The sequence below is a fragment of the Larimichthys crocea genome, chromosome I, assembly GCF_000972845.2.
Source record: "Larimichthys crocea isolate SSNF chromosome I, L_crocea_2.0, whole genome shotgun sequence".
Taxonomy (NCBI): Eukaryota; Metazoa; Chordata; class Actinopteri; family Sciaenidae; genus Larimichthys; species Larimichthys crocea.
Window position 1 is genome coordinate 37,467,041 of NC_040011.1, and position 69,062 is coordinate 37,536,102.

The 69,062-nt window shown below is 39.8% G+C and overlaps 9 protein-coding genes across 12 annotated transcripts; 5 read left to right on the plus strand and 4 right to left on the minus strand.

Annotated features, from left to right (window-relative positions):
- The first annotated feature begins 469 nt into the window (after positions 1 to 469).
- Positions 470 to 7,601, plus strand: rlim (ring finger protein, LIM domain interacting). Its single transcript, XM_010755217.3, has 4 exons — positions 470 to 634; positions 2,204 to 2,430; positions 3,792 to 3,896; positions 3,991 to 7,601. Exons 2-4 carry the CDS (start codon positions 2,262 to 2,264, stop codon positions 5,910 to 5,912), a joined length of 2,196 nt encoding a protein of 731 aa, XP_010753519.3. The 5' UTR covers positions 470 to 634; positions 2,204 to 2,261; the 3' UTR covers positions 5,913 to 7,601.
- A 1,295-nt stretch (positions 7,602 to 8,896) lies between these two features.
- glod5 (glyoxalase domain containing 5) lies at positions 8,897 to 10,418 on the plus strand. The gene is made up of 4 exons (XM_019265482.2): positions 8,897 to 9,051; positions 9,415 to 9,570; positions 9,761 to 9,916; positions 10,043 to 10,418. Exons 1-4 carry the CDS (start codon positions 8,911 to 8,913, stop codon positions 10,184 to 10,186), a joined length of 597 nt encoding a protein of 198 aa, XP_019121027.2. The 5' UTR covers positions 8,897 to 8,910; the 3' UTR covers positions 10,187 to 10,418.
- Positions 10,419 to 22,029: 11,611 nt separating this feature from the next.
- On the minus strand, positions 22,030 to 25,508 carry irg1l (immunoresponsive gene 1, like). The gene is made up of 6 exons (XM_010754588.3): positions 25,426 to 25,508; positions 24,840 to 24,894; positions 24,537 to 24,724; positions 24,116 to 24,208; positions 23,452 to 23,657; positions 22,030 to 22,981 (listed from the first exon to the last, which is right to left on the minus strand). The coding sequence occupies exons 1-6, from the start codon at positions 25,441 to 25,443 to the stop codon at positions 22,054 to 22,056; spliced, it is 1,488 nt and encodes a 495-aa protein (XP_010752890.2). The 5' UTR covers positions 25,444 to 25,508; the 3' UTR covers positions 22,030 to 22,053.
- A 1,360-nt stretch (positions 25,509 to 26,868) lies between these two features.
- Positions 26,869 to 27,998, plus strand: LOC109140007 (uncharacterized). Its single transcript, XM_027283030.1, has 3 exons — positions 26,869 to 27,025; positions 27,116 to 27,941; positions 27,983 to 27,998. The coding sequence occupies exons 1-3, from the start codon at positions 26,869 to 26,871 to the stop codon at positions 27,996 to 27,998; spliced, it is 999 nt and encodes a 332-aa protein (XP_027138831.1).
- LOC104938759 (uncharacterized) lies at positions 27,937 to 30,647 on the plus strand. Its single transcript, XM_010755205.3, has 9 exons — positions 27,937 to 28,603; positions 28,689 to 28,781; positions 28,868 to 28,972; positions 29,102 to 29,211; positions 29,310 to 29,501; positions 29,611 to 29,773; positions 29,879 to 30,044; positions 30,205 to 30,299; positions 30,395 to 30,647. The coding sequence occupies exons 1-9, from the start codon at positions 28,021 to 28,023 to the stop codon at positions 30,478 to 30,480; spliced, it is 1,593 nt and encodes a 530-aa protein (XP_010753507.3). The 5' UTR covers positions 27,937 to 28,020; the 3' UTR covers positions 30,481 to 30,647.
- A 10,266-nt stretch (positions 30,648 to 40,913) lies between these two features.
- On the minus strand, positions 40,914 to 45,255 carry si:ch211-153b23.4 (uncharacterized). The gene is made up of 9 exons (XM_019265485.2): positions 45,193 to 45,255; positions 44,499 to 44,612; positions 42,722 to 44,398; positions 42,535 to 42,634; positions 42,296 to 42,444; positions 42,054 to 42,166; positions 41,870 to 41,959; positions 41,653 to 41,775; positions 40,914 to 41,559 (listed from the first exon to the last, which is right to left on the minus strand). The coding sequence occupies exons 1-9, from the start codon at positions 45,245 to 45,247 to the stop codon at positions 41,353 to 41,355; spliced, it is 2,628 nt and encodes an 875-aa protein (XP_019121030.2). The 5' UTR covers positions 45,248 to 45,255; the 3' UTR covers positions 40,914 to 41,352.
- A 670-nt stretch (positions 45,256 to 45,925) lies between these two features.
- si:ch211-153b23.5 (glutamine amidotransferase-like class 1 domain-containing protein 3A, mitochondrial) lies at positions 45,926 to 47,735 on the plus strand. The gene is made up of 5 exons (XM_010736228.3): positions 45,926 to 46,052; positions 46,527 to 46,639; positions 46,827 to 46,998; positions 47,106 to 47,307; positions 47,403 to 47,735. Exons 2-5 carry the CDS (start codon positions 46,532 to 46,534, stop codon positions 47,593 to 47,595), a joined length of 675 nt encoding a protein of 224 aa, XP_010734530.2. The 5' UTR covers positions 45,926 to 46,052; positions 46,527 to 46,531; the 3' UTR covers positions 47,596 to 47,735.
- A 785-nt stretch (positions 47,736 to 48,520) lies between these two features.
- zgc:174917 (L-proline trans-4-hydroxylase) lies at positions 48,521 to 50,780 on the minus strand. The gene is made up of 7 exons (XM_027285928.1): positions 50,724 to 50,780; positions 49,960 to 50,134; positions 49,549 to 49,807; positions 49,377 to 49,468; positions 49,104 to 49,243; positions 48,910 to 49,014; positions 48,521 to 48,801 (listed from the first exon to the last, which is right to left on the minus strand). Exons 2-7 carry the CDS (start codon positions 50,087 to 50,089, stop codon positions 48,682 to 48,684), a joined length of 846 nt encoding a protein of 281 aa, XP_027141729.1. The 5' UTR covers positions 50,090 to 50,134; positions 50,724 to 50,780; the 3' UTR covers positions 48,521 to 48,681.
- A 1,734-nt stretch (positions 50,781 to 52,514) lies between these two features.
- On the minus strand, positions 52,515 to 58,611 carry si:ch211-153b23.7 (hypothetical protein). 4 transcript variants are annotated; one of them, XM_027285921.1, is made up of 8 exons: positions 58,331 to 58,611; positions 55,280 to 55,430; positions 54,686 to 54,829; positions 54,336 to 54,464; positions 53,984 to 54,232; positions 53,594 to 53,719; positions 53,022 to 53,258; positions 52,515 to 52,987 (listed from the first exon to the last, which is right to left on the minus strand). In XM_027285921.1, the coding sequence occupies exons 1-7, from the start codon at positions 58,465 to 58,467 to the stop codon at positions 53,031 to 53,033; spliced, it is 1,164 nt and encodes a 387-aa protein (XP_027141722.1). In that variant the 5' UTR covers positions 58,468 to 58,611; the 3' UTR covers positions 52,515 to 52,987; positions 53,022 to 53,030. The 4 variants fall into 4 exon arrangements, with proteins under 4 accessions (XP_027141722.1, XP_027141715.1, XP_027141717.1 ...); XM_027285914.1 differs by having other exon boundaries at positions 52,515 to 52,972; positions 53,007 to 53,258; XM_027285916.1 differs by having other exon boundaries at positions 52,515 to 52,959; positions 53,006 to 53,258.
- Positions 58,612 to 69,062: the final 10,451 nt, after the last annotated feature.

The following is a 69,062-nucleotide window of genomic DNA, read 5'->3' on the forward strand; positions in this document are numbered from 1 at the left end:
TGGACTGCAAATGGTCATAATGAGATTAAATATTACAACGATAATGACATAAAACTTCAGTAAGTATAAAACACATTATTGGCTTCAATGTATTTATTAGACATAGCCTTGGCCATTGAGTGCTCTTGAGTAATATCAAGAGAGTAGTATCTATCTATCTATCTATCTATCTATCTATCTATCTATCTATCTAATATTATATTATATTGTATATGCTGGTCATTTGTCTGCAACTCTTTGTCCTAAAGCTTGAGCTCTGCAGAGAGTATTTGCATTCACACCACGTGGTGGCGCTACAGCTGAACAGAGCCACACTGTCCAAAACAAACACAGCAGGGCCGGCAGGTTTTGTCGCCCTGAGTGAAGTCTTTCAGGCAGCCTCACCCCTCGCCTCATTCGCTACGAGCCGGCGGACGTAAGCGTTGAGCCTGTGTCTGTGCGTACCTGGGAGGTTAGACTGAGGGGGGAAACCTTTGAGTCTGTCCAGTTTCCGGAAGATCATTGTAGCCTTCCTAAAAGAAAGAAAATGGAAACCTGAAATCGCACTTAGCCAAAAACAGTCAGGCGTCTTTCAGAGAGCTTAAGAAGAACAACCGGGCTGTACGACCACACTGCTGCCAACACCACCGAACAGGTAACGGGACGCGGATTCGGTGACAGACTGTGTTTTCCTTCTGATTAGCTTTATTTTCATTAGCTGGCTAATTTTAGCTGGTGGTGAACGTCACTTTGACGTCGTTTACTGCGTTAGCTTGCAGTGATGCTAACAGCTTCTTTTTAAAAAAACTAAAAACTCGCGTGTTTTTTTTTTTTCCACACGTATGTCCCAACACCAACAATAAACACGTCGTCGTGTTTTCTTAGTATCGCCGTGATTTGTGTTAAACAGACATTCGCGTTAGGGTAATATAAGTGAGGATACACATCCTGAAAGTTACTGGGCTAAGTTAGCCTTAGCTAAATGCTCGAAATCCCGTTGTAGTCTATGTAGTTGGCTAGTCGGCTAATGAGCATGGAAGCTAACTAGCATTCGCGTAGTGAAAGCTCAAACATCTCCGGAGACGCTTGTTTTTGTTTTTTGACCCGACTACACAAAGGCTAACACAGTCTACCCTAACACCTGTCGTACATTAGCCTAACTACAAACTAGTTTTTGTGGTATTAGTGGTTGAAGTTGTCACCGTGTGCAATGCTAACAGCTAACAGCTAGCTGGCTAACTAACGGAAGCTTAGCTCGATGATGCCATTTTGTTTTTATCTCGACTTTGACCAACAGAGTACTTTCCCTCAGGACTTAAAACAAAGCCCACACAAACCATACAATTATCCACATGACTTAATAACGCTATTAATCAGTCACTGTCTCCAGTATGTTGAAGGAAAGTACGTTTACCGCTAGCCTGTGTTGCGCTAATAGTAACTTAGCATGTCAGTCTGCTTTGTAACCATGCTAACAGTAGCTACTGGGTCGACGTTATTATTTTTGACCTGAAGTTTTCACTTGATGACACTAATTATTCTATTACGTTTGTTATAGGCAACATGTAAAATGTTAATCTAAATCTCAGTATTCTTACTACCAGTCAACAGGCAGTGCATATCCATCTATTTGTGATTATACATGTGTTTTCATTTTATTTATTTAATTCATTTAATGGGACCATGTACAGTATTAAACTTAAATGATTACATTTGATGTACTGCACCAGCTTACAGCTACTTTTCATCGGCAGACACAATTAAAACATAAACCGTACAGGACACATAATACAAAATACAAAGTTACACATAATAGCACGTAACATACACGTGTCATAAGGAACATCAACTCACTCTCACAATTCAAGTCTGCACTTAAAAACCCACCTGTTTTAAAATAGACTTTTCCTTCTGATTCAATTGCATTGTCCTATTTTAACCTGTTTTTAATGTTGTATTCTTATAATTTGATATACTTTTATGGTTCTTTTTGTTTTCTGTTATTTGCTGTCTACTCGTTTATTGTAAGGTGTCCTTGGGTGACAGAAAGGCGCCTATGAAATAAAATGTATTATTATTATGGTGACAAATAAGATGTTTACATGTGTCTTTGTTGCAAAATGTTAATCTAAATCTGAGTAGTCTTACCACCTGAACTCAGTCAACAGGCAGTGCACATCCATCTATTTGTGATTTACACATGTTGTGTGTTTACTTGTTGCAGCAGCTGGATCTAGCTGAAGATTGGAGAACATCCCTCGACCTCCCTCCCTTCTGAATCAATGGAAGGGTCTGACAGTTTAGAGCAGAGTGGCAGTGACCAGCCGGAGTCACAGCGCAGAAGGCAGCTGGACCGGCTGGGCAGGGAGGAGGCCTTCTATCAGTTTGTCAACAATCTCAGTGATGAGGACTATCGTCTCATGAGGGACAACAATCTTTTGGGCACCCCAGGTAATGAACCTTTTAATTATGCTAGTCTTGTGACCTTAGTCTTTGACTGTGGAAAAATTCTAAGCAACTTAAAAGTTTATTTGTTTTTACCAGGACAAAATGTATGTTATATAAGACAAAGCCTGTCAAAGTTTCAGCAACTGATCTTACTAAAGGCGCATTCAGACAGGATCAGGCGTTGTGGTGAATCACTGTAGAGTTGTCTAGCGGATGAGGTATGAAACAATCAGAAAATAACTTCTAACACAGATTAACTGACTTTATCAACGCCGGCGCTGCCTTACTCCCATTTACTGTGTCTCTCAACCAACGTTCTCTGTCTCTCTCTTAAACCATTGGATGCAAACCATAGGAAACTTCTATGTGTCTCTGTTTTGGAGCGTAAATTGCAAGTCAGACACACATTTAAAAGCTGGGAACATGACATAAACAAAGCCAGAACACCACAGGTAGAGTATCAGAGTTTAGTCCATGAAGTCCATCTGGATAATCTTAGTTTTCAGTGACATTTCGCTGCGTTTTTTTGGAAGACACCAAAAACGACACCCCCACTCAAATGAATGGAATAACCTGTGTTTTCGTGGCATCGCTGGATTCTGTATGAATGCGCCCTCACTCAAAACATGCTTCAGGGATATGAAAGTTGATGTTTTATATTTTTTACAGCTTTTAATATTACACATTTAATAACAGTACCCAGCCCTAAAAACAAGTGCCTCAAGACACTGTACAGGCTTGCCTTTGCAAACTTTTAAATCTTAATTTAGTGGATAATATCACCATTTTATCTTTTTATTACCTTTTTTTTTTGTCCTTTTCAATATTTAAACATCACTTACTTGCCCAATAGATTTAAAAGTTATAGTAAAGTTAAGCTTAGCTAGCTCTAGTTTTGGATTTGTCAATATGCACAATATGCAACAGCCTACGGACTACTGAAGACGCCAAATCCGTTTCTGTCCCAGGACAGTGGGAAGGGGAATGTAAGTTTGGAGCATCCTTTAGCGGGGAACCCTGCAAGGCGAGGGCATTGAATGGACAATGGCATGCCCTGGTAAGTCTGGAGGTTTTTAGTATTGTCCTGTTGCTGTGTTCAAAGAACCCAAAATGGCTTCTATGGGCCAATACAGTACAAACAACAGTTATTTTCTTTTTTTGACACATGCACTTCATTTATGCAATATAGTACAATATTTTTTGTACTTCTAGTTGTCTACCTGCCACATATGTAGTTGTCCTCGCAGTTTATTTTGGTGCTCAGACTAGAGAAGACAAAGTTCAAGAAAGGAATATGTGGATTGTCAAAAATTGTTCTTTCTTTTAAATAACAGACATTTTCATTGTCTTGTAATGTCTTTTAGGTGAGGTCACAGAGGATGAGCTGTTTAGTAGACTTCAGCAAATTAAAGATGGTCCAGAACAGCAGAATAACACTCCCAGTGCTGAAAACGGAGAAGATCCAGTTGGTAAGTTCGTCATTTCTTTCTCTTTTGGACTTTGGATTTGCTATTTACTGTCAAATTCAGATATGATTTGAACTTCTTGATTGCTAATTTTCAGAACCACCGGAAAGCTCGGAGGATCCTGCCGGTGGGGATAGTCTCTTGGACTGGCTGAACACAGTGAGGCGTACAGGCAACACAACTAGGACTGGTCATCGTGGAAACCAGTCGTGGCGAGCTGTAAGCCAGACCAACCCAAACAGTGGTGATTTTCGCTTTAGTCTGGAAATCAGTGTGAACCGCAACCTGGCTGAGCAGCAGGCAGCTGCTGAAGGCGAGCAGGAGGTTCCAGAGGAGGCGCGAGGAGAAGCTTCAGGGGAGGCTGGAGGAGAAGCATCACGGGAGGCAGGAGGGGGAGCTTCAGGGGAGGCTGGAGGAGGAGCTTCAGGGGAGGCTGGAGGAGAAACTTCAGGGGAGGCTGGAGGAGGAGCTTCAGGGGAGGCTCGAGTAGAAGCTTCAGGGGAGGCTCAAGGAGAAGCTTCAAGGGAGACTCCAGGAGAAGCTTCAGAAGAGTCTCCAGAGGTAGCTCCAGAGATGGCTCCAGAGATGGCTCTAGAGATGGCTTCAGAAGTTCAAGAACCAGTGGTAAATGCTGAACCACCGGTCCCCATGGAAACGGAAGTGGTGGAAGAGCCAGTTGTAGAGGAGTTAGCTGTCATAGTGGAACCAGAGCCTGAACTCGAAGAGGTTGTTTCACAAGAGATTTTAGGGGAACCTCCCAGCCCACCTGCTGCCCCGCCGGTACAACCCCCACTTTCTCCTTCTCCACGCAGAGGTCAAAGGAGAGCTCGCAGCCGCAGTCCAGAACCACGCAGGACTAGGGCCCGTACAGCCAGGAGCCGTTCCCCTCTTAACTTGGATCAACTGGACGGTCTCCATAATCCACGTCATGTTCTCAGCTCTCAAGGCCCCATCTCTGCCAATGCCCCCACTGTACCTCAAGTGGAGGGCAGCTCTCGGACTCGACAGCATGTTCTTTCCAGGCAAAGCACTTCTGACAGTGATGTTCAGCCATCTAGGGCTAGCGCAGAACCAGCCCCAGAGGTCCAAAATGTCGCATCTCAGGAAGGAGAAGCTGCTGGTGGGGAAGGGGGCGCAGCAGGACGCCGCCCTCCTACGATTATGCTCGATCTCCAGGTGCGCCGCGTGCGTCCAGGTGAATATCGGCAAAGAGACAGCATTGCTAGTCGTACCCGCTCACGCTCCCAGAACTCAAACAACACATTTCTTTATGAGAGTGAGCGTGGTGGATTTCGTAGGACTTTCTCACGCTCTGAGCGTGCTGGTGTGAGGACCTACGTCAGCACTATTCGCATCCCTATTCGTAGAATCTCTGATGCAGGTTTGGGAGAGGCAACCTCAATGGCTCTCCAGTCTATGATTCGACAGATTATGACTGGTTTCGGAGAACTCGGCTACCTCATGGATTCAGACTCTGATTCTTCAGATTCAAACCGTGGCGCCAACACACCTGCGGATCTGGCTGAAGCCCTAAACAACACAGATACTACTCCTGCTGCCGCTCCTGCTGCTGATGTCGACGTTGAACCACCTATGGCTGCTGGAGTCAGAGCAAGGACAGCTGAAACTGACGTAGACGAGAGCCTTGCCACTGCTCCACCTGCCTCTGGTGGCAGGGCTAGATCCAGACCACCTATTAACCTAGAGGAGCCCGGCTCACTGCCCTTCCTGCGACTCGCCCACTTCTTCCTCCTAAACGATGATGACGAGGACCAGCCCCAAGGGCTGACCAAAGAGCAAATTGATAACCTCTCCATGCGTAACTTTGGTGAGAGTGATGCCTTGAAGACTTGCAGTGTCTGCATAACAGAATATGCAGAAGGTAACAAGCTACGTAAGCTGCCCTGTTCTCATGAGTACCATGTGCACTGCATTGATCGCTGGCTGTCCGAAAACTCCACTTGCCCCATCTGCCGCAGGGCTGTCTTGGTATCGGCCAACAGGGAGAGTGTGGTGTAGCTCATTAAAGACTGGAGGCCTTTTGTCTCAACCTAAGTAATCTAATATCCCAGGAGGAAATGTCTCCACTGTTCACTCTTCATACCATTTGTGAGTTGGATCATAACACAGTCACGGGTTTGATTTGGGGTACTCCATACAGTGACATTGGGACGTATTCAGCCTCTAGTAAGACATTTATTATTGCAGTCCAAAGTTAGGCACAAGCAATGCATGCTGTTTGAATCAACCTGTAGTGACCAAGCAGTTTGTTGCATTGTGTCGAGCCGTGCTCGCAAGCAGAACTGTATCTCATAAAGAATCCCCCGGTTATAAATGCTGCACAGCTGCAGGTAGTTCAGGCACATGTGCTCTTTTGTATTAGCTCCTGAACGGCGACTTATATACCAGAAGTTGGGTATCGGGACAGTTCTTAGTTACACCATTTCAAAGTATTAGCTGTAAATAAGCTTGTAAAAAAATAATTTTGACTCATACTTTGTATCAGTGAATTGGTTTTTGGATTGTAAATTATCTCATGTAATGATTAGGGTGGTGTTGGCTGCAATTACTCTATCAGAGCATCCCTAAATAGGTTGTGTACACAGCAAAAGTATTTTGAGAATGTCATGTACGAAGGATGTAGAAAATTAATTGGTTTGCCAAAATTGTACTCATTTACTCATTTATTATTATTATTTTATTTTTTTTGCTCACCTGAAAAAAGCAAACTATTTTGGTTGCATATACCATGAGAAATTCAGTGTACTAAATGTTTTTTTGTTTGTTTGTTTTTTTAAAAAGAAAAAAGATCAGATGTTGAACAGGTATATGGGAAGGATTTATAAAGTTTATTTGGAATAGCATCTTTAATTTCTTGGTCATTAACAATGATTGAGTCGTATAATACCAGAAATTAGGGATGTCTCAATACTTGTGGTAGAGCTGATATCAAGTACTTGGCATGTGAATTTTTCCCACCTCAAAAAATAATACTGACGGGCATGAACGTGTCAAAGAATTTGAAAATAGTTCCTTTTGCGTTTTCCCAACACGTTAAAGGTCATTTACTTTTTAATGAACAATGACTTCACAATCACTTTGTCCTGTTATCCATTAGCTACTAGTCTGATTCTTTATTTTTCTACAAACATACTGGATATTGACAGATGAATTACATTCTCTAAGCTGGTATTGCATAGAGTGTAATGACCAAAACTGAAATGCATCTTAAGGTCTCTTTACCAGTAGGTGCACCTCAGTGTACAAGTCATTAATCCAAACGTCTGGGTGTCAAGAAAAACATTCACAATCACTGTCCTTCTTAAGGCTCCAACAGAAAGTCAAGATGCTCGCCCACTGTACCCTCCTGCCTCATGAGCAGATGCTCCATTATCAGTGTGCAATACATGCTAAAGTGAAAGTAGGGAAATACAAACCATGATATTAATGTATACTGTTGTTTAAAAAACTGTTAATGGCTAAAATCTTAAATGAAGACTTATTACCTTTTTAAAAATGTGTTAATTTTATTTTATTAGAAGTTCTGTAGGTTTTAATAGCACTGTTGGTGAACAGGAACACTGGCTAAAAGAAAGAAAAAGGGGCATCACTATCAATGCCATTCTGTCATGTTTCTTGTTTCACTGTTTGATGTCTTTGCCACAATTATTAATTCCCTTTGTGGGACATAAAAGTTTGAATGCAAGACGTTGTCATTGTTTAAATACCATAAAAATGTAAATTAAATGTATGTTCCCTCTTAGGCCATGCTTTAGTTTTGGCCTTGTTCTGTGACCCACCCAGTGCAGTATGTTAACTGGGTGTTAAATGAAAACCGCTGAATTAAACAAGTTGATATGCTTCAAAATGCATTGCAGGTATGCAGTCTGTACAGTCACTGTGCTTTTGGGGGGTAATTTTATTCTGCATCCAGGTGCACACATTATTAGTGATTCTATCTTTATATATTAAACATTACAAATAATTTTATTTCAAGTTTGCATTGATCTGATTGTTCATTTATCTGATGTCATGTATTACACAGTGGTCCTCCTTGGTCTCAAAGCTGATGTGATAAGTAGGATGATGGTTTTAAGTGCACATATATCACTTTATACAAAATATATGTAATTATTTATGATGCATTTGGCCTCTGACACTTGCACTTAAGAGAGAAGAAGTGAAGAAGCACCTCTACTAGCCAAACATTTCTGCCTGTCAGATAAATAACCTTCATGAATATGAGATCTGCTAGAATGGGTCCTAAAGGTCCAGTGTGTAAGATTTAGTGACATCTAGTGCTGAACCTGCAGATTTCAACCAACTGAACACCTCTCGCCTCACCCCCCCAATTCTTCCAGGCTAGAGGGCGAACCTAAAGTGGGTATGAAACTGTCTAGAGCTTGTGTTTGGTTTGTCCATTCTGGGCTACTGTAGAAACATGGCAGACTCCATAAAAGAGGACCCCGCTCTCTCTGTAGTTGTAAAAAATCCCATTCTGAGGTAACAAAAATATATTTTCAGGTGATTATACACAAATGAAAAAATTCTTCTGACTAGTATATTCTATATTTAGCCAATAGATTCCTCTAAATCTTAGACACTGGGCCTTTAAACAAGGCTAGTCATCAAATAATCATACAGTCAGGACTGTAATTAATTGGATGTAAGTGACCCAGGATATTCAGATTTAGATATTTAGATTGTTTAACAACTGTCCATAATGTTGGAGCTCCAGGTACAGACATCATCAATGATGTCTTGTCGACAGCGGGTTTTAGTTTTGTTTAGTCATATGTAAGTTAACAATACAGAGAAATGTGTTGGACAAGGAACCGGTCAGCTCAGCAATAAAAGCAAAGAGAACAATATAGAAAAACAGGTCACTGTATAAATAGACATGATATACTATATATGCACAGTGTTGATTTAAACAAAGTGTAAATAGGCGTAAAGTGACTGGTAATAATAGATGCATTTGATTGTATTTATTATTACCATTGTTTTATTCAGTGCTATGGCCAGTGTAGTGTTGCAGCTAGTTCACAGTCCACAGCACAGAGGTAAACAAGGAAGTACCGCAGTCAGACCAAAGGCAAGGATGGCAGTCCGTACGGCTGTGAACCGTGTATGGCTCCTTCAGAGGAACTCTGTGACGGTAAATTAACTCACCGTTAACGCTAACGGTACATATTTGGGGGGGTAATATTCGCATTTTACTTTGTAAGGGGCTGAAATATTAATGATACTTTACACTTACCATTAGAGACATCGGTACTACGGCGGATAAACGAGCGACTTCGTTGAAAAATTTGCCGATTTGTCAAACGCAAAAGTTTTAAGAACGTTAGTTAGCTAACTCGTTGCTAGGTTACGTCAACGTTTTTTTACTAATCAGCGTAACTACACGTAGCACGCGCTTCCAGGAAGCGGTGGCTTTAAGCCACTTTAATGCAAAGATTAAACTATCACGAAGTGTTTTATATCCTTATTATGTATTTATTTGTTTTATCTCTTGTAGCCTGTCTCAGTCCAAACACTCGGGCTTGTCAGATACAAAAGCACCTGTCCAGTTGAAGTGAGTCATTTGGATCACTTGGTTCTGACAGTGAAAAGTGTGCCAGACACTGTCAGCTTTTATACTTCAGTCCTCGGCATGGAGGTCATCACTTTTAAGGTATGCAAACTGCTTTCTACAGTAAGATCGATTATTTAATGTCAGCAATATAATCAAACATGCAGTATTTACACTAGGAAAACATGCCTGTGCTTCTGGTTTAAGAGACCATCCACTAGATGGCAGGCTTAGATTGTGTGTCAGACACTGCTCAATACTCACACATGTCATCTGTGCTTTGTTTATTTAGGGAAACCGTAAAGCTCTGGGATTTGGGCAACAGAAGTTTAACCTTCACCAGCTGGGACAAGAGTTTGAGCCCAAAGCCAAGTGTCCAACCTCAGGCTCTGCAGATTTGTGCCTCATCACCAAAACCCCTCTGGCCACAGTAGCTGCACATCTCAAGGTCTTTCATCCATTTCCTCCAGATTGTCTTGAATTACTAATGTCAGTCTCAGTCCTGTACTCGACCTTTGTTGCCATTCTGGGATTAAGGTGCTGTTGAAATGCTCAGTGTCAGTCTTCTCTGCAGGTCTGTGGAGTCGAGATAGAGGAGGGTCCAGTGGAGAGGAGTGGAGCTGTGGGGGCCATCACCTCTCTTTACTTCAGAGATCCAGACCACAATCTCATTGAAGTGTCAAACTATAACCAGTCAACATCAGAGGGATCTTCATGAGACTTATGTGGCCTGTACTGGATCTGTCTGTTAGACCCATTTTGTACAATTTTCAGCTATGAAGTTTTGAGACCAAAATCACTGTAATTCAAATAACATGACCTTTTCCACACTGGGATTAATAACATCAATTAGCTGTGCAGCTTATGTGTAGGAAAATCTGTTTTTTTTTATATTATTTACTTTGTAAAGAGAAATTGAAGCTTTTTGAAAATAAAAGGTGTGTACTCAAGCCCCTGTTGTTTCAGTAATTTAACCAAAAAAACTATGATTACATTAGGTTTACCATTGTTGTTGTCAGTATGGCTGCTTAAGTCATTTATTGTTGCAATATCATAGTTTTATGGTAGTTTTCTTACATCAAATAATGTATAATATAGCTCATTTTAGTAGAGAAAATAGCTAAGTAAATTTTAAAGATACACATACTTTTCTGAATCTATGTTACACATACAGTTTAAAAGTTCTTTTCTTAGGTTATGTTGTTAAAAAAGACATTGAAATTATTGTTTCATATACAGCACTCAGACTAGAAGGATAGATGGTGCTTAAATGTAGGAGGAGTTTGCTAAACTAATTAATTTCGAGTCTTATCTAATCCTCTAGTCTGTGTGCTGTACACTAAGTAATATAAGACTTTTGAGGATTGTTATTGTTATTGTTATTGTTTCCCTGTTAAAGGGTTTTTTGTGGGAAAGTTTTTCCTCACTCAAACTGAGGGTCTAAGGACAGAGGGTGTCACTCCCTGTACAGATTGTAAAGCCCTCCGAGGCAAATGGACTTTGTTGGGCTATACAAATCAAATTTGATTTGATTTGATTTGATTGTTTACTTAAGAGGGAAATATCAACCACAGCAGGAACTGCAATGTAAATGGAGTTTCCATACAACAATGGCTAAACAACTTTGTTTTGATGGGTAAGCAGTGAAACACTGACACAGCATGAACAGACCACCAACAAAGTATGGCTGTACTTTGGGTGAGGATTCATAGAAGACAGTACATCTTTACTATTTTTTCTGTAAGACAACACAATAGTAATACAACCTCAGACATATCATCTATACTCTCTGTGCTTTCACTAGAGCTGCAACGTAGATGGACATACAACAATGTTTGAACAAGTTGTTCTTGATGGGTGCCAATAAGACTGGTGTTATATGATCCATCGTTTTCAGTATTATCAGTTTGCAGTCCTGATTTGTACAGATTTTCGTAGAAGGGTTTTAAATGTGTTGTTAATGGTTTGGTATCGACAACTGTTTCTTCCTGGCTGTCCATAACTGAGGAATACTTCGGGAATCTGTTTTTTTTTATCAGATGATAAATATCTCCCTCCTTGTCTCCATGTTCGTACATTTTTTGTCTAGACAGTCTGATCTTACTCTCTGCATCTTTTGTCAGTAGTGAATTCAGAGTGCATCTAAGCGCAGAAATCTCTTTAAGCTTCTGTGCCGACGTTTTTTAACGAATTCCTCTCTCTGTGTTTTAGCTTGGATTCTAAGATCTTCCTTTGTTCGTCTGCCTTGCTCTTTAGTGGACGTATAAGATTATAATAAGACCTCTTGAAAAGCTTTAGATGTTTCCTACCCACGAGGCATCATCAGTGGAGGCTGACTTAAAGATAGAAAAGACTGAAAACTCCTCTCTAAATTAAGATATGAAATTATGGTCTGTTAGATATAAGGATTGACTTCCAGTGCCTAGTTTGGTTGACTGGGTTTCCTAAGTTATACATATATGGACACCGTAGCATGATCAGATCTATCCTAGTGTAGGATTATTAAACATTGGAGAAGAAAGTATATTCTCTCTCAGCCACGTGTTGGGCTCTCCATAGATCTTTATAGTCAAGGTCTTCGCAACGTGCTGAGATGATTTTGGCTTGAGGTGAAAGAGTGGCTTACCAGGAGGGGACCCATAATAGGATTTAAATGACAATTAAATCACCTCAATAATGTGTTTCAAACATTAAGATCTATCACTTTAGAAAAAGAGGTAGGCAAGAGTCACTCGATATCCAGGTGGATTATAAATATTCATTAAAGCAATTCTTCCCCATAGAGCGTATACATAACATCCTGCTGTGTCCTTTGTACCGTCCAAAAGTTTGAATGGCAAGTTCCTCTTAATTAAGATCGCTACCCCTCTGCTCCTCGAAGTAAAAGATGAAAAATAAACCTGTCCAAAACCCCGTTGTTGTAATTTCAGATGTTCACTGTTCATTTAAATGTGTTTCTTGCTATGTCGACACACTCCCTTTTAAGACGTTTTTTTCCGTCCCATTTCCACAGGTGCATTCATGACACGTTGTTTATTTGGTAGTTATGGAACCTGACCAGCAGGCCTCTATGTGGGGGGCGGGCAGTGAGGGTGTGCCCTCTCCAATTAACTCAACCAGACTTTGTTTGATGCGAAGAAGTGAGGATAAGTGATACGTGAACAAGTGAATAAGTGCGCCCCGCTCCCCGAAGTGCGCCGTTTTCTCGCGCCGCCATCTTGAAAAACCAGGACTTTTCCTTTTTGATAGAGCTTATAGTTAGGCTGGTGGATCAGGTCCTGCCTTAGTTATGCTGCCATGGATTAGACTATACAAATTCAAATTGATTACATGTCAGATAGTCTAAAGCAACATATTCAAGTACCACCCTTTGCCATTGTACCTTAGATGGACCTTTATCCATTATCCAGTTTAAAAGAATACACTTTCTAGCACAAAAAGCAAGTGTCTGGTGATGTTTTCTTTTAAATTAGTCAGCGATGGACCGGTCAGATACACCAAGCAGTAGATGTAAGGGGTTGTTATTTCTGTTAATGAGTAAAATCTTATTAATGTCCTGCCCAATGACCCACCAAAAGTGCTGTATTTTTCTACAGTGCCACAAACAGTGTGTAAGACTACCAATCTCCACTTTACACTTGGGGCACAGTGGAGATGAATTAGGGTTGAACTTATGCCGTTGAGAGGGAGATATATAGACCCTATGCAGGAGCTTTAGTTACATGACTCTCACTCGATTACACACACTCAACTTTTTTGCATTCTTCCACGCATCATTCCAGTCATCATCTGTTATCTTAATATCGAGCTCTGTTTCCCATAAACCTTTCAGAAAATAGGTGTTTGTGGTATTATACCCCTTAATGATATTGTAGAATAAGCTGATGGACCTGCCAGATTTCTGTAAAAAGAGTTGTCTCTCCACATGTGAAATATTTTGACACTCCAGGATTGTGGTATCCTTTGTGATAAAGTTTCTTACTTGTAAAAAACGGAAGAAATCTTGATGTTGAATGTCGTATTTCATTTTCAGCTGGTTAAAAGACAACATGGTAGCACCTTCAAGTAGATTATGTAGAGTGGCTATTCCTTTATTTGCCCAGATCCTGAAATTATTGTCCATCATTCCAGGAGGGAAGTCAGGATTATCACATATTGGAGTGAAAATAGAAGTGAATTAAGATCTGCCCTCTAACTTTCTAATAGCATGCCATGCCTTAACTGTGGAGATTGTAATCGGATAAGTACAACGAGACTTCAAAGATGCATTTTCTCTAATAAACAAAAGATTATTCAAGGGGTATTTGGACAATGAGCTTTCTAGATCCAACCAGAGAGACGTGGTCTACAACACATCCAGTCAGCTATAGCACGCAGATGAACACTAAACTAGAATTATCTAATGTCTGGGAGATCAGCACCTCCTTTTGTACAAGGCAAACATAACGTCTTTTTAGACCATATAAAGGAGCTAAACCAGCCATTTAGCTGCTTGATGGTCTTGTGGAGAAACATGACTGGAATAATTTATATTGGGTAATCTGGGGAGAATGTTCATTTTCAGCAGAGCAATACGGCCTAACCAGGAAATTGGGAGAGTGTTCCATCTCTCGTGGTCTAACCTTATGCACTCAAATAAGGGGGGGAAATTTGTTTTATATAATTGGTCAAGGGAGGGTGTTATGCGTATTCCTAAATATACAAAACCTTCGGGTGACCACTTAAAGGGGAAGGGAGATGGATTTTGGGCTATTTGTTTCAGGCTACCTAGTGGCCTTACTTCTGATTTGTTGAAATTAATTTTGTAGCCAGAGAAAGTACTAAACACATTTATGCTTTCAATAAGGGCTGGGGTAGATATCTCTGCTGAGTCAGAACAATTAAGACATCATCAGCATACAAAGTGATCTTATGCTGTCTTGTTTTAATGGTGAGACCATGTATATTTTTTTCATTTGTCCTGATTGCCTCAGCCAGAGGTTCGATTGCCAGGGCAAAGAGCAAGGACGATAGAGGGCATCCTTGCCTTGTGCTTCTTAAAATTTGGAAGTTAGAAAAGCATAAACCATTTGTAAGCACTGCAGATAGGGGATTCGTATAGAGTAAACCATTTGTAAGCACTGCAGATAGGGGATTCGTATAGAGTAATTTTATCCAACTTCTAAATTTTTCACCCAGGTCGAATTTGTGTAATGTGTAGAACAAGAATGGCATCTCTACGCGGTCAAATGTCTTCTCGGCATCCAGAGAAAGTACCAAACCATTTAAAGACCGCTGTTGGAAAACTTGGATTGTATTCAGTAATCTGCGCATATTGTTTTATGAATTACAGAATTACGACCTTTAATAAATCCAGTTTGGTCATCCTTTATAAGAATAGGTAGTATGCGTTCCAGCCTTGTTGCTAATATTTTAGAGAAGAGTTTAAAATCAACATTCCACAAGGAGATGGGCCTGTATGATGCACAGTCCTCTGGGGCTTTGCCCTTTTTTAAAATTAAAGAGATGTGCACTTCTCTCAAGGACTGCGATACTATGCCTTTCTCAAAAGAATTATTACAGAAGAGGGTCAATCAGTAAGTCCTGAAATTCTTTGTAAAATTCGCTACCAAATCCATCCGGACCTAGGGCTTTTCCAGATTGTAACCCTTTAATGGCGTCGAGGACCTCTTTCTTAGATATAGGAGCTTGGAGGGTTGTTTTCTGGTCAGCAGATAGACTAGGAAAGTTAAGGGAAGAAAAGAAAGCATCCATGTTTTCAGTATTATCAGTTTGCAGTCCTGATTTGTACAGATTTTCGTAGAAGGTTTTAAATGTGTTGTTAATGGTTTTGGTATCGACAACCTGTTTCCCTTGGCTGTCCATAACTGAGGGAATACTTCGGGAATCTGCTTTTTTTTTATCAGATATGATAAATATCTCCCTGCCTTGTCTCCATGTTCGTACATTTTTTGTCTAGACAGTCTGATCTTACTCTCTGCATCTTTTGTCAGTAGTGAATTCAGAGTGCATCTAAGCGCAGAAATCTCTTTAAGCTTCTGTGCCGACGTATTTTTAACGAATTCCTTCTCTGCATGTTTTAGCTTGGATTCTAAGATCTTCCTTTGTTCGTCCTGCCTTCGCCTTTTAGTGGACGTATAAGATATAATAAGACCTCTTGAAAAAGCTTTAGATGTTTCCTACAGCAACGAGGCATCATCAGTGGAGGCTGAATTAACAGATAGAAAAGACTGAAACTCCTCTCTAAAATTAAGATATGAAATTATGGTCTGTTAGAATATAAGGATTGAACTTCCAGTGCCTAGTTTGGTTGACTGGGTTTCCTAAGTTATAATATATGGACACAGTAGCATGATCAGATCTATCCTAGTGTAGGATTTATAAACATTGGAGAAGAAAGTATATTCTCTCTCAGCCACGTGTTGGGCTCTCCATAGATCTTTATAGTCAAGGTCTTCGCAACGTGCTGAGATGATTTTGGCTTGAGGTGAAAGAGATGGCTTACCAGGAGGGGACTTATCCATAATAGGATTTAAATGACAATTAAAATCACCTCCAATAAATGTGTTTCAAACATTAAGATCTATCACTTTAGAAAAAGAGGTAGGCAAGAAGTCACTACGATATCCAGGTGGATTATAAATATTCATTAAAGCAATTTCTTCCCCATAGAGTATTACATAACATCCTGCTGTGTCCTTTGTACAGTCCAAAAGTTTGAATGGCAAGTTCCTCTTAATTAAGATCGCTACCCCTCTGCTCCTCGAAGTAAAAGATGAAAAATAAACCTGTCCAAAACCCCGTTGTTGTAATTTCAGATGTTCACTGTCATTTAAATGTGTTTCTTGCTATGTCGACACACTCCCTTTTAAGATACGTTTTTTTCCGTCCCATTTCCCACGGTGCATTCATGACACGTTGTTTATCTTGGTAGTTATGGAACCTGACCAGCAGGCCTCTATGTGGGGGGGCAGTGAGCGGTGTGCCCTCTCCAACTTAACTCAACCAGACTTTGTTTTGATGCGAAGAAGTTGAGGATAAGTGAATAAGTGAATAAGTGCGCCAGCTCCCCCGAACGTGACCGTTTCTCGCGCCGCCATCTTGAAAAACCAGGACTTTTCCTTTTTGATAGAGCTTATAGTTAGGGCTGGATCAGGTCATGCCTTAGTTATGCTGCCATAGGATTAGACTATACAAATCAAATTTGATTTGATTGTTTACTTAAGAGGGAAGTATCAACCACAGCAGGAACTGCAATGTAAATGGAGTTTCCATACAACAATGGCTAAACAACTTTGTTTTGATGGGTAAGCAGTGAAACACTGACACAGCATGAACAGACCACTAACAAAGTATGGCTGTACTTTGGGTGAGGATTCATAGAAGACAGTACATCTTTACTATTTTTTCTGTAAGACAACACAATAGTAATACAACCTCAGACATATCATCTATACTCTCTGTGCTTTCACTAGAGCTGCAACGTAGATGGAGTTTCCATACAACAATGTTTGAACAAGTTGTTCTTGATGGGTGCCAATAAGACTGGTGTTATATGATCCTAGGTGCAGGGATGTGAAATCCCACTCGGAGATGTGCGTGGATACAAACGTCAACCAAATACACACATTTTGTAATACATATCATAACCAGGAGATATTTGTAATGTGAAAGGCTCTATAACAATAAAGAGCCTTCAACCACTATAAAGATGAATTACAGGTACACAGTTTTCATATTCTCTCCACACAAAGCAAACAATACAACATCACAATGATGCATCCATCCTCAGACATATAATCTGTCCTGTCTGCGCTTGCACTATATCTGTCACGTAGATGGAGTTTCCATACAACAAAGGCTGAACAAGTTGCTTTTGATGGGTGTCACAATAATAATGCAACCTCAAACCGCAAAAACTATGCAGCAAATCACAGTTAGCATCTAAGGCCTATATGTGCGTGAGAGATGTGACCCACACTGGTTCATCATAGTTTATAATAATGCACTGCAGTGAGGACACAGATGTCTCATAGAGGAGAGTGGGCATAATGTGTCCCAGCAAGAACTTTTAAGAAACACTGAATACAGTATAAATAAAGATTTTATATATTTATATATTTACATTTAGGCAAGCTTGATTCTCAGCTCATATGGTGACATTTTAAATCAGTCACATTGTTTTATAATTTGGAGAATATTAGACCAGGTATTTACTCAGATCTAAATATCCCTGTTTATAGTTTACATATCCCCATTCTCATAACTTTTCCTGAAACTTGACTGTGAACAGTGACAAACAGACAGATCTTCAGTTCACAATAGCTAATCATTATTATTTTTCCTGAAATAAGACCCATAAAAGAGCTAGAGATATGTTTAACTGTCCAATATGAATTCTCATTCTCTGTTATCTATCCATATGTCAGTGGTAGGACAGCACTGATGACCCAGTTTTACCCACCCTGTGTCCTGTGTATAAGAATATTGTACCGCATCAAAAGCAATCCTATTCAGCCATCGTTGTGTGGAAACTTATGTACATAAGCAATGATGGAGAGTGAAAATGAGAACTCTACACCTTATTGTGGTTGAAATCCGTCTATTGTTGTTGAGAGTATTCAAATTCTCAGGGGATATTTTTCTGCCCAGGTGTTTCCACTACTGAATTCTGTGTCTATAGAAAAGCTTGTGTTGCAACATACCAGTGACACTCCTCCTTCTATATCTACGTCTTTCTTACTTGTTCCAGTATTTCCTTACTAGTCAAACTATTACCAGTCAGTGACATTGTTTCCTTAATAATGTTCAGACTGCTTTATTTGCTTTGTTTACTCAAGAGAGAAGTATCAACCACAGCAGGAACTGTTTTTTACAGTTAAGATGGATATTTCACCTCTATTTGAGTCATTCAATGAAACTGATGTGATTTTTGACCAAAATGTATGACTTTTCTAAACACATATTTAACTTTCAGGAAAAACATATTTTTCCATCTCTGGTATCGCATCCCTATTCTTATTGGTCATTATTTTATGATATAGACACTATTAGTCTTCATTTATCCATTTTTTGTAAAATTTGGTTAATTATAGGTTTCTTGATAACATTTGAGTTAATTAGAGATACATCTGTGTATGTATTTTAAGGCACACCTGAAACACACTGCCTCTTTATGTAACATCATGGGAAAGTCAAAAGAAATCAGCCAAGGTATCAGGAAGAGAATTGTGGACTTGCACAAGTCTGGTTCATTCTTGGATGCAATTTGCAGATGCCTGAAGGTGCCACGTTCATCTGTTCAAACAATCATACACAAGTATAAACACCATGGGAATGTCCGGCCATCATACCGCTCAGGAAGGAGATGGGTTCTGTGTCCCAAAGATAAATGTGCTTTGGTCCAAAATGTGTATATCAACCCAAGAATATAAGCAAAAGACCTTGTAAAGCTGCTGACTGAAGCTGGTAAGAGTGTGTCATTATCCACAGTGAAACAAGTACTGTACCGACATGGGCTGAAAGGCCACTCTACCAGGAAGAAGCCATTACTCCAAAAGAAACAAAAAAGACAGATTACAGTTTGCAAATGCACACAGGGACAAAGACCTTAAGTTTGGGAGACTTGTCCTGTGGCGTGACGAAACTACAATCGAACTGTTTGGCTTTATTGACCATCGTTACATTTGGAGGAAAAAGTGGGGCGCTTGAAAGCCTGAGAACTGTGAAATACGGGGGTGGCAGCATCATGTTGTTGGGTTGTTTTGCTGCAGGAGGGACTGGTGCACTTCACAAAATAGATGGCATCATGAGGCATATACCGTGGTATGAAAAAAGTTTGGGCACCCTTATCGGTTTCAGGATTTGTCCTTTATACAATCCTTGGTTGTTGCGGATCAGCAATGTCGTTTAAATAATATCCTTATAGCAGAACAACACAGTGGGATATTTGAGAAGTGAAATGAAGTTATAGGCCTTAACAGAAAGTGTGCAATAATTACCTTAACAAAAGTGGTCAGGTGCTTAAATTTGGGCACCCTTGTTTTTATTGATTTGAGTAACTTTAGCACAATATTGGAACACAACAGTTGTTTTGGTAAGCTCACTGACCCTGACCTACATACACCAGGTGAAGCAATCGTGGAACAAAAGGTATTCAGGTGGCCAGTAACAAGTTGTTCTCCCTTTTGCATCTTCTCTGAGGAGTGGCACCATGGGAGCCTTAAAACAACTCTCAAATGACCTGAAAACAAAGATTCCAACATCATGGTTTAGGGGAAGGATACAAAAGCTGGCTCAGAGATTTAGCTGCCGTTTCCACTGTGAGGAAATGAGGTGAGGGAATGGAAGACCACAGGCACGTCCTGTTAAGCCCGGAGTGGCAGGCCAAGAAAAAATCTCAGAGAAAGCAGAGGCGAAGGATGGTGCGACACAGTCAAACTCAACCCACAGACCAGTCTCCAAAGACCACAAACATGATCTTGCTGCAGAAGGTGTCACTGTGCATCGTATCAACTATTCAGCGCACTTGCAAGGAGATGCTGTATAGGAGAGTAATGCGGCGGAAGCCTTTCTACGCACATGCCACAAACGAGTCGCTTGAGGTATGCTAAAGCACATTTTGGACAGAGCCAGCTTCCTTTTGGAATAAGGTCCTGTGGACTGATGAATGTAAAAATTGAGGTATTTGGACATTACAGTGGCAGTATGCATGGTGGAAGAAGAACACAGGATTCAGAAGAAACACTTGCTACCACAGTAAAATTTCGTGGGGTTCCATCATGCTGTGGGGCTGTGTGGCCAGTGCAGGGTACTGGCCAATCTTGTAGAGTTGAAGGTCGCATGGATTCAAGTCAGTATCAGCAGATTTCTTGCCAACAAGTTCACGATCAGTGACAAAGTTGAAGTTGCGCCGGGGCTGGTACTTCACAAGGAACAACGACCCAACCACTGCTCAAACTCTAACAAAGGCTCATTGCAGAGGAACAACTACAACGTTCTGGAATGGCATCTCAGTCCCCAGACATTATTGAAATCTGTGTGTGATTTTAAAGCGGGCTGTCCTGCTCGAAAGCCATCAAACCTGACTGAATTGAGATGTTTTGTAAAGAAGAATGGTCAAAAATACCTTTTCCAACCCACACTCCAGACCCTCATTGGAAGCTATAGGAAGCGTTTAGAGGCTGTTATTTCTGCAAAAGGAGATCTACGAAATATTGATGTAATTTTCTGTTGGGGTGCCCAAATTTGTATGCACTGTCCACTTTTGATTTAGAATTATTGCACACTTTCTGTTAATTCTATAACTTCATTTCCTTCTCAAATATCACTGGTTTGTCTGCTATATGATTAATTAACTGAAATGCTGATCCGAACAACCAATGATTTCTAAAGGAAAATCCTGAAAACGATCAGGTGCCCAAACTTTCATACCACTGTATCTAGCGATATATTATAATATATACTATATATATACTATATAGATATATATATATATATATATATATATATCTATATCTATATATACTATTATATTATATATATAAAACTTTCTTCTTTAATGCTTTATGGGTTTTCTTTAATGCTTTATCAAGCTTTATAAGCACTTTGCAAAGTACTTCTTTGCTAAGACATGGTTTTCCTGTGTCCCTTGCTTTTCCATTTCGTCCTATGCACACTTATTGCCAATCATTGACATAGGTCAATACACTAGAATGAGGAAGAAAACTCCTTTTTCAATCATTGCTTCACATTTAAAAGAGGAAGAGAAAAACACCTTTGTGGGGCGCAAGAAAACAGGACATCAATCCATTCATCCATGAATGGTTAACCTACTCACAGAGTGTGACATCATTAGGCACTATGTTTTTCTACAGAATAATTTCCTTTAGGGGAAACACAGAATTTTTTGTGGTGCTTTCACAGTGTCCTTTTCTCTGGGCCAAAAAGGACACTTTATAATTTTCCATTTTTTCATCAACTGAATTTCTGAAAATGTTTGTTTTTGATTCATTTTATTAAAAGAAAATCACACAAACAAATGTGCAACATAGCTGTGTAATGTAAATGTAACTGTTGCATTACAAGCATCAAGCACTTACATCATTTAAATGAACATTGTAACGATCCATTATTGTCAGAAATAATGCATTCTGCACTACTTATATGTATCATTTTCATATTGTACACTATTCAATACATACATTTTTATTATAAGATCACATTTTACAACTCATATCTATTTCTAAGATACTTCCTTAAAGTTACAGAGATCAAATAAAGCAGAATAATACACTAAAATTATTCAGCACATGTACATTAGATGAATGTGTTCTAACCTGGTTCAAATTATATGTCTGTATTTGTCAGAAGTAAACAATTAATTACAGTCATTTAATAATAAACATCTTTACTACGTGCAGGAGGCAGTTTCATTTTTCTTTTTTTTTACTCTTTTTTTTTAAATTTGTGATATTCTTCAGGATTGATTTTGACAAATATTTACATAAATTTTACCCTAAGTATTTAGGTAAAATGTATTTTAATGTATTTATATACAGTAATGTTTGTTTTAATGTTATCCATTCATTGCAGCTCGGAGAGAAGGTCCCTGCAGTCCCCGAGTCTGTCCAGCTCCTCCACCACATCGATCAGCTTCTCAACCTTCTCTGAGGGAAGCACCGCCCCCGCGTTGTTCCTGAACTTCTTCTTCAGGCTCTCATTGGTCAGTGGGTTGCGCCAGTGACCATAGAAGGTGTCACAGCGTCCCTTCAGAATGTCTCCCCCAACAAGTGTCACCTGGACTTCTCCATACATGAGGTTGAAATTAGCTGGGTTGTCCTGAGGATGCTCCACACGCACACGGCTCAGCAGAGCGAAAAGGTCAGGGCGCATCATGGCAGCGGGTGTGAAGGACTGCACAGTCACCTCGCCATCCAGGAGAGCACTGCAAGCATTGAACTGGAAGGAGTGGCGTGCCTCATGCTCAGAGTCGGGGAAAGGCCTGTTTATGTACTTTGATTTGGGGACTCTGAGCAGGATGTCTTTGACTTGAGCTGGAGAGACAGTGCCAGGGCCAAACCCAACAAGAAGCTTATGGACTGAGGCTGCAGCATCTGCCACCCAGTGCATCCCCAGATGGGCAGGGAAGCGTTTAAAGCCTATGTCCTGCTCCTCTAGCAGGAACATATGGCCGTTCTTATTGGGTGATTCTAAAGGCTGTGGTACATAGTCTTCATAAAATGCATTGAAGCCAGCCACCCCAGCAACAGCATCCAGGACCAGAGGACTCGCTTCTAGGCCTCGGGAGGCCAGCAGAGCAGCCTCAAGCCCCAGACGTGAGGCATTACCAATGTGGAGGGGTTTAGACTGAGTGGCAGCATTAGCCATTGGGGCCCCAGATAGAGAAGCAGCTATAGCCAAGGCATGACTGCACTTGGAGTGGTCCAAAGACAAGAGGCGAGCACAGGCAGCTGCACTTCCCATGGTGCCCACCACACTGGGAGGGTGAAACCTGGTAATGAAGAAAACCGAAAGGATGAGAAAGAGCGACTTTGGTCAGATGTTTTGGAACAAGATACTCTGGCTCAGGTTATAGCTGTAAAGCAGTTTCCTGAAACAACTACCCTTTACGTGACTCTCCACATGTAGAGACAGCCTTCAAATAGTTGAATAAATATTTCAATATTTGATAAACAAACAAATAATGTGGCTGGTCATTTGACTTGGTGTAAACATTTGCCAAGTCCTGTGTGATATTTACTTCTACATGACTAATTGTGCTAATACGACTCACACAGCCTCTGCTGTCTCATGTACATAATAGAACATAATAACACGCCTTTCACAGCTCACTGACACTTTAGCAAAGAGCTGCCTTTATATCTGTTACGTGGTCAAAGTGCAAAACCTACTGCAGTGTTGCTATCAGCCTATGTATGCCAGTATCCATGTACAATTTAACTCACACTCGGAGGTGCTCACCTCTTAGGGATGTTGTGGGCCTCATTAGAGAACCTCATTAATCGGCCCTGGATCTCAATCCCAACGTTGAATGCCAGCAGGAAGTCCAGGCCACTGGGTTTATTACTAGCAGGCATCATGTCACTGAGTGCTAACACAGCAGGAAGGACTGCTCCTGAGGGATGAGTGGCAGGGTGCCATGTATCATCAAAGTCCATGGAGTGAGTCTGCAGCAAATAAAATAAACAGACACATTTTATTAATCAAATGATAATATATACATGAAGTTACTTGTTGCTAGCAATAATATAATATTGCTATATATATATAAAGCAACAAGCTCTAAACTAATTTTAAAATTAGCTGCAATTCAGCTTTCTACACCCATCTCATCTTTCTGTGAAATGGAAAATCCCCTCCATAGCAATAACAGGCTTCAGTGGGTAATCGCAGGCTACAGAAATGAGACAGACATCCTGAAGACCTCTTCAGGAAATTGAAGCCAAGCAATGTTTGCTGGCAAAACCTTGGAAATTTCTGCAGAGGGGTAATGTGGGGTCCTTTTGTTGGTTGCCCAGACAGAGTATAAAATAGCTATAGTTTGGTTAATGGGTGTACTGCGTCTGAAATTGTCTAGTGTACTAGCAACAATGGTGAGCCATCGGTTCCAACTATTAATACTCACGGCCACTCCATTGACGAAAGCTGCCAGTGTCGGGGAGAGCCTTGTGCCTGTGCGTCCATAGATAGAGCTGATGTCATCAGGAGCATACATGTGCTGTAGGGGAAAAGATGAAGACAGGTAAACACAGGGCATTATTACAACATTATACAGTCACAGCGTGTGTCATCCCATATAAAAAGTGAACTTTACTTCAAAAAGCTGTGGAATATTGTTCTTCGTTTGTAAGCTGAATAAGTTTCTTTCTTCTGTAAGTCATATGTCATTCATGTAACTTTGGAGAAAAAGGTCACCAGATGGAAAACAAAAATCTTCCTGTTATATGAAGAAATCATCTGTCCACACGCAGCTATTGCACTGACTTACAGCTAGTGTTTAAGGTCAAGCATATCAGATAAGTAATTTCTTTCCTCTTATGCCTCACCTGGCAGTGCTGAAGGGCCAGTTCAAACACGTCTGTTGTGCTGCCAATCATACCAACTCCAATGCTGTCCAGCACCATTCTTTTACTGCGGTGAAGCACCACTGAGGACAAGTGCTGGGGCTTTATCTCACTGATGAACTTCCCATAGCTGGCCGTGACTGTGTCCCCAGGTGCCTGGTACTTTAAGGCTGCAGGGGTGAAGAGCAAGAAAAAAGGTCAATAATACGTGGAGGAACCCCCCCCCCCAGAAAGAAATAGATCTTTGTGTGTTTCTGAAATTGGATGGAGTAAAGTTGAGTTTACCTTCCACTGCAGAGTTATGCAGCCCTCTGCTAGCCCAGACTGGTCTAATGGTTCTCTGCAGAACAGAGTACAGAATATCTTTACTGACACCTGTAAACCACTAAGTGTAACATTTCCTTTAACATAGTTGCTTTTCATCTCAGAGCTGTTAGCACACACACAGTGATTTTCTGCCCTAAAAGATATATCTTTTAGGTTTATTTTTTTTTTTAAACCCCAATAAAGTTAAAAACAGTGTCAGTTGACAGTTATGTTCAGTTTCAAGAGCATCCCCTGCCACCACACCAGGAATTCTCCCGGCTCTCCCGATGGCCAGTGTGATAATGATTATTACTCACCCTTTGTGCCTCTGAAAGAGCTATTGTGCTGCTGAGGTGTTGCTGTAACAGCTCTGATACACCGTGTGTAATGCACTCAATATTTAACAAGAGCTGTGTTAAACTATTCCAATCATGTATTCAGAAAAACACCTAAACAATGCAAACTTTTGAGTTAAGTATGAACAAGATTTATCTACTTTATTACAGTGTGGGGTGTATTTATTCCTATGAATGTATCATCTCTTAAAAAATCTTTAAATCTTTACCTGTAATGTGGAGATCATGGCTTCAGTCAGTTATTTCTCTTCTTGCTCTTCTTGCAGTAGGTTTGCAGTCAACAGGTTGTGAGTGATGCTGATGCTTTTTAGACTGAAAGTATACCTGCCTTATATAGTCCAGATACTGACCTGGGAGGAACAGGGAAACACATAAATGCCGGTATTAAAACCATATCAGATAAAGTGAAGGAATTTCCACAGTGGACATCATCACCTTTAGAATAGGAAGGGTAAGGAGTGGCAGTATTATCTTAGGGGAGCAGTGATGTCACTTCTCAGGTTACAGGACTGCACTGTCGTAAGGGGAAATTTTCATGAACTCCTCCTACACCCACCACTCAAGCCTTATTTATGACAAACTTTCATCCGTGCTTCAGAACAGCACAACTGTTTTGTCTGAGTATCTTCACCAGGTAAGACTATTTTCATTTGCTTTATTACTAACTAGCACAAAGACTTGTGACAAAATGCTACATAATGAATTGATGGTGATATAGTTAGACATGATCAGTTAGTTGAAAGATGCTCAATGGCAGAACAGAAAAAAATACAATGGAAAGCTATGTTTGAGAATAACAGAGAATACCAAAATCTGAATTAATAACTGAGAAAATCAAAAACAATGCCTGTCTTTTGGGAACTCTGTTCAGTCTGTTAGTTATGGATGAAATGCATACACATGAAAACACCTGCTGCTTATTAGTCATAGAGCACTAAAGTACTCTGCTGCGTCTCTTGATACTGTCACACAACAGCAATAGGTCAGGCCACTTATGACCAGGTGCTTAAAAGAACTTCAATTTAGTTTTAGTATTTTCACTTAGTAGATGCCTCTCTCTCAGTGCTGATATCTTCTGCATATGTGCAGTTTATACTCTATTATCTATAACTCCTGCTGTATTCTGGAAAATCTCTTTTTGTGACGCTTCCTGTTATATATAGACATATTTGTGGATCTTATTATAATGCTTTACACCATGTGTGTATACAGTGCATCCTTATCCATCCATATACAAGAAAGGTGTATATATAAAAAACTTTATTTTATATTTTATGTTATTTTTTCCAATTTCTAGTATTTTTGTATTTCATTTTTATTTATGAGTAATTTTCTTTTCTACCTTGTGTACTGTGAGCTGCTATAACAAGAGAATGTCCCTAGTGTGAGGACAATAAAGTCTATCTTATCTATTTTTCTTATCTTATTTTATCTAATCTTACTTTATCTTATCTTATCTTATTTGACCATGACAAATAAAGTGTTGACAAATAAATCAACCAAGATTAAAACAGAATTCAAAATTTTTCCTTTGGCTGACTTGTAATTGCACATTATGCTTAATTTCTGGAAAATGTATATGCATGCATGTATACATTCATATATGATATGCTCTCTGTGTTGTTTCAGTAAAAGTTCAGTCTGACGATACTATGGCAACATTAGATGGGTTTCCAGCCAGTTTCTATGGTGAACCAGGAGTGTTAGGGATATTAGCCAATGGGATCAGTGCATTCATCGTACTTCTACAGAACTTTAATACAGCACACACTGGCAAAGCACCAGTGGGAGTGGAGAACATACTTGCAGGTAAAACCTTTAGAAAACTGTATAAAAAAAAGACAAATAAAATATAATGTACAATTGTCTTAGTAATTTAAATTCCATGTTTTTTTATAGGTGTTCATCTCATCCTGATTGGTGGTCTAAGCCAACTGGTGGCCGGACTGCTATCCTTTAGAAAATATGATCATCTGAGTGCCACTTCCTTCATTGGCTATGCTGCTTTGTGGGGCAGTTATGGTGCCACCCGAATCTACTTTGGTGCCTTAGATGACACTCCTTCAGCAGCGATGAACAATTTGTCTACTGACATAATAAGCAACACATCTTCAAATGCCACCACTGAGATCCCAGTTTGCTATTTATGCCTTTCTGTAAGCGAGTCAGCAATTGCTGGTCTGGTTCCCTATATCCTTCTGTCCTTCCTCCTAGCCTTCTGCTCTGCCACAGTCAACTATATCATGCCTTTTGTCTTTGGGGCCATCACAGCCACCTTAGTCTTTGAAGCAGTGGCTCTGGTGGCAAGCGACTGGGCTCGTGTGGTTTCTGGTATTCTGGAGTTGCTCATTCTGATTTTTGCCATCTATGGTTCAGCTGCACTGCTTGTCAAAGGTCTGACTCAACGTTTAGTCCTCAAAGGCTTTGGTACACCCCTGTTTAATGTTCTCCTGCTAGGAACCACCAACTCAACAAATGCCCAGAGCATTGGCCAAGAAAAGAAGAAAAACACAAAATATGCAGAGCCCATGGCCTTGGGTTTCTTCTGTGACACTATTGCCTCCTTCATCTTTGCTTTTTACAGCTTTGGCTACATGAAGTCCTTTGGGTTAGGATCTGCATGGGTTTCAATCATCATAGCTGCCCAGTTGCTCTCCAGCTACTATGCCCTACTGCGCCAAGACTGCTACTACACCACAAAGTTTGGTCTTCATGCCACATACTGGCTGATCAAGACTTGGGATGAGTTTGTGCTATCTGCTCTAGTTGTGGAAGATGTTAGAGTGGTCTCAGGGAGGGAAGCGATGGTGGGAGATTGGCTCTTTGTTGCAGCAGGCCTAGTGCTCTGTGTGGGAAGCCTGAACACAGATGTCCTGGAACTGATCCACAACATGCTGTTTGTACTGCTCACAGTGGCAACAATCCCCCAGATCCCTCTCCATGGATACTACATCTTCTTTGGTATAGCTTGCTCCCTGTTCACAGCAGTCTCCCTGTATGGTACCTTCACACGTCTTATTAACACCATAGCAGAGAAGTCTCTAATCCCTGTAGGACCACAGCCCATCTCCACAGACCAGTTGAAAAAGGCTTTAAGCTGCAACAGGTCCAAGGAGGGGGATCAAAAATTGCCCCAAACTGACCGGGCTTCAGATGCCCTATTCTATCTTTCAAATGGGGTTGCAGCTCTTTCAGCTCTTCATACAAGTTTATCCAATACAAATCCTGCGTTCCTTCATTTGACTGTCCCTTGGGTCCTTATCGCTGGAGCCATCATCCAGGCCTATGTCAGTCGGCTGCAAGTGATGGAAGGTGGCCGTTTTGGGTCTGTCATCTCATCCATCTATGTAGTAGTATGGGCAACCTGGACCTGGTTTAGGTTTGCAGGTATGTTAGTACAAATTTGTGTTTAAATTGAGCATATTTCTGACTGAATTATGCAGAATTCTGATCTGAAGTTTATTTTTTCTAGGTGACCTGCTTCAGTTTTCCACAGATGCAACCTACGCTTTTACAGCGGGAGCCATTGCTTTCTTGGTCATTAATGGTTTCCTTATACTGATTGGTAAGGTTCACAAAATTATTGTTTTATACAAAAAGAAGAAAAAATAATTTTTGAGTGTGTTTTCATCTTCCATTGTTTTTTGTCAGCTGCCTACAGGAACCTGGTTTTGCTGTGTCTAACAGTAGTCATGGAAGTCGTTCTGGTCTGTTTCCTGCTTTCCACTCTGCAGCGACTGCCGTATCAATTAGAAAGTAAGTGCAGACAAAGACTCATTGTGAGTACATTTGTTAAATCTAGAAATGCACTTAAATTGAAATCAAATCTGTCAAACAAAAAATCCATCTTCTTACTGAAACATTGTGAACACATTTTCTCTACAGTGGCCATGCTTGCACTGGTTTCAATAATTTGCATATATGGATTTCTTGCGTCATTGGTGAACTGCATCTTCTCACAGAGACTGCTACCTATGGGCCCTCCGTTAATAAAGGTAACCGATTAATAGATTCTTCTTTTGCATTATGCTGTCAATTCTATAGGGGTCTGTCATATTCATGAAAACTTCCCTTCCTCCGTGATCTTTTTCAGGAGAAAATGAAGCAGGACTCTGCTCCGGAGCTACCCTGTCCTGTGGCTAATTCACGAGTCACCAGTGGTCTCATGAAAATCGCTAAACTTCTGGAGGAAGGGGGAGTATGTGGTGTTCCCACAGACACTGTGTATGCCCTGGCTGCCTCCTGCAAGAATCCACAGGCTATAGAGAAAATCTACAATATTAAAGTAAGAACTGAAAATAAGTTGGAAGTGTAGTATAACATTGTTAAATACAACTTCAACATTTTGTCCTTAATATGAAACTCATGTACCTCTTATCTGTGGCTCCATCCAGGATAGACCAGCAGAGAAGCCCATCTGTATTTGCATTTCTAACGTGGAGCAGCTGGTGGCAGCCAAGCCTCCCTTCAGTCCTCTGCTCTGGGAGTTTATGAGGAATGTATATCCAGGAGGCATCAGCTGCATCGTCAGCAAAGGGGACTGGCTGTTCAGACTAGGTAAGCAGTTTAAACGTTGGGTTAATGGACTCGCTAACTCTTACCTTATCTTATCTTATATGAAAAAAAAAATATTCACCTCAACTCTTAATTTATCTCATGGAGGTGTGGGACCAGCTTATGACCGTGTTGGTACCAAGGAGAGCATCATGATCCGTGTCCCTGACCACACGGTGACTGGCCACCTGTGTGACATCACTGGACCCATTGCTATTACCTCAGCCAATCCCAGCGGAGAGCCAGACAGCACCCACCACACCATGGTCATCAAGTAAGTGTCTCTTCACAGACCTCACTGTACTCTAGATTGGTATCTTGAGTAGCAGAGTGACAGATGCGTTGTTTATTGTCTATCACAGTATATAGGTAATGGGTGGAAACTACACGCACATTTACTCACACACCTTCTCCTACGATTTCTTTTACCACAGTCGACTGGGACACAAGATCCAAGGAGTTCTGTGTGATGGAGACTCAAATGAAGTTGTTGCTTCCACTATAGTCAACTGCCTGAAGATCGATGAAGGTAAAACACAAAAGTATTCCAACTACATTCTTTCTTTTTTTTATGTGTTTTAACATGAACTTTCTAACTCAAGCCTGTCATACTCTTTTTCACAGGGATCATCACCATTGTGAGGGAAGGCTGTGTCCCTGCAGTAAAAGTCAGACAGATCTTTGACAGAGTGAAAAGCACTATGGTGTGATTGTCTCATACCTCATTTCTCTCTTTCATACCTGGTTCCCTACAAGATTGGCTTCTTCAGCTCCCCCATTTTCATTCAACAATCTCAGGAACACTTTATGAACAATATGGGAAGACTGTGTGGAAGGTTGTGTGTGTATATATATAACTGTATAACTGTAACTCTTTTTCTTTTAATTTCTTTCTTTTTTCTTTTTTGCAAATGTTATTTTATTTTAAAATATATTTCTGACAAAAACAAAATTGTAACAACTGTGATTTAGTAAAATTAGAAGCATATCAAAATATCTTTATGAAATTACTTGTAAATGGTTAATAATTCTATAAATATGTATTTATTCATTTAAATTATACTGTCAATTTTGCACTTATGCACTTTGTACTTATGCTAATTTTAATGGACGAACACAAAACTCTCGGGTTCCTATACTGTATGTATTTAAAGTATCTTGTCTTGAATAAATCTGTGAACATAAACAACAAACTTTAATGATGTTGTGTAATATATGTGTCCTAAAAGAAAAATAATGTCACCAATAATACAGATTCATATTTTAGGAACATTTAATAAACACTAAACCTAACAATAACCCTTCAATAGTTGACAACTGAGAGGTGACAGGAAGAAAACAGTAGAAAGAAAGGGGGGGAAATGAGATGCAACAAAAGATTCCAGCTGTAGCTTATTCAAGGATGTAGTGATCAGTATCAGAATCAGAATCAGAATCAGAAATACTTTAATAATCCCAGTTTAGTTACAATACTCCAGTATAAGTAAAACAAGTAATCATCAATTACAAATAAATATAAATATATAAATACATAAATATATACATATAAACTATATATATATATCTATATCTATAAAAGTAAATGTCTGTGTATATGTCAGCTGAGGGTGGCATTATAGAGATTAATGACCGCAGGCAGGAATGATTTCCTGTGTCGCTCTGTGGTGCATTTCAGAGAGAGGAGTCTGCTGCTGAAGGAGCTCCTCTGCAGAGCCAGTGTGTCATAGAGAGGGTGAGAGACATTGTCCAATATGGAATAAAGCTTGGACAGCATCCTCCTCTCTGCCACGGTCTTCAGAGTGTCCAGAGTGTCCTCCCCCACTACATCACCAGCTCTCCTGACCAGTTTGTTAAGTCTGTTGGTGTCTGCGATCTTCAGCCCACTGCCCCAACATGTGGCAGCAAAGAAGATCGCACTGGCCACAGACTCATAAAACATCCTTAGCATTGTCTGGCAGATGTTAAAGGACCTCAGCCTCCTTAGGAAAAAGAGTCGGCTTTGGCCCTTTTTGTAGACAGCCTCTGTGTTTCTAGTCCAGTCCAATTTTTTATTCAAGTACACCCCCAGGTACTTATACTCCTCAACACTATCCACAGTGACCCCCTGTATGGAAACAGGGGTCACTGGTGTTTTCACCCTCCTCAGATCCACTATTAGTTCCTTCGTCTTTGTCACAGATGGATCAGCTCAGTCCAAGTGACAAAGTTGCCCACAACAGCTACTGTATATTCACTTTCATCACCCTTTTCAATAGGTTAAATAGTAACATATAAATAGTAACATGGTACCCTATTTAGTACATACAGAGCATGTAAGTATGTGTCTCAATCACTAGGCTACCAGGTTGTTTGCTTTATATTTATGTCAAAGAAATTTATGTCCAAACTGTTCCCGATTATATTCACTTAACAAGATTATTTTTTTCCACTAGCACAATAGTCTATGAGTCTCACCAATAAAATCTTGGTTGCCGTGACCAATAAGGTGGCCATAAAGAAATATCCTTAGGTTTTTTCCACTAGCACAATAATTATGTCTTGGTTGTGCTAACCATTAGGCAACAATACGGAAATATTCTTGGAAACTCAGTGGAATCATTGGAAACCAACAATAAAATCTGGGCTGTCCTAACTGCAGATTAAACAATAAAATGTCGATCATTCTCTGTTGGTTCACGTCAATGACGATCCTTCATGCACACCAAAGTTTGTCATGGAGTTCCACAAGATTCTGTACTAGGGCCACTTCTATTTAATTTATATATGCTTCCTTGAGGGAACAAAGTATATGAACAACATTAACACTAAGGAGAGCTGGCATAAGTTTAAAGTCAATTTTAATTCATAAATTATGTCATTATGCTAATTTAGTTTAACCATGGTTTAGTTTAGCTTTATGTCTTATTTTGTAAGTCAAGGTCCAGATAAGGCTACAATCCTGAAAGAGAGTCAGTCTGAATTTTTAAGGTGTGATTACAGAATGATGGAGAAATTCTATAAATAGTAATTCTTTTGAAGGAACCTCACTTTTTAGACTTTTTCTGAGGAAAGTGTGCTTCTGATGTCATAGTGCAGCAGATAAGGTTAGACATCTGATCTTTTGTTGTCCGTCAACTTCCTTGATGGGTGGTATGTTACTGAGGAACTTTACCCAAAGAGATTACACCATCCTTACACAATGTGTGGCAGACAAGATACAATGGCAGTCACAAGGAAGTGACTTGGAAAAAAATTAAGTAAACATCAATGACAGTAAAAAGAATGTACAGCGCATGAGTAACATCATCCGGAGGTTTCCAAAGCACCATCATGAAGTCTTAATATAATTTGAACAGATGAGTGTTAAAATAAATTCACCCTCAGTACAGTTGGCATGAACGGGAAAATTAGCTACAGAGACCAAAACTGTAAACATGTTTATTTCTGCTGTGAAGAAGAGCAACAAGCAGCTGCTAGTTGTAGTTTTTGACTCTTCCGCATTGGCTTCATTTCTCAGCCCCTGAGGTTGACACTTGGTAAACATCTATTCTATAGAAGAATTGACTCTAGATATACCACAGCTCAACATGTTTAAGACAACAAAAAGTGTTTAAATTTGAAACTTAATGAGAAAGCAAAATATTGACAAAATATCTCATTATTTTGTGTGGTCTCATGTTTAAAGACATGCCATTGTTTAAAGAACAAATATAGGCCCATGATTAAACAGAAACCATTGCTATTGCAAGGAGTTTAAAAACTAGGTATGGTGAATTACTTAAATCACTTAAGCAGCATTATAAAACGTCATTTGGTGTATTGTTTTTTCATGAACTTCCTGAAGGGAATTACTGAAGGAAGCATAGATTTCCAAGAATAACATGCTCAGTAATTTTCTGGTGACTTCCTGGCTCAACCCCTTTTCAGTGTAGAGTCTGTCAGAGCTCTCTCTGACTAATCCAACTTCATCTCTCTCTCTCTCTATGAGGCTTGGTGGAGATGTCTCACCTGGCTTAACAGATTGTTGTCAACCCTCTAGACCCCATAGCGCCTGTTCTATATTATGTATACTATGTATATGTAGATAAATAAATTTGTCATCGATAACCGAGAATATACACCGCTATCATCATTGTGGATTTCTATTGTAAATCTAAAAACCGTCTTATAAAAGCTGTAAGATTGTGTTGTGAGAGAGATCCTGACCCACCGTACATAGTGGAAAGGCATGAATACATTATGATTTCAAGTGTTTTGCTCACATCACATAATCACTATTAATAAACAGTAGTCTTACTGCAAGAGAAAGATGATATTTTCTGGGGGGCAGTTTACCGATACTGCCAAAACTGGGTTGCACTGACTTTTACACATAAAGTAAAAAATCTTTTCTCATACACATTGCCAACAACATCAGTTTTGAATAAAAAAAAGCCACAAATGTCATATATTTGGCATCAAATAAAGAGAGACATTTTTTGTTTGTTATTTTTTATTAATAAAAACAACTTGCTCATTTTAGTGAGTAAGGACTCTCATGTATGTAAATGGGGTGCCCAAAATATTAGAAACAACTCTCAATATATGCAGTCCAGTACACTACACTAATGCAAACTACAACCTCAATTGTAAACATATAATAGTTAAATTAATACCTCTCTGACAGTGTTAACAAAAACTGAAGTATTATAAAGTAGAGTTTATAGTAGCTGTATTGGTCACATTGGATTATATGGTGTATATTTTCAGTGTGTAAATCTAGGATCTAGGATCTATACCACAAACTATGGAAAAGGTGTAATAAGCAAAGGTTTTAGCCCTTTTTCAGTCAGTATTTTTTGCTTTGATTTTATTTGATTGTATAAGATAAAATATATATTGTAATGCCTCTTTTAGGAACAGGTTACTATAGCGCCTATAATTTATCAGGTATTATCAATTGGGCTGGTGATGTTTACAGTTAAACAGTTTAAAACCACTGCTAATTGCCAAACATTATGTTATTTACTTTTTGATTGCACTGTGACACACCCGCCTCTCCCTCAGTAAGACTAATCCAGGAGAATAAACAACTGCAATCACAAGAAAACATTGTAAAACATTTTATTGGTTTCTTTGGCACTTTGACCACAGGGAGAAGTCCCAGCATCTGGGTTTGCCACTCCAGACCTCAGCTATGCCTACTTTTGGATTTCCATCTAGGAGTGTCACAAGAAGCTAAGGTTGGCCCATGAGGAATTGATTCAGAGTCTCCCTGGTGCATTTTTTCCTGGGTGCTATAGTCATTTGCAGACTGTGTGTAGGGTTTCTTGGGGCTAATGGCAGCAGTAGTCCAAAAATTTCTTTCTATGTGCCCAGGACAGGGTTGCCACCTTAGCCTGCCACTGTACCCATGGACACAGCCACAGGCCAGGATGCCCACAGGCTGTTGCTGACCCTCCACTGGTGGTAGTATGGGTGCTTGAGCTGGAGAATCAAGTAGCTGGCTGCTTTTTCAGAGGAGGCCTAAGCCCAGGTGAATGGAGACTCCACCCAAGGGTGGTAGCAGACATCTGACAAAGATGTTTCCTGGAGAGGAGCATGTTTGCAGCTGTGTGTACATGGGGACTAAGGTTAAAATTTAGACCAGCACAAAGGACACTGCAATGGGTCAAGGTATCTCATTATCATCAGATCCTGTCCCATCTCTTGGTTGCAAAATCTGTGGTTGATGTTAATCCCAGATACACACTCCTCATTCCATGCATCACTCTATACCCATCTAGGGCTGTCACGATTAGTCGATTAGTCACGATTATGTCGTCGAACAAAATCGTCGACAACTAATTTAGTTAGTTAGTTAGTTTATATGCCCAAAATTATTTAAAGAGAATGTTTTTATTCAAGCAGGTGTTATTGTCATAATATTCTAGTCTGGAGACACAGATGTCTGTTTACGCAGATTGGAACGTCAACAGCAAGCTATCTATTATGTCTAAGAAGACAGCAATAGGTCTCTTCGACCCTGGCCACCACAGTGTTGAGATAGACTGGCACCTACTATTCTCAACCAAAGCCAAACAACTAATACTGCTGAGGACCTCAAGGCCCACACGTGACCTTGTGTAACCTGAGGATAGAAAATTCCATAACAAGCAGTGCTTGACACCTCTGCCTTCTTGGTCAACAGGTGACTGCAACACGTACGATTTATCAGGTGTACCCACTTGGGCTAGTAGAGTTTTCAGATATGCAGCCATACAGTTTTAGACCACTGCCAAACACTGTGTTATTTACTTTTTGATTGCACACCTCTTTTACTTTGCGTGTGTGAAAAATAAACAATGGTAATGAAAGTAAAATGTACACTGGTTGCTGGGAATGATCAGTTGCAAAACTGAAACAATGTACCATCCTCACGCCACCATTAGGTGTGAACCCACCCTTAAATTATCAATTATGATAATAAATGTAAGCTGGCCGCTGGAGCAAGAGGGTGGTGTGTGTTGACACCTCTACCTCCTTGGTAAACAAGTGACACCTACATTTTATCAGGTGTTGCAAGGTGATGCACCTACCTCTCATATTGGCGTCACCTAGGGACTGTAGCTCTTGGGGTTGATGGCAGCAGTGGTTCAAATGGTTCCACTGGCCCATTCTTTACATGTACCTAGTACAGAGATGCTTCCTGAGCCTGTATCGATGGACCAAGGCTATAGCTAGCCCACTGCTGGTGGGGGCACATGTGCAATCCTGACAGGGGGAGCAGGTTGACAACTAGTTGTCGGATGTGTAATTGATTGGCTATGGTGCAGGGCATTAGGACAGAGGACTTGGAGACCGCTGAAGCAGCAGGTGGGCTTCCTAGCACATCGTTGAGATAAAGCTGAGGACAGCCCAAATCTCTTTATGGAAATTGCATCTTCAGCGTTTCTATGTGCTGCTGAGGATTGACAGTGTGATTGCAGCAGCCTACATCCACAGGGAGGGGGGCCTTGGCCCACTGTAGGTGTGTGGGTGCCATGGGACCTCCCATTCTCGGGGCATCTACTTTCACAGGCCCAAGAGATTATGTTTCACCCCTTTATCTAGGAACTTAAGCTTTGGGGCTTGCCCCTGAAAAGACTTAGGGTCTGCAACATATGTAACACATAGCGGTGCAGACACTTTAAGGAGTAGGGCTCCATCTATCTGTGGGCCTTAGGAGATCCTATTTTTTCTGATGGTTGTAAGGCAATTGCAAGTTTTTATGAAGTAACAGTCACAAGAAGTCCATTGTGTTGGTCAGTGAAATGAGCACTGGGGCTTAGGTCCCCTTGCAGTTGCGCATGAGCTATGATTGTGAGTGTCTCTATGACATCTACCTGTCAAGGCAGTACAGATGCCTAGGTTGGCAGTGGTAGGAATCTGGTGTCACCTTTTTTACCCTTTAATTTTTATACACCTACAATACATAGACACAAACTCAAGGAGCAAAGATTTATACACTCAACGGTTTCTTGTTTATAAATTGTGTAAATGTTAGAAAAGTTGTTGAAGCCAAATACTTAATGACTTAATGAACAATTTAATTATATTAAACAATAATAGTTTGTTTTGCTGCCCCCAGAATTCCGTCGTATTAAACTGAATTTATCACCAGTAACTACAGGTGTAACATGGACAATAATGTTGTAAATGCATAACTTTAAAAACAGTTATGATTGGTTAATATGTCCTGGCAATCAGGACTACATTCTGCAGTTACATTTCCAGATTACAGATTTTACCATGATTCCACAGTGAGCTGCCTACTAAATAATCACACTACATTTTATATCAAATTAAAATGTCTAGACCGTTTGAGATTTTGTTGTTAGAGCAGGAGAGCATTGCGTGACACCTCTGCCTTCTTGATAAACAGGTTACTGCAGTGCCTATGTTTTATCAGATTTTTCAGTTTGGGCTGGTGAGTTTGCAGGTATACAGCCATATGATTGCATGGTGTTGTGCCTGCCTCTCGTTTTTTGTGTGGACAATCTTTGGAGAACAATCAACTGTTATCAAAGGAAAACACTGTGACTCACTGGTTGCCTGGGCACATGAAACATGAATGCATACAACATCCTGTACTTTGGAACCACAAGGATTGCTATATACCACAACACAAGGATTTCTTTTTTAGATATAGATCATCTAACAGCTGTTAAATGGATTATCTGAATTTAGATTCCCAACCTTAAAAAAGACAGAGTGACAAAAGAGACAGATAAACAAGATTAAAATATTATAACAAAGATGTATGCATATATATATATATATATATATATATACCAGAGAGGCGAGCAACCTCCATCTGGCCCTCTGCACTCTGCACTCTGTAGTGCTTTGTGTGCACTGTAGACACATTTTTGAGTTTTAAAAACCAAACCATTTTTTTCCAAACTACATTTTCTGACCTACTTTTTATTGTAATTGATGGACCAAGAAGAAGTGATCACTCAATGGTCACTACAAACAAGCAAAGTATAAATAGAGAAATGAATTCATTCATTACAACCTTTGTGATTCCATGAAATTGAACGATATATGTTATTTCAGGGTTTCTATGTTAAATCCATGCATACCCACATAATTGTTTTTTTTTTTTCATTTTCAATTGGTCTGGCTAATTATACTGGCTATGTATAACTTTATGAACTAATATCATTAAAAGTTGAATTTTCCTGCCCTAAAATGCAAAGTGATTAAAATTCTGCATACACTCACACAGTCTTGAGAAGAGGTCTAATTCGCTACATGATTGTGATTATGCACCTTACATTCGTGATGGTTATGTGTCTTTTCCGGGTAGTGACCAGAAAGCCGCTGTTGTTTGTATGAGTCTGTTCTCCATATTATCCCCAGTAACAAACACAGGTAGTTTCTTTCTGTTTAGGGGAATTGGTATGCAATTATTGTCTGCTTCTTTGCATTGCTTAGTCTATAGTATAGGGTGAAGTCACCATGGGACTGGCCTTTGTTACCCATTCCAGGAGTGGCAGTCCTTTTGGGGAATGATGTGGCTGGTTTCAGAGTATGGCGTGGTTTTCTTCAATAAAAGAGGTATTTCCAGCAAGTTAAAGCTATTTCAGGGGATTGTTTTGCTGACATTTGTAGTGCATCCAAGCTCTGTTAAACGCCTGGCCTGGGAAAGTTTGCTGCAACCACAGTAACTTACCTGGGTAAGGTGGTTAGTTATTGTTTCCTGTAACGGTAAATGTGAAGGTCACTGAGATGTTTCCTCCTCCCAAACAATGCAAGAGTTCACCCAGTTTCTGGGAATAGGATGTTATGATTAAGTGTTTTGTGAATATTTCTCAGCAGTAGCTGCGCCATCTGCCCTAGTTAGGCCAAAGATCATGTTTCATTAATTAGATGGTTCTCAAAAAGTTGTTGATGATGTTAAAGCTCTTCGTACTGGTGCTCCAGTGCTTGCAGACTCATGTATTCAGCTTGAAGTTAATGGCAGCAATATGTGGTATCGAGAGGCGAGTCAGGTATTTCAGGTTTAATTTCTACCAATTTAACTGTGTTGTCAGCAACCGTGGTAGAGTGGGTCGCTAATAACCCTAAGGTTGGCGTTTCGATCCCCGCTCTCACTAGATTACCACGGCTGAGGTGCCTTTGAGCAAGGCACCATACCCCCGCCTGCTCTGCTCCCTGGGTGCTGTGAGTTGATGCCCACCGTTCCAGTAAATCTGGCATCTGTCGACCCTGTGCATGTGCATGTGTGTGTCAGCCTGGATGGGTTAAATGCAGAGAAGTAATTTCACGTTCAAGTTTCTAAAATAAAAAAAAATAATAATAATTTGTACCTGTAATGTGATGCAGTCTGGAGATGCTTCTAAACAAGTCAGATCCGTTGCACCAAAATTGAAAAATGCTAATGATAGGGTTATCAAAAATTTGTGTAAACTCCTGAATGAATGATTCATGACTCCTGAATGATTTGTCTTGATCCGCATACATTTAAAAATAAGTATAGTTTCACAGACTCCCAATTGAGGGTGGGGAGAGAACGTTAATGCCCTCTAATCTTAGGTGGTCCTTCCAACGCCATACTGATTCCTTTAACCAGCAATGGATACTTTCCATGTATATTAATGATTTTATCACATGTATTTTGTCTTTGGGTATGTTTTTTAGTATATATGATACAACGACCTAAATACAATGACAATGCCAATATGAAATTTTTTTTTTTAAACATTATAATTTACAGTTTAACTGTGTAATATATTCTTTATGTGGCTATGTTTCCGTATGCATCTGCATCTGCAAAGTAATATAGTGCAAAACACAAATTCAATGATATATTATTATCATGCAATGATTTAAAGTATATTTTATCATGAAAAGTATACACAGTACATGTATTTAAAATACTACAATTTCAAAAGTGACAAATGAACAGACAAAATATATATAACATATATTACATAATGCACAAAAGATATTACATTAGAGTTAAAGCGATTAGAGTGCATAAGACAAAATTATATAGTGTAAATCAAAATTCAATGATATATTATCGTCATGCAATGATTTAAGGTATATTTTATTATGAAAAGTATACACAGTACATGTATTTAAAATACTACAATTTTAAAAGTGACAAATGAACAGACAAAATATATATAAAATATATTACATAATGCACAAAAGATATTACATTAGAGTTAAAGTGATTAGAGTGCATAAGACAAAATTATATAGTGTAACTCACAAATTCAATGATATATTATCGTCATGCAATGATTTAAGGTATATTTTATTATGAAAAGTATACACAGTACATGTATTTAAAATACTACAATTTTAAAAGTGACAAATGAACAGACAAAATATATATAAAATATATTACATAATGCACAAAAGATATTACATTAGAGTTAAAGTGATTAGAGTGCATAAGACAAAATTATATAGTGTAACTCACAAATTCAATGATATATTATCGTCATGCAATGATTTAAGGTATATTTTATTATGAAAAGTATACACAGTACATGTATTTAAAATACTACAATTTTAAAAGTGACAAATGAACAGACAAAATATATATAACATATATTACATAATGCACAAAAGATATTACATTAGAGTTAAAGTGATTAGAGTGCATAAGACAAATTATATAGTGTAACTCACAAATTCAATGATATATTATCGTCATGCAATGATTTAAGGTATATTTTATTATGAAAAGTATACACAGTACATGTATTTAAAATACTACAATTTTAAAAGTGACAAATGAACAGACAAAATATATATAAAATATATTACATAATGCACAAAAGATATTACATTAGATTTAAAGTGATTAGAGTGCATAAGACTGCGGACATATAATGTATGCATCATTCAAATTTCATAGAAATAGAAAGTTTGCTCTTGCAAAAAAAATCACATAAAGAGACAAACATTATAAAAACATCTGTTTGGCAATCATAAAACCCCAAGACATGAACAATCTTGTGGGGTTGTCCTCTGTGGTATATGAGGTCTTTTCAAACAACAGTGTGGCAACTATGTGTGGACATATGTGTACATCTGAATTTATCTCATGTTTGGCAGCATTTTAAAACAGTGCATTGACACTATGACTCATTTCTGAGGACTGGACTTTGTTCAGGTGAAACTAATGATGGTGTTGAGTTTCCGGATCCCCTTCCTGACTCTGCCGTGTCATCAATTTCTGAAGTTATGTGTCCTTGTATATCTGTCTGAGGCAGATCATCCTCAAAAGCAGGGTTCACCTGCCCTTGGCTGTGACGTTTCTGAACCTCCTCGAAGATTTGAAGAACCTTTAAAGCACACAAACAAACGCAACAGGTATAAATGTAAGCATACACTGAACTGAAACTCTTAGATAGATCAAGAAGAGATATTTATATTACCTTAGATTTCGGAATGAGACCCACTCTGAAGAAACCAATATGCCCTGTTTCAATCTTAGTGCAGTCAACCACGGTAGATGCAATATTCTCTGGGGAGGCTCCATCACATAACACTCCATCCACCTAACCAAACAAAATGCACATGTAGTTTACTACAAAAATTAAAACACCAGTGCCTCTTGTGTTTGATAAAATTGTAATACAGTACTGTCCTCACCTTGTTGCCTAGCTTGGCGTAAACTTGGTTGTGATGAGTTGTGTCTGCCTCGCCTGTAGGGTTGGCTGAAGTTACAGCAATGGGCCCCACCTGCAAGAAATAAAGTTGTTGTATTTACTAAAAGGTCTGCTGTCTAGTTTGATTCACTTTAAGACTTGTAGTGATTATTTCCCACAGTGCTTACCAGATTAATGAGGTGTGTGGCCGCAGTACAGTCTGGGAGTCTGATGGCAATGCTTTGTGGAGTCCCTATGTGTTTGGCAGCATCTCCTAACCCAAATGTGTCCAACCATGGTCCTGTGTGAGACAAGAAACCAATATGATGCTTGTAAAACCCCTGCAATGCAACATTAGGTACCCCCAAAGTCACACACACGCACATACAATATTACACATACAAATATGTATCAACAAACACATATCTACCTCTGGGTATAACCATGCTAATAGAGGAGGGCCATGCAGCCTCCATGAAGTCCAGGAGCAGAGGACTCAGTAGGTGTCGCACCGGTTCCAACTGCTTAATAGAAGAGATCCACATGGACATAGGTCGGTCCTCTGCCTGCTTCTTCACCCTGAAGTCAAACACAGTGAAAACACAGAACATAATGAGACTGATTTAATAAATGAACGCACATAAGGGTACATCCAAAACTAAGACTCACTTGTAGGCTTTAATAACTGCATCGGGTCTGTTGCAAGCTGCCACCAGCACATAGACAGTGTCAGTAGGCATTCCACATATGCCGCCATTTTTCATGATTTCTGCAGATGAAAGAAGTACGATTACACATCAAGTATGTCAACAAGTCTTTGTTATGATCAATACTGATTTCTTTAATAGAGTCTCACCTGCAATCTGCTGGACAGATGTGGCCTTGCGGGCTGATACATGCGGACAGATATCTGCACCTCCCCCAACCCCGCTCATCTTAATTAAAGGTTTTCCCAGGGGTATCTGGGGGGACTGGAAGGTGCTGTTGAAAATGTGCGCCAGGAAACAATAAAAACTGACAAGGCCAAAGATGATGGTGACCCCTATGTCATAACCATAAGGCAGTGCACCTACTGCATCCAGAAGGAAGCTAATAAGGATGAGCTGGAAGGTTAGGGAGTAAGCAAACCAAGCGACATTTACAAACACTGCTGCAGCTGTCACTAAACCATTAAACAGCATGAAGCTAATGATCCCGACAGCCACATCAAAGCTTCTGGTTTGACCATAGAGGCCACCGAATCGAGTCAGCCCCCACACTGTCCACATCATCCCATAGAGAATAAAAACTGTGCTCTCAAAGGTTTTACCTCGAGCAAAGGCTACTGAACCACAAAGTAGCTGGAGTGCTCCGCCAGCCACCACCACCCAGGGCAGAATCAGCACAGCCAGAGGACCTTTGTTACCAACTGTGGCTGTGATAGCAAAAGTAGCCAGCACACTACATGCATGGCCTAACAACTCTGCATCTGCATACTTGGAGTAGCCCAAGTAAGGGTCATTAAGCTCTTTATCATTGGCTCTGAGATTAACACCCTGTATCCTGGTTACTAAGGCCTTGAAATACCCCTGCCCTGTGGGAATCAATGTAGTGGAGACCATATTGAATGTAGTAATTAAAAGCATGAGAGCAGACATTATAAATATAGCTCCCTCTACACCCTGCGTGCCTCCTTGGAAGAAACCTTGAGGCTGGGCTGCAATGGCAATACAAAAGGCTACAAAGAATAACTGGTAGAGCCCCTCCAGCATGCTCTTCTGACAACTGAAGAGAGCCAGGACAAAGAAAAGCACAGAAAAGACAGCAGGCAAAGGAACGGGGGAGTAAGGCTCAATTGAGTAAAATGATAGGAGAGCACTGTAGCCTTCTGCAAATTTCAGCAGAGCAGTGAAGCCGTAAAAAGTGGCAGCTAGTGTGTCCATTGCTCGGTAGAAGAGGATACACATTGCAACTTGGAAAACTCCAGCTGTCCACAGCCAGGGGACGTGACCAACAAAGAGCCGTGGGACCACACCTAACAGAGGACAGACTAGCACACAAGCAGACAGCATGTTCATTACCAGACATACTGACACTGCATCGCTGCACCCCTGGTTCTGTGCTGTATTCAGCTCAGCTTTGCTCTTCAGGCCGGTTCCTGGAAGCTCAACTTTACCACGAGTGATGATGAACATCAGGCGTCCTAAACCAAAGTAAACACCCACTGCACAGACAATGAGGTAGTTAGCAGCTGTGGCAGACAGACCAAAACCTGCAGCACACAGCCCTGCGATTTGATGTGCACATGCTAAGCTAATGCCGAAAGCTATCAGAAATAGAACTGGCTTTTTTACTATGACTGCTACGATGCCTATGATGAGCAGGGCCAAAGTAAATGCTGCGAGGCCTGGAACCAGAGCAGATCTCAGCTCTGTGGGCTGCAGCACTCCCTGCCCCACCAGGATGTACACCAGACCTGAACCACACCACAGGGCGGACACAGTCAGACACAGACAGGAAAACAGCTGGGCGTGGGACAGACTGTGACCAATACCTGAGAGTAAACAGAAAGAGAGAATTTTTACTCAAAAATATGATTCAACAAATCCTACAAATTGTGAATTTATTTTTGTGACACATTTATTAAAACCAACCTGCGTAAGCTAAGAGGGCTGCGATGATGAGCAGCAGTATCCCCAGTGCAGTGTTGGGGATGAGGTCTTTTTCAGGTGAGCTGGCATAGTCATTTACCAAAAGCAGAAGAGAGCCTATAAGTCAGGACAAAACACCATTATCAAGAACCTTGTGTGGTAACAAACAAACAAACAAACAAACAAGAAACTACAAACTACAAAAGTTTTTTTTGTTGTTGTTATGGTTGGATTTTGCCCCCCTGAATATGAAGAGCAGGTGTCTGCCTGACTAACTAATCAAGAGTTTTAACTTCTGTGTATGATTACATATTATATGTAACTAGTTAGGCAGGTTAATAATTGAAATATCTGCAGCAGTGATTCATTATTTTGATAATATAGTTGTTTTCTGATATTAACTTTAAAAGAATACGTTTTTTAAACTTTTAAATTTGATGCCAAACTAACATGATATGTCACCTTATTTCTAGGATTGCCATTAAATGAAGAGATTTAATTGTTACTAATAACAGAGTTGATTTCTGATAGCTGGCCACTAATTTTTGTTTTCTAGGTTTCAGAATTCAGAATCTTTATAGCATTCAATTATATGAAATTCATCCTGATAACATAACATAACATAACATAACATAACATAACATAACATAACATAGGCTATAAAAAGTAACTTGATATATCAAAAATAAAATCTTACCGCCAGAGATGCCCAGTATGCCGACGGACACATGCAATGATCGGAGGTGAGCCATCTCAGAAGTGCATCTCTGAGGACGTGAGGCTGCGCTTTATACGGCTGCGTGTGACGTCTGCACGCAGGAAGAAACCTGAGAGGACAAGCTGCACCTCGCTCGGGAAAACCCGCAGCTCCGTCAAAGCAGAGGAAAAATAGGGAAGTGTTTAAAAAGAACAGAATAGTGTTTAAAAAATAGGATAGTGTTTCAAAAGACTTAATTGGGAACTTCCATATTATGATGTGTGCAATTGTATGTGTAAACGGATAAAATATCAACCATCAATATCAACACGAATTGTCATTATATCAATTTCTTTATACTTTTTAATCACTGACATTTGAATTATAGCCTGATTTATGAAACCAATTATGCTTCTAGACATTTTCAACTCACAAAATGCAAATAAGACCGACATTAATATAGTACTTAAAGCACCTGTTACTTCTTGAATATTCACTAGACTAGTTATAAATGTATTAATGTTTGTTTATCTATACAATATATATATGAAGAAATAAAAGTATTCCCATAAACCTGTTCAGTAAAATAAATCAATAATCACGCAATTAGACTTTTAATTACATTAATGTCATTGTTCACCGTTATATAAATTATTGACAGGAATGATTCAGCATTTTATGCCAACTGTGACCCTGGTTACCTTAATGGTGCATGATGTCAGCATATTAGATATCAGCAGGTTGTGGGAGGAGACAGTCAGGCAGGGTTATAAAGACTCTGGTTCAGATTTCAGTCATCACACCTCTCCTGAACAGCTTCATCCCACACGGTGTAAAGCCAGACCAGCTACAGACACAAGGTGAGATCGGTCTACACTGTCTTTGTTTTTGCTATTTAAACTTAACTTAACAAATATTGTGAGGACAAATTCGTGTTTAGTTTAGGCCATGTTGTTATAATTAAATGCAAGTAGCACTGCAGACTGCTCAAGGGAGTTTGCAGTGCTAACTCCCTTGAGCAGGGAAAAGGTGTCTTACAGTGTAGTACTGCTCATTCATTTATATCCGTGGAGACATGTAGAGCAGATGCCAAACATTTCCTGTAACTTCTCTTCACTGGTGTTAAATGTGCTATCAGATAGCAGCAGCGCTCCTAGTACGCCTTTGTCACCTGGCTATATACATTTTTTATGTATAGTGTAAACACATGCAGGTGCAGCAGCTTCATATGTAACACCTGATATCTGAACAAGAAGGGGATAAATACTTTATGGTGTCATCTATACAGTATATGTAGTATCGGTAAACAAATGTGCTTCATTTGTGTTTCATAGCAACCATGGTGAAGCGTGTTGCAGTTATTCTCTCAGGCTGTGGAGTCTATGATGGCACAGAGATCCATGAGGCGTCCGCTGTCCTCGTCCACCTGAGTCGGGCCGATGCAAAAGTAAGAGACATTAACTTATTGCAGTGTATTTATCTGTTATTTTATGTCCAACTTGTGGCATTCAGAGGGACTTTGCAGCTTTTACGTGTACTTTTCAATCCATTAATTTACCTATAAAAGGATTACATAATCTGATCAGTACAGACGCCGATCAGTGAAAGTTTTACATGCTTGTGTTTCATTTCAGGTGCAGATGTTTGCTCCCAATGCAGATCAGATGCACGTTGTCAATCACTGTGAGGGGAAACCTACAGAGGAGAAAAGAAACGTCCTGCAGGAAAGTGCCCGCATCGCCAGGGGTGACGTGACTGATCTGGCCAAGTTAGATGTTTCAGCATTTGATGCTGCCATCATCCCAGGTTAGATCTGGTTGTAAATAATAGCCTATCTGTTTTTTCAGTTTTTTTTTTTGTTGTTGTTGTTGTTGTTGTTATGTGCTAAATGAATCTATGGTGTTCTCATTCAGGGGGCTTTGGTGTGGCGAAGAACCTGAGTGACTGGGCAGTGAAGAATAAGGACTGCACCGTCCAGCCACAGCTGGAGAAAGTCATCAGGGCTTTCCACAAAGCTGGAAAACCACTGGGCATGTGCTGCATCTCTCCCATTCTGGCTGCCAAAATCCTGCCTGGCTGTGAAGTCACTGTGGGACAGGACAAAGAGTGTGAAAAGTGTGTGAAATTGTTATAGTTGTCAACCTCAGATGTCTGTGGTTATGAAAAAAATCTCAATCTACAGCACTAATTGTCCCTCTTTTCATCTTTAGGTGGCCATATGCTGGGACAGCCGGTGCTTTGAAGGAGATGGGCTGCAAACATGTCAACACGGATGTGGATAAAGCACACGTTGATGTCAAAAATAAGCTGGTCACCACCTGTGCATTCATGTGCAATGCTCCCATTCATAAAGTCTATGATGGAGTAGGAGTCATGGTTAAAGAGACACTGAAACTGGCTTAAGAAGTCTCTTATTACATACAGGTGTTTACTTTAAACTAAATTGTGATTTCTATATAAGCGTGGTGTTTAGATATTACACCTCACATCATATACTGTATGTGTTGTTTTGAAACGTTCAATAAAAGTTACTCTACAATTTACATTTTGACTTTTTTTTTCTTTATTAAAATGAAACAATGAAAATTACAAAAAAAATCTACACCATATACTCACACATACTGTATGTTGTGTTTGTACCTAACCTGGAAGAGACTGAGTGGTTCATGATGCAGGGCAGACGACTTTAAAGCTTCCTACGCAGTTGAGAGGAAAGAGTAATCAACATTTCCAACCTCCAGACTGTTACGTGACTTCATGATAACTTTGGAGTGGTGCTGCTTTTCCTTCTGTTTGGTTGCTAGTGAGGTAGAAGTAATATAAATCAGTAAAGTAACACAAACACAGTTGGAGCTTCTGGTATTGCTAAAACATGTAGCCCTTGCTTCTGAAATCCTTTTCATTTCCCCCAATCCACTTGCACACAATCAGAACAGGAGGACTTTTAACTTGTTAACATGTATTATCATATAATACATTGTGCTACATTTTGGCAGGTGCATTAAATATGCAAGAAGACAAGCTTAAAGTGGAACAGTGCTTTGGGTAAGAAATAAAACTGAATTTATGAAAAATTAGTAAATCTTGAATATAGTTCTCTAAAATCTTAAGTCACTTAATAAACTCTTTTATAGACAGATTCCTTTTTTTTTCCTTTTTTTATCACAGAACTCTTGGATTATGAGGATTTTGTATTTTTGCCACTAAAGTGTAAATACAAAGAACATAACCAGCATATTTAATTTTTTCATTAACTTATCATTAGTAAAGTTGTACAAGTTGTATAGGTGAACTTTGTAAACAGAAATACTGTTTCACCAGTGTCAGGTTATTTTGATAATTTATTTGAAAGCAGTTCAGTTACATCCATACATGGAACAATACAATACAATGTACTATCATTAACATTTTATTAATCAATCATCTATTCACAGTTGAGTTATATATAGTGCAAACTGTGGCATATTTGATAAATTGTAATAATGATGATTAAATATTCCTGGGCAAGTGACTGTGAAGAGCGGATGTGGCTTTGCTGGAGAAGTGGTTGAACTTATCCGTTCCAGAGGCCAACACTGTTGCATGAAATTTCCTGGGACGATCAGGATCCTAATAGACACAGAAAGAATCAGGATCAATACACAGATGAAGTCTAACACTGTGAAATTATAATCTGCATGAAGTAATAGAATACATCAATCTTCATGTTTGTCTCACCTGTATGGGATATGCACAGGTGGGGACATAACGTATCACAAACCCACAGCGCCTCCTCTGGGAAGTGTTGGCATCACTGGCATGGACGAGGAGTCCATCATGAATCTATTAAAACAAATGCAAGACCGTAATTAATTCGCTCTGTATTGCACTTAAATCTACTGTCATGTTTAACAAAATAAATCAGTACTCACAGACATCTGCCCGGCTAACAGAGGGCAAAGCACAGCATTATCGGCCTGCACCAGCTCCTCTGGGATCTCTTGATTGACTGACAGCATGTTTCCAGGGCGGATTGCTTGGCGATGGGGTAACATGCCAATGTGATGGCTACCTGAAGGACAAAAAAAGTCAAAAATCTTTTTATGTTAAGAAAGGAAGTCAAGAAAAAATGTTTTATAGATACATCTCTGACATCTATAGAACTGTTGCTAAAGGCATAAACTTGAAATGAGAAGCTGAAGTACCTGGGATGACACGAAGGGCGCCGTTCTCTTCCAGTGAGTCATCTAAACCGAGCCACACAGAGAGAACAGGGCCACCAGCAATACCCCAATACCTGTTAACAAAACAATTACAGTGAGACAAAGCCACAACAAAACAAAACAAAACCTTTCAGTGTTTGTTCAGTAAATCTACCTCATATCCTGATGCCAGGCCACATATGGAAGTCTATCCTCTCCAACACTCCCATCATGTTTGGCTTCTCCCTCTTCATTCTCCTGGATGTCAGGTTTGAGTGTTGGATATTTACATATGAAGCGGGAGTCAAGCAGGATGATGTCAGGGCCCAGGATGGCTTTGACAGCTTGTAAGATTTCAGGATGTTTGGTCAGGTCCCTCACCCATGGATACTGAAGGTGAACATTGTGGAGGCTGTACGTGGTGTACTCTACACCTGGAAACATACAAACACACGGTACATTCATTCACTGACAAATAGTGCCACGTCATATATTATCTTATTTAATTTTTATTCAGAAGTTAGTTATTCTTTTCTGTTTTCCTCCCTTCCCTTCTCATCCTACTTTATCTTCCAGTGGCACTTACCAAATTCCTTCTCCAGCTCAGAAAACGCATGCCTGGCCTCACTCAGCTCAGCCTCATTCAACACAGGCAGCGCTGAGAGGAAGCCCTGCTGGTTGTAGATCTCCTGCAGTTTAGCTGTAGATGTAGTCATCTTTATTAGAGCGTTTCACTGCTTCCAAAATTTATAAGGTCGACACTGTTTGTGGTGGAGGTAGAGGTCAGGGGGAAGATCAGCAAGAGAGAAATTAAAGTTAAAATATATTCTAAGAATGTGTTTTCCAGTCTGGTTATTTTTTAGGTGTTTATGCAGACAAAAAAAGAAAACGAAGAGGAAACCATCTAACCACATGTGGGTGGTTAGATGGTTTCCTCCACCTACCCTTTAAGACCAATATATCCCTGGTGACTACATCTCATTGCCCTAGTGAACCAGTGTCTCTTTGTCAACATAGTTCAAGTTAAAGGTTTAACTGTTGGGTAAAACTACAAAACTGAGAATTATCCCTTAGCTTCTGTGATCCTGTGAGTGAAGTATCAACACTCCACCTGCAGAGATGCCTTTTTATAACATAAAAATGGCAAAACTATTGTATTTGTTATTATTAATTAACACCTAAGGAGTATTTTAGACTTGTATCTAGTCCAATCTAATTACTTTATAAATAGCATACTGTTGTAATAATGTACATAATAATGTTGGTAGTTTAAACTTAATCAAATAAAAATAAAATAATACACCAGTCACTATAAATGATAACTATTGTAGTATTATATTGTCTACATACCTGTCTCCTGGTCAGTCTTCTCTCTCTGTGAGTCTGGCCTGTGGTTAGAGTCTGGCTCTTCAGTGACAGAGATTATATACTGCACAGAGCACCTTCAGGAAACTCCAGTTTTTTAATCATCATTTATCTCTAAGTTACAAGTTAACAGTTCAAAGAAAACCCGGCTCCATCATGCACACAGTCTATGTAACATGAAACCTTTGAGAGTGTGTGCATTAGATCTTTAGTTTCCGGGCTTACGTGAAGTTTTCCATCCAGGAAACAGACTTTTTGCAAAGAAAAAAGGTTATTTTTGGTGTCATCTCTCAACACCCCTCCATTCCAAGTAATTCACTACTCTTTCAGAAAAATTTCCCAATCATCACAACCTCATATTAAACTGAGGGAATGATGACGTATACAACAGTGTGTTGACATGGCAAGGTAAATGATGAATAACAGAAAAGAAAACCCTCCTTTCACATTAATTATTGCTCTGGACATAATAATATTTGTCATAGTCTTTATCGTTCTTTATTTATTTTATTTTCTATTCAAATGTATATATGAATCTAGACATACCAGTATGTTTGTGTCCATCTGTGTGAATAGTGTAAAAAACAAATGTAAAATCACAAACAAAGAGCAATAAGGTGGACACAAAATAAATGAACAATAACTTAAAATAATATATTTACAGACAACATAACAAAATTGTAAAAATACAGCCACTCTTCTCTGAGACTTGAGCACCGTAAATTCCCCCCGGAAAATAATGAAATATATACCCTGCCCATTTATGACAGCCTTTCCCTCCAAATGGTTTCCTTATAGTCCCTTATTGTCTATGTTGACTCATTACTAGGTACATATTTTAGAAATAGGGAAGGGAGAGGCCAGACAGTGGACAAACGAGTTGTCAGCTTCCTTCTCTGAAAACTCAGAATACAGAAGAAACAACAGTGTCCCCATTTTAACTTCCTCAACATGTAATGATATGTGACCCACCTGCTGACCCAGGATCTCACTGTCATTTGAAAATGTGTGTATGTATGTGCATTAGATTAATCATTAAACCAGTGAACTGAACTGACTTGAAAACAATAGGTCACTTGTTATCGACTGCTGAACAAAATACACTTTATATCGCGTGCCCTAATACAAAAGACACATTAAGGAATCTTTTACAGACTCTTATGGGAAATGTCCACCAAGAGGTGGAAAGCCACCTCCTACTGTGTCACAATATGTGTCACTGGTTTCAGGTGAGATCTGGACCAATGAAGAGAAAACATTAACTCAGAAATGCACTCCAGAGACAATCAACTGCTTTGTAACAGCTGTTCTGAGGAACACCCACCCACCAAAATTGTCTGACTTGAATGACCTATGATGTCATTGCAAACGTCACCTTTCAGCATGCAGGGGGGGCAGGTTTACTGAGCCAAGACAAACACTTCATTAGAATAGTCTGTCTATAGATAACTTAGTATTTGTAACATTTCAGCAGCAGCAATTAAACTGTTTCACAAATAAAAACATTTTTATGATATTACTCCACCATAGTTAAGGCACAAAAACATCTTGGTTAGGGTATGTTCATGAGTTATAGTCTATAGATAATCTGTTTAGACACATTTAGACAAAGTGAGCAGTTAAAATCTTACAAATACTTTATAAACTATAGGCAGCCTTTCCAAATAAAGTGTTACTGAAATTGTTTTACAGACTTCAAAGTAATGCACAACTGAGCTGAGAACTGTGGGTCACCAAAGAAGCTGAAGCAGGTAACAAACCACCAACACACTTAGATTGATTATGATTTAGTTTATTATTTTAGCTTCATGGTTATTTTTTAAAATGGCTTTGAAAACAATCAGTAAACATAATTTTAACAAAAATACATTGCTAGATATTTAAAAAAAGATATATTAGACATATTAAATATATATAGGTAACAACGTTTGTGACTGTTTCTGTTAAGTAATATACAGAATACAGAATAAACAGACTGTAATCTACATTTTAACTGCAACCTGTCTTTATTCTGAAGGGGTATTTCCAACTCCTTTTCTTTCTCTAAATTGATCAGATAAAAGTGCTGTTAGTGAGTGTGACGGCATGCTAAATTTGCATGTACAGTCCAATGTTACTTGTTTGAACTCAGTGGAGAGCCTCTGTAGGCTGCTTTTCCAGATGAGATAAAGTATTTGTATAAGAGTTTAATTTACTGTGTGTGCGATCGTGTTTTGCTTTTTTCTCTCTCTCTCTCTCTCTCTCTCTCTCTCTCTCTCTCTCTCTCTCTCTCTCTCTCTCTCTTTCTGACCCTCAGTCTGACTCTTTGTCCCTGTTCAGGTGCTTGGGGCAGAGTGGGTGGTGCTGTTTTCTTTTCTCTCCACTTTGTGTCCTCTTGTCTCCTCCCAGTGGCTGCTGTTCATTATTGCAGCGGTGGACAAGCACAGGATCTTTGTTTGGAGGTGTTTTCTTCATCAGCAGTCGCTGCAGCATCTGTTTGTCAGACCGCTCCCTTCGGAAGTCATCCTCATAAACCTTGAGCTGTAGTGATGTCAGAACCACAGGCAGAAAAGGTCAGGTAGCAGCTCAAAGTGGATTTCTTTTTTCTTCTGAGAATATGCCTCTTTTTAATATTATTTTACATCATACGGTGTGTTTAAACTGCAACAGGACATTATGCATCCATATTTAACTACCCAACAAGGCTTTTAAGTCTGACACACAATAATCACAGAATTATGCTTGAATTCTTAGCTGCCTAACAACATGGTTTTTGTTAGGTCAGACTACAGACATATTTAATAATTTATGTGTGTGAATGTGCATGTGTATGACTGCATGAGTGTGTGCATGTGTACAGACAATTAAAACACTACCTGCTCTTGCAGTAGTGCCACCTGTTGGCGCATCTCCTCCCTCTTCTTCCTCAGCCTCCGGTTCTCCTGCAGTGTGTGTTTGTGATCGTTATGCTCCGTCTCATATTCTGCTTCATAAATCTGGGTCTGCTGACACAAGACATCAACATGGCAGTGAGCCAATACCAGAGCCATATCTTGAGATCTGCAGAGACTTCTTATTGCACTGTGAACACATTTCAGAGCAGCGCAGAGACGCCACTTGGTGGTGCAGTTTACCATCTAATTCAAGTTTAAGCATTAAGCAAATCTTTCCCTGGCAACAGTGAGTTGACATCAGTTCAGCTCTCATCACATCAGAAATGGGATTTTTTTTTTTTTGTTGATGCCATGCCTAAGAGAGCAGCCCACCTGACATCTCAGAGCCTCCAGCTGGTCTTTTAGATCCTGCACCTCTTGCCGTGAGTCTCCCAGTGCTCCCAGTGGGGTATTGCTGCTTTGGCTTTTTCCCTGCCACTCTGCCTCCGGGCTTGAAGAAGCTGGGAAAAAGGAGGGTGAAGGGTTGTATCCAGAGACGTGACTGTGTGACAGGTTGGGACCTCCTGGAGGATTACTGGTGGAGCATGATGCAGGATCACGTATTACAGCACTGAAGCTGCCCTTTAGTAAAGACATAAGACAAAAGGATAAATGATGCTGACAACCAGATAATATAGACACATTTGAAAGAGAACAAACTGATCAGGTTTACACAGTATAATACCTGTTTGGCAGGTGTGCAGTCTTTATCTGGGTGGTGCAACCTGCTCTCCAGCAGTCTGATGTATTGTTGCAGCTCCTGGTTCTTCTTCAGCTCCTGCATCAACGCCTGCTCATAGTACTCCTTTGCACTCTGCAACCCCAAACAAAACAGGAAACCTCACACATTAACCACATGTATTACTAACACCATCTATATCTGCTACACCACAGCCCACAGTTTAGGAATCCCCCCATATGCACTATCTACACCCACTTTTCAGGGTCTATAACCTTTCTGAACTGTATCTGTGCCATCAGTCATGTGAATATATTTAGACTTCCCGCAAGCTTGAAGTATTGTTGCATATTTACCTGTTGGTGCTCGACTTTGAGCAGCAGTCTGCTGTTGAGCTGTTTGATGGCAGTGTTCTCCAGCTCCAAAGCCTCCAGTCTGTGCTGTAAACCCAGCGTGGCACTGCGGTACACCTGATCCCAGTCCTCATTAAGCTTCATCAACTGTAACACACCACCACCATCACATCATCACATAATTATCGGTGCAGTGGCCTCGTCTGCGGCCATCGATAGCATTGTTCATGTCATCATTACTGACATCGTTCTCAATCTGTCCCCATGACAACGTGGGCATCAGGAAGTGAATTTAGGTCGGTGAGGTGAAACTCTTCACTCTATACTTCTCTCTAAATCTCTCTAAATACATCACATCAGTTGAGAGAAAAATTTCCCTTGTCTCTTTCTCTTTTCATTAGGCAGCGTCTAATTAAAATCAAGAAGCAAAGGTTGTATAATTGTGAAAAATGTAACTTCAGTGATGATTATTCACAGCTTAGCAGCAGTTTTCACACAACGCCCACGATCCTCCTCTGGTTTTCAGAGAGAACTACATGTAATTGCCAACATCAGCAATACAAATGTGGACCTGTAGAGAATCTGCACCAGTTGTACCTCTTTGTTGACTCTGCGTAGCTCAGTGTTCTTGTTTAGCAGCAGCAGTTTTTCCTGGTCAGTAGAGGTGACAGTCATACTCTCAGTGATCAGAGTGACTTGCTCCTCTGTGGACAGCAGCCTGTCACCCACGGGATTCAAATTCTCTGTCCTGCACACACACGCACACACATAGAGACAGGTTACACATGCAAAAATAGACAGAGAATACGCGCCATGAATAAAGTCAGGATGAAGAACATTAGCAAAGGATTTTCATTAATAAGCAAACACATGTGAGCACAAAAGAACGTCAGAGTACTTTTGAACACCCACTCGCACAGAGTGCACTTACAGAGAATCAAATCGGAGCTATTATGCACACCCACGCACACACATGCATGCACAGTCACATTATGCACTCAACACACACACACACACACACGCGCACACACACACACACACACCTATACACACGCACACACACAGCGGTGCATTTCTCTACGTCCGCAGTTCTAGCCAATCAAAATCTCTGTTTACTATCGGATGTATTTGCATATCGATAGCCTCTGGAAACAGTGTGGGTGATGATCCCTGGAAAATGTTGATTTCTGCTGAGCCACTTGGAGAAAAATATTTGCAAAGATTAATTAGTCAAACTAGCTCTCTTTCCAACAGTTCTGTTGTGAGGTCTTGTCTGAAAGAAATAGCTGACAAGTAGGCAACAGAAATCTAAAATCCCAGGAGGAATTCGATCAAGGAAGAACACACAACAGTGCATGAAGCCCCCAGGGCTTCCTCACACTAACATACTGTATAAACCGCTGTAACCTCGGAGAGATAGGTACCATAAAGAATCACAATCTGAAATCACCTCTCATCCCCCTTAAGGCTAAACTCCCCCGCAAACACATGCTTTCATCCACTTACGCACAGTGTCCTTCTATGTGAAAATCAGTGTTACACAATTTTACAGAGTTGTATCGTCAGGTCAAGCCAGTAAAAATGGGAAGATGCAGGTCTATTTTAAAGCAACAACATACAAATTAGTTTATTTTTTGTTATATATTCCTGACAAGAATACTGATGTGCTATGAAAACTTTGTACCATCAGGTTTAACACATAGTCTCCCTTGTGGGATCATAGCAATATGAAAATATGATGTATGAGACTTTGTTCTCTCAAGCTTAAAGGAATAGTTTTTTTTTTGTCAAGATTAAATGAGAAGATTGATACCGCTCTCATGTGTCTGTTCAGTATAAGACTACAGCCAGCAGTGGGTTGTCTTAGCTTAGCATAAAGACAGACAGGAAATATGGGGAAAAACCTAACTTGGGTCAAACAAACAAGTCCCAACAGGATGTGGTATTACAGGGGGTTTACAGAGGATTAAGTTTTTGTTAACCATACTATGACAAACCCACATAGGTGGATATATTTTTGGAGAAAGAGTTGCAGACTAGTTGTTATGCTAAACTAACTAGTGGCTGTAGCTTCGTATTTTTTACAAATAGATATGGCATCAATCTTTTCATCTAACGCTCAACAAGAGAGGGAATTAGTGTATTTGCCAAAATGTCTCAAAGCCCCTGGTTAACTGTGTCATTATCATGTTTGCACGAAAAGGTGACATCTTCAGAAAAGATATTATCCTTGAGCAAGGTTATGTTCTCCACTAAACACATTGCTATTTTAAGATAGTCAGATACAGTTAAGATAAACTGTAGTGTGTGTGCGTGTTTTAAAGTCACATGGCCTCATCAGATAATCAGAAAGGATTATTACATGAAAGGAAAATTCACCCAGGGCTAAAATATTTGTCTAAATGCTCTGCACCATCTGTCATTCCTCTGGGTTCAACAAGGCAAGAGAGAGCTTTAGTAAAGGCTGTTTATGAGCATTAATGAGTGAATCATCTACACTGAATGAACGGCTCTCTGCAGTACGGGAAGTGTAGGATGACGCCTGTGCTGAAACAAATAAAACTGAACTTAATTTTATTGGCCAGCATGAGCAGAAAATGATAACATACCCATGTCCAATACCTTGGCAAGTAAGCACTGCTTATACAGCCATCCTGTTGAGAACCACACGAGGCTCCCACATCCAGAGCTTTTTCTATTCTGCTTCTCTGACAAGTTATTCACATTGTGTGACCCAGTTTCACAAAGTTTTCATTCGTGTGCCGCCTTGGAAGGACACCAAAACGCCACTGCTTCCCGCAGCAATATGGTAATTCACTGTCATAGAATATGATGAAGAAGGAGATAATAATTTTCCTTCTTGCTGGTGGCAACCCTGACAAATATCACTCCAGATCTTTCTGTGTGCAATCAGTCGATGGCCTCAGTTGGATCCTCTTACAGAAGAGAGAAGTGTGAAATTTCAACATTGTTATATTTAAACCAGACTAATCATTTCTATAGTTAGGGTTGTCACAGCATTGACCAACTCCGCTCACAATAAGAAGAATGACTATTAGTCACTTTTATAAAAGCAGTGACCATAAAACCCAAGTTATGTCCTTGTACAGGCATTATTTTACAACATGCTGGAATATCAGCGCTGTGAAATAATGAACTGAAGCCTACATCTTTATGACCTCATGGGAAACTCCGCAGTCGCTTTTTATTTCTCCATTTGATGAACTACAATTCTTCATTTAACTATCTGAGCATCTGTGAAATCATGATAAGAAAGATCATTTATATATACTGTGGGTTTAAAAGTATTTCTAGAATTAAATAGATTAATCAGACAACAGTGAATATGAAACTATCCAATCTATCACAGACTCCATTAGTCTCGAATTATAGATTTATGGGAGTTTGATGAAAACACGGGGTGGACAAAAAAATTCAGAACTCATTGTACAATATCACACAACATCCCTACAATACGAAGTGTGAAATGTTTAACATTTGTTATTGTCAGGTGCGTGTTGATTTACCATCATGGTGTTATTTGAAGCTGTAGTTGATAGACCTTCATTTAAATTGTTCTAGATGAAGCTATTACTGTATATGTTCCTCTTTTTGTTCCTTGTATGTAGAAATGTGGAACATACATACCATAATTCTTCAGCTGATTTGCGTTCCTGTTGGTTCTGAGGGAGGCTGCTGTCGCTCTTTGGTGAAGTATCTTTCTGTGTTCCTGCTGCTGATGATAACGATGAGAAAGATGACAAAGACAGCACATCTCCATCCATGGCTGCTCAAAAATCTTCATAAAGTCTGAAGGAAAATTGAACTGCTGCTATAAACACAAGGCAAAGTTTCTCTTCCTAAACCCTCCGCTAAGCATGTGGTGGAAAGTAAATACTGTCATCGGTATTGATACGTAGCAAAAGAGGAAGTAGCCGAGACCCACAGCCACATGATGCAAAGTTTTGAGAAGAGGAAGTGATACTGACAACTGCTTCAGCATTGTGTTAAAGAGGGCCAGTCCCATTGTGGTGATTTGTTTAAATGTATTATACGTTACACAATCTGAATGTACTGTACTCAAAATGTTTATTCAGATGAAACGTTATTTTGCTTTGACATCATTTGGAGAATATGGGAAACTCCAGACAGTCTAAGAAGTCTTTATGTGTTCTGTGTTTATGTGTGCTAGGACTGTTACCGGGTAACCGGTGGCTGTCTTGTCTTATGTTTTAAAATGAGCAAGTCAGGAAAGCAGGGAAGCTGAATAGATATGCATAATTTCTGCATGATTACATATTACAGGACATGTAATTGATAATAACTGTAAAGCATACATTTATTCATGACAAATAATGATAGGGTCAGACTGATTGCATTCACCAGTCTGCTCATTACTGGGATTGAGGGAAGTAGGCTGCAGAAGGTTAATTAGGAAATCACATGTTCATCCAAGGGACAATCAAGTAAATTAAAGGATTTTTGTTAATTATGTTCCTTTTAGTCAGGCTAAGCAGTCTTTTATTAACACTAAGAAAATTAATTTGTCGATCTTGTTTGCTACACGTTCTCCTCCGAGTCCAGGAGACCACATGGCAAAGAGCTGCAGTTCAGTGGCTCAGATGTGAATATCCTGTTCTACTGAGCTGATGAAGATCTCTCATAGCTGATGTTGAGAGTTTAAAGGCATATACAGAGATCTAAATGTATGTCCTTTTCACTGGGAATAATTTGTTAAAAAAGATAGAAAAGTGAATTTGATGCACGAAAACGCAGTTGGCTATTTATGTATACAATTATTTCATTAGCCAGTTATTTGGAAAAAGCCTGGTAGATGAGGAAAAAAGTCATTTCTCTAGATAGATTTTAGGCTTATATATTTGTATTTAATCTGTGCACAATTTATTTGAAAATTTGCAAACAAACATATTGTACTTGAAACTGTAATTAGACTACACATAGTTATAATTAATGTTTTTCTCATTAGATTTTTAACATTTGTTCTATCTTATCTTGTAATCCCATGTGAGATGGGCAAGAAAAAGACAAGTCCAAAGTCACTAATGACTAATGACTTGTTAGGTTGTGTTCAGGTACTTTAAGCTAAATCCTAACGTAAACTTGATAGCAAGATGGCAAGATGGTTAAGCAGGTACAATGTTCCACATAACCACATTCACCATCTTAACTTAGCGTGTTATACTACCATTTGCTAATTAACACGAAACACAAAGTACAGCCGATGTTAATGGGATTGTCGTGAGCCTGGCAAGTTAGGGGATCTCCAAAGTATCTGAAATTCATCTTGAGCAGGGACAAAATGTGTGTACCAAGTTTCATGGCCATCTGTCCCTAAGAAACATTTCAGTTAAAACCACAAATGTCAGGGTGGTACTAGAAGAAAGTTCAGGGGAACACCAACAACATGTAAGTAGCACTATGTATATCTACCAAGCGGCGACCTCCGTGGCTGTGAAGTGAAGCCTATGCTCAAGTGCCAAAAACTGCAGGTCTTCGAACGTCCACTTCAGGCTGGCTACAGAACAAGTCAACATTAACAGCAGAAATAAACATGATTACAGCCTGGTACACAAAAACAGTTTTGGTCTCTATAGCTAATTGTTCATGACAACTGTACTGAGTCTGAATTTTTCTAGAACTCACACATTCAAATGATATTAAAGCTTAAAGTTAAACATAATTAAGAGCACTTCCACTTTGATTGACAGGTGGGTGCCGTTACAAATAATTTGTTTGAGCAACCAGGCTTCATTCAGCTCCACTGATGATCCATGTCTTTGCAGATTTTTAGTTTAGACCGGAGGTGAAAGAGGCAGGACTGCCAACATTGTGGAAAAAATGGCTCTTCGGTAGACTACATCCATTCTTTATACTGTCAATGGCATCTACCAAATTTCATTCAACAGTTGCTGAGTTATTTCAGTTTGGACCAAAGTGCTGGACAGACAGACCGACACTGCCATCCCTAGAGCCATTTCACAAACTAACTAACAAACTATGTGATACTTTGATTCACAGTGAAAATGATAGTGGTCATAACTTAACTTTTTCCATTAAATTACTGACTCTAGTTCCTCAATTCAGACAACAACAGTAAATTACTCCTAATAGCTTTTACACTGGTGGAAAAGATTTATAATGTTGTTATCTGCCGTAGTATCCAGAGGGTTGAGTCAAAGTTGGTGTCATTTTATCATCTGATGCACCACCAAGAGATAAAAGCAGAAGAGGCAACAAAAAGTGTCAGTGCTGCCCAGCAGCTCAGACCTGCTCCAGTGATTCCATTCACATGCCTGTGCCATCTATCATGAACGCCAGTCAGAGTATTGCTGTGCCAAGCAGAGGCTTTGCTGGGAGGCCCAACAAGGGAGTAGCGATGCAGTGCCTTTATTGACCCAAGTCTCTGTCAAAGCCAAGGACAAATGGGCTGCTTCTCCAGGAGGGGATTGATTTTTAGTCTAACAGGAGATCGTAGAGAGGAATAGAGAGTGTCCCATGGAGTGAGGGCGACTGAGAGGTGGATAGTTCTTCTGGGTTACTGACGCTTTCTGTTGGTGCCTGATCTGAATTCTTCATCAGCAGCTAAACATAGAGAGTTTTTCAACTGGATTGGACCAAATTAGGCTCTTAAGCACTTGTTCTCTCTGCAGATCCACTCTAACAGTTGCTTCACCTGTTTCGTCTCCAGCTGCAGCGGTTTAACCGACTCAACCAGGGTCAGTGATTGAATTTGACCAGCTCTTCCAGGTTCAGCGACTGAGAGCATCTTTGTATGTCTCAACAAATATCTATCAAAATAAATAAGTACTAATGTGTGTGTATTTGTTTGTGTGTTTCTCAGTTGCATTGCTGTGGGTGAGTGGAATTGAAGGCTCTGGAGAATTTCTGTCAAAACTCAACAATTCATTAACTTCTCATCTCCTGGTTTACCACAAAGGGAAGTGACACACATAGGATCATACAGCCTGCATTCGCTCGCAATCACATGCATACACACAAAAACGTACTTCAAGTAGTGGTTAATGCATGCGTCAGCATGAGTTCATGAAGTTATACTGTCACACTGATTATACTTAGGATGAATAAAATATATTCTTATTTACGTGCATCGCATAAGAATGCACGAAGCAATGAGAGAGAGAGAGAGAGATAAGGCATAAAAGATTGCATGCAGACTGAAGCAACCGAGAGCATTTTAAATGCAGAAGCTGTCAATAATAAAAGGCTCTGTAATTAAGCATCTGATGGCACGCTTGACCTTCCTCTGTTGGAATATTAGCGTGAAAAGAAGCTGTTTAAAAGCATGAAGCAAACTTCTGCTCTTTCCAGCTTTGAAATTCTCTCAAGCAAGGTCAGGTATCTCAGCAGCTTGCAGCATTTTATCAGAAATATTCTGCACTGGGTGACGGGTGAAGAGTAAGGAAAACAAACTAAGTGGGCAGTGTCTTGAAGCTATAGAAAATTGAAGCTAATTATACATGTAAAGAAAATTGCATTTTTAAGTGGATACTGATTACCAGTAAGATGCACCACTCTTCTATGTAACATCTTTAAAGGTAGCCCACAACAACAAAATTCACAGACCTTTAGATTTACAGAAATGAAAACAGATTGTCACTTGTCAGAGACAAAAGAGATGAAGCTTGAACTGACAAGCAGGCAGGTACAAATGCTGACAAAGAGGGACCAGCTATTGCGTCTACCATTCGGTACAATGAAGGATGAATTTATAAATCTGATATCCTAAGATCTATACAGAGATCAGAGAACAAAGATCAGAGAACAGAGATCTATGACTGATTAGCACTCTCCAGGTTTGTGACAAAACGCACCAAAGACATTGGGCATAAAAGAGGAACTCAGTTTCACACATCAAAGTCATGTCTGAGATATGTAAAAAAAAAAAAGTTATATTGTCTTTTGTGGCTTTAGAGGGAGCTAGGCAAAATCACTGACAGTATGAAGAATGGACGTCATGACCATGATGTCACCCACATCATGGTCACGCTGTTTTAAATCTGTGTGAGTGTGGTCGCCCTGGCCGCCACCATGTTGGCAAAGACATGGATTGTTGGTGGAGCTGAGCCGAGCCGAATGAAGCCTGGGTGCTTAAATAAGCCATCTGTAATGGAAACTACCTGTCAGTTGAAGCAGCCATGCTGTTAATTATAACTTTAAGCCTTAATACAATTTGAATGGGTGAGTTGTATAAAAATTCAGACTCAGTACAGTTGTCATGAACAAGGAAATTAGCTGTAGAGACCAAAACTGTTTTTTGTACTAGGCTGTAAATGTGTTTATTTCTGCTGTGAAGTTGAACATTTTACATCTTTTGGAGATTGACATGTTCTGTAGCCAGACTGAAGTGGCCGTTTGAGGGACTGCAGCTTTTGGCACATCTCAGCCAGGTTACTGCTCGGTAGATATACATAGTACTAAGTAAATATACATAGTGCTATGTATATCTACTTAGTGGTCAACGTTTGAGGAACTGCAGTTTTAAGCACATCTGCATAGGCTTCACTTCTCAGCTCAAGGTAAATCAAATCTCAGACTGAACTGTTGTCATTTCCATTATTGGTCATGTAAGTGTCAGGTTTTGACAAAAAGAATACATGGAATAAATGTAGTTGTACATCATTAGTTTGACAGATTTCAGTGTTAAATTGATTCTCTTAAAGGAAAAAGCTTTCCTACTGACAGCAAACACATGAGAAGATCAAAACCATGCTGCTAGTGTTTTGCCTAAACCTGATACTGTATATCTTGTTCCTGTGTGACCATTGTTGTCCAAAAACACATCAATGAGCCACACCATATCACTTATCAAAGTCAGTGGCTTTAGTTTATATTCCGTCAAATGCACATTCACCATCCTGCTGCTGCAAATAGTCACTTGAGAACAAAATGTCCATTAATCCACAGCTAAAATAGTCCCAAACAAAAGCACTATTTACTCATGTTGGGATGATGTTTGATAAATCTACAGTTGTTTTAGAAAATGACATAACCCTCTCCTCCACTGTGACCCAGAAGGAAGCAAAGGACTTGAAGCAGAGAGCCATGACAGGTTGGGGGAAGTTGGAAAGTATTGAGAAGTGGACCTATAAATGTTTGCTTTTGGTATTTTCGTGCGATTTCTTGACAATAACAGCAACAACAACATGTTTTCTTTTGTTTTCTATGGAGGAATTTCTAACTCTACAATGAGTCCCTTCTGATTGTATCTGGAAAGCCCTGTGTCGCAGACAGGAAGGCACATTGAGTTCAGCAAAGTTTTAATGTGACACTATTAATTTGGCCAGTTAATCACAAATGCTCACTATTCTCCATTAGCTAAGCTTTTAATGCTCCCATTAAAAATTTATGTCACCCTACTTTGCACTTCAACATGGGTGAGCTCATTAGAGATGATCTCTGACTCAATGACTCTGACTCTGACCCATGACTAAATACATCAAAGCCCTGGTTCATTGTCTAGAATATATTGTTTGAGAGTAAATCTAATCTGGTCGCCTTAAATCTGTAGCCCAGCCAGGTACCTCTCTTTGTGTAATCTAGAGTACCATACATGTCCTTCATGTATTTTTCTCCTTCCTCAGCCTTTCGTTCCTTTCCTTGCCTCCTTTTCGTCTTTCTTTTCTCCTCTGTTTCTCCAACAGAATACAGGGACACGAGCCAAACACTTTGCATATCTGGCCTGGACCTCCATCGGGTAGTTATGACCCCTATTTATCAGCTCTAGAAAATATAACAGGTGACAAAAAGATAGAGTGGCACTGTGTTCTCCTGCTGCTTACACTGTGAATCACAATCACAGTGCAGAACTACAGTGAAATGCTGCCTGGATCTTTTTTATTTAATTAGAAATGGTGCTGAGCTGATAGCTCTACCTATCACGATGACTTGAGGAGGGCGAAGAAAGGGGCGCTGTCTCCAGTCACATAAACATCCACCAACAAACAACTCTTATGAGTGAATGTATGCGTGTGTGTTTATATAATGCACATTGTACATGTAAAAAGGTGCGGCTTGGTGTTGGAGCAAGAGTTTGCAATATCACAGCAAACCCTAATCCCTAATCTGTGTCGTCGGCTTAGAGCAGGAGAGTTGAATCGAGGCAGAGAGGGAATGGTTGTATAGAATATGCAAAGCATCAGAGCACCTGGAAAGATGTCAGAGCAAGAATCAAACAAAAATAGACTCTCTGAAACATATATCTCAGCACTTACCCCTTTCATACTTTGCTTACTACAGATTTTAACCGGAATGACTGCAAAATATGGATCAATCACAATATTTGCTGCATAAAAACAAAACATGACATCCATATCTGTGATCCATGGTGTGTAATCTTAGCCTTCTGTATTTACTTCCTCTGTGAAATTCATCCTGGGCACAGACCGCAGAGCTGCGATCTGACACTGACAGTTTGAACCTAACACCGTGATAATCAGCCAGGAGACGGTCAGTCACTGTCAACGATGTGACCTTATGAGGTATTGATCCCCCACCTGCTGACTTCAAACACATGCCATGACAGTAAGCACTCTCATAAGTCTAATCTGCTGTTTCTGCTGAGCTAATCTCTCCAGCAGCTGTGTGAGGTTTCTATATGTTATATGTCATATTTACTGGCCAACCCCCTTATCGCATTAGAATTGTTCAGCCATATGACTGAATGAGTAGAGCAGCCCAAAGCTGCTGAGACAACAGAAATTCCCATTACAGAACAGTGTGTGACCATTATGGGGCAGGAGAAAAGTAAATAGGAGTTCTACGACCTGAGAAATGTATTTGTATGCCATATATTGCTTGTGTTTGTGTATGACTATGTTGGCTAAAGAAATATGAACCGATGTCTGTAGGGATGTGAAGGGAAGGGGGCGGTGTAGCTCCGAGCCTACAGGCTCTGGATCAGCCTGACAGAATCGATGGGATCAATTAACATAGGGCCTGACTGAAAGCAAACACTATATCAAATCCATCTGTAATCCACTATGTGTTTCTCCGGTGTGTGTGCTTGTATTTCAAAGATTAGGATATGGTATGCCATAAAAGAGAAAGTGGAAAAAAGATAATTTCCTTCCACTGAAAGAAGACAGGTCTGAGCAGGTGAAATGTGATAGAGAAACAGAAGGAAAATATTTAAAAACATCACCGTAAGATAATCAAAATAAGACTTGATTGTGCAGATCATACTGAATTTGAAGAAAGACGCGTATACCTATGAAAGCCAACAATCACACTGGCTGCAAGACAAACATGATGAATGTTCCAGAGGGCAATGAGGGAATCTAGTTTCACAGGGCTAAAACGTGTACACCACTGATTTAGTATTGTACTTTTATGTCGTTGGGACACTTAAGATTGACAGATTTAAAAAGAATGGTCCAGATCTAAGCTGCGTAGACAGAAATAGCCTGACTTTAAAGCTGGATTTATACTTGACACTAAATGTTAATGGCATGGTGTAGGTTTTGACTGAAAGGTCATCCAGTGACAACATCACAGTTGTATTGTACATGATCATGCATTCATTATACACTTCACAGTAGCTGTGTTTACATTTTTCATTTACTATAGGTGATATAGGGCAACTATTGGGAAGGTTACCCTGTCTTGTTAATAAACAGGAGATTAAGAAAACACGAGCAGCCAAAGCTGAGCAATCACAATTTTTTCTGTACTCCATAGTATTCCTGTAGTCTCCATGTGTAAACTCTTCTCTTCCTCTCTCCCTCTCTCCATCTGTACACACTCATGCTCCATCAATACATGTTACTAATTTTGCTTCTTCCCTGGAGTTTTTCTGCTTTCTCGTCTCGCAGATTTTCATGGATTGTGGCTGCTCCAGGATCGGGGGTGGTCAAAAGTGCTGCTGTGGTCCTGCTTGACGTCCACGACATATATACATATACTATTCATTATCCATACTACCTTTAGTTATACCTCCATTAAAGTTATGAAGTTATATTTATGATTATTGTGTTGCTGCTGTGCATCTGTGTCTCTCTATCTATTTATCTATCTATACACTCTCTCCCTCTCTGTCTTTAACTCAACAGGTTGTAGCAGACCGACGTCTACCAATGAGCTGGGTTCTGCTCGAGGTTTCAGCATGTTAAAAGTTTTTCCTTGCCACCATCATCAAGCGCTTGCTCATGGTAGGATTTTTTTGGTCTCTCCAAATATTATAAAAAATATGATCTAGATCTGCTCTATATGGAAAGTGTCATGAGATACTTTTTTGTCATGATTTGGCGCTATATAAATAAAATTTAATGGAATTCAACATTAACTACTGTATGGCATAGTTACAGTATAGTAACTATCTGTGTAGGCTCCTATGTAACCCCTTGACACAATGATTGTTTCATAGTGAATACATTCAGCACAAATAAATACACCTCCAGTGCCCGACACACACCTCCAGTGCCCTGCACACAACCCTGTGGTGATTTGCAGCAAAACTTTGGGATTATTTTCTCAGATATGACAAAGCTCCTCCAGAAGAAAATACAACATGTTTACACAGACTGAGCAGATCTGCCTAAAGCAGGGGTGTCAAACTCAAATACATAGTGGGCCGAAATTAAAAAATTGCTACAAGTCAAGGGCCATTGAAACGACCTTATTGCACATATTGAACCTGGCACTAACAAGGCCTATAGATTACTGTCTATAAAACAATATTAATTATGAAATAAAAGAAATAAAAATAAAAGCAATAAAATCAGTTTCATTCATTTCTCATGGTTCTATCTACAGTTTTTCCTGGGTAATTTCAAGTGGAAACATTTTCTACAGGCAAACAACAGCCAAAAGTAATTTATCTCCAAGAAAAATCAAATGTCCTGTAGTAGCAAAAGAATAAAAATGCAAAAATGAAACTGCATTAAAAACTGAAACTGCTCTGTGATGCTCACTAGTCTGAGCCAGAAGCTTGGTGTCTCATCTTGGATACAAGTTCATTAATGTCTGGGGTCAGGCTCTGAGCTCAGGAAATCCTCAGGATTGAGTGAAGGTGTTCATCAGTTAGAGTTTGTGAAGTTTTGTTTTCATCTTCATCAAAGAGAACAGATCACACAAGTACTGTATGTGCTGCCGAACATAGAGAGCGTTTGAGCAGCCTGGGAGCCCAGCTGGGCCATTGTGTCGGGGATGAAACGTGGAAACTCTGCAGCGCCCACAGACTCATATTTTTCCTTCAGTGTGTCACTACATTGGAGCACAATCAGCTCCATTTGAACGTTTGATGGTGCGCTTTCCACGTCAGCTGCAAATGGATTACTGAGCAGTTCAAACCTGCTTTTTTTGGGGGGCTTCAAAATCGGCAAATCACCGTGTGAAGTCAGCCGAGTTTTTCAGCAAACTGTGTAGTTGGGAAAACGGTGGCAGCGACCTGCTCTTTCATTGTTTGGCAGTGCGGAAAACAGCTCAAGTTTTCCTGCAGCATCTGCGTCTCCCACAGGCGCAGCTTGGTTTTGAAAGCCCTTACTGTAGCGTACATGTCAGTGATGACACAGCCCCGACCCTAAAGCTGCAGGTTGAGCGCATTCAGGTATATAGATATACGCTGCCTCCCACCTGTCTTGAAAGCCCCTGTTTTCAATGTCCACCTTTCATTTAGACATTTTTGGGGGAGAGGGATAGTTGAAAGTTGACACAAGTGGTGTGCAATACCATAAGACTAATGATGAATGAGTGAGGCGCGCGTTCGCGGGCCCGAGATTGACGTGCAGACAGGCCAGATGTGGCCCACGGGCCTTGAGTTTGACACATGTGGCCTAAAGGTTTAACCTCTGTTTGACCTATCCTTGATGGGTCCAGATGCGTTGATGCGACAAGAACTTACGCACCAGTCATGTGCGCAAGGAAATATAAAAACAGCCATTTAGTGTATATTCACGCTAAGTTTTTGCAGAGTAAGACAATGATTCTGTAAGACAAATACCTGCTCTATAAGGCCTCTTATAGTATATGAGGGCATTATTCCTCTCAGGTTCCAGACAGTTAGCTTCTGCCTTTGTCTGCTTCTCATTTACTCAAAGCCAATATGACTATTTATGTGGGAGTGCTGGGAAATGATGAATGATGATGTGCTGCCTAATAAATATGAAATCCCTGGATCATTAGGTGGATTAGATTGGAGGGAAAAGTGCATAATCAGCCCATGGATGTACTGTAGTGAGGGAGTCATCGATATCATCACCCTCAGAGAGACAGACATACTTACAGAGACAGTGGGAGAGACAGTTAGAGACGGAGGGAATAAGGGAGAGAAAGAGAGGAGTCAAAAACGATTAATTCAGTAATGGACAGAGAGCAGGCCAAAGCAATTACAAAATATGACTGT

Coding starts and splice junctions, on each gene's coding strand:
- rlim (XM_010755217.3), top strand. CDS start 2,262: ATGGAAGGGTCTGACAGTTTAGAGCAGAGTGGCAGTGACCAGCCGGAG. Junction 2,431..3,791: donor CAATCTTTTGGGCACCCCAG/GTAATGAACCTT, acceptor AATGTCTTTTAG/GTGAGGTCACAGAGGATGAG. Junction 3,897..3,990: donor AAACGGAGAAGATCCAGTTG/GTAAGTTCGTCA, acceptor GCTAATTTTCAG/AACCACCGGAAAGCTCGGAG.
- glod5 (XM_019265482.2), top strand. CDS start 8,911: ATGGCCAGTGTAGTGTTGCAGCTAGTTCACAGTCCACAGCACAGAGGT. Junction 9,052..9,414: donor TTCAGAGGAACTCTGTGACG/GTAAATTAACTC, acceptor TATCTCTTGTAG/CCTGTCTCAGTCCAAACACT. Junction 9,917..10,042: donor CAGTAGCTGCACATCTCAAG/GTCTTTCATCCA, acceptor TCTTCTCTGCAG/GTCTGTGGAGTCGAGATAGA.
- irg1l (XM_010754588.3), bottom strand. Junction 23,658..24,115: donor CTTTCGTCAATGGAGTGGCC/GTGAGTATTAAT, acceptor TATTTGCTGCAG/ACTCACTCCATGGACTTTGA. Junction 22,982..23,451: donor GCCCACAACATCCCTAAGAG/GTGAGCACCTCC, acceptor CTTCATTACCAG/GTTTCACCCTCCCAGTGTGG.
- LOC109140007 (XM_027283030.1), top strand. CDS start 26,869: ATGGCAACATTAGATGGGTTTCCAGCCAGTTTCTATGGTGAACCAGGA. Junction 27,026..27,115: donor AGTGGAGAACATACTTGCAG/GTAAAACCTTTA, acceptor GTTTTTTTATAG/GTGTTCATCTCATCCTGATT.
- LOC104938759 (XM_010755205.3), top strand. CDS start 28,021: ATGGTGGGAGATTGGCTCTTTGTTGCAGCAGGCCTAGTGCTCTGTGTG. Junction 28,782..28,867: donor TGGTTTCCTTATACTGATTG/GTAAGGTTCACA, acceptor GTTTTTTGTCAG/CTGCCTACAGGAACCTGGTT. Junction 30,045..30,204: donor CACCACACCATGGTCATCAA/GTAAGTGTCTCT, acceptor CTTTTACCACAG/TCGACTGGGACACAAGATCC.
- si:ch211-153b23.4 (XM_019265485.2), bottom strand. CDS start 45,247: ATGGCTCACCTCCGATCATTGCATGTGTCCGTCGGCATACTGGGCATC. Junction 42,445..42,534: donor GCAGTTATTAAAGCCTACAA/GTGAGTCTTAGT, acceptor GTTTGACTTCAG/GGTGAAGAAGCAGGCAGAGG. Junction 41,560..41,652: donor GTCTCATTCCGAAATCTAAG/GTAATATAAATA, acceptor TGTGCTTTAAAG/GTTCTTCAAATCTTCGAGGA.
- si:ch211-153b23.5 (XM_010736228.3), top strand. CDS start 46,532: ATGGTGAAGCGTGTTGCAGTTATTCTCTCAGGCTGTGGAGTCTATGAT. Junction 46,640..46,826: donor TGAGTCGGGCCGATGCAAAA/GTAAGAGACATT, acceptor GTTTCATTTCAG/GTGCAGATGTTTGCTCCCAA. Junction 47,308..47,402: donor CAGGACAAAGAGTGTGAAAA/GTGTGTGAAATT, acceptor TTTCATCTTTAG/GTGGCCATATGCTGGGACAG.
- zgc:174917 (XM_027285928.1), bottom strand. CDS start 50,089: ATGACTACATCTACAGCTAAACTGCAGGAGATCTACAACCAGCAGGGC. Junction 49,244..49,376: donor CGCCCTTCGTGTCATCCCAG/GTACTTCAGCTT, acceptor TTTGTCCTTCAG/GTAGCCATCACATTGGCATG. Junction 49,015..49,103: donor TGTTAGCCGGGCAGATGTCT/GTGAGTACTGAT, acceptor TTGTTTTAATAG/ATTCATGATGGACTCCTCGT.
- si:ch211-153b23.7 (XM_027285921.1), bottom strand. CDS start 58,467: ATGGATGGAGATGTGCTGTCTTTGTCATCTTTCTCATCGTTATCATCA. Junction 55,431..58,330: donor AAATCAGCTGAAGAATTATG/GTATGTATGTTC, acceptor GTGTGTGTGCAG/GACAGAGAATTTGAATCCCG. Junction 54,830..55,279: donor TACGCAGAGTCAACAAAGAG/GTACAACTGGTG, acceptor GGTGTGTTACAG/TTGATGAAGCTTAATGAGGA.